Consider the following 72,089-nt stretch of genomic DNA (forward strand, 5'->3'; position numbering starts at 1 on the left):
TTCGTCTATGTATTATAAGTACTGAGTTTTACGTATTATAAATAGTCTCGTCTTTTTGTAAATATATTAGAGTATAGTTAGAATACACATGAGCATATGAACTGTGTACATTATTCCTCTACGTGAATTCTTCTCCTCATTTCTCTCGGTCATCCTGGATCTCTCCTATTATAAATAAGCTTGTGTCTCTCCCTCGTCAAGACGTAACATTGGCGACGAGGATGGGACAAAGTGTTACATTATTCCTCCACGTGAATTCTTCTCCTCGTGTCTCTCGGTCATCCTGGATCTCTCCACCTTATAAAGAAGTTTGACTCTCTCGTTCGTCAAGACGCAACATTGGCGAAGAAATTCACGTGACCTCTCCTGCTGTGGGATCGTCGGCGAAGCTAGCCCTGTTGGAGTTGGGTAGCCCTTTTTTGTCGAAGACTGAGGCGGAAGACTATGGACTGTGCCTCAGTCTGGGCCTCGTGGAGGAAGGAAGAGAACCTTGGTCACTTTCAAGAAGTGAAGTGTGTGTCCGGGTCAGGGACCACATAATTAAAAATGGATTTGTTCCTACGCAATTTTGGTTCTCTACTGTTCCTACTCTCCCGTTCACATCATTGGTTAATGGATGTGGAACGGACTCTCTTCTGGATCATCCCGAGTTGGATGAGGGTACATCGAGCAAGATGTCTCCCAGGGACGAGCAGGGTGCTCGGGTCCTTAAAACCTCAACAAGGGTGAATGTTATTTCTCCCAGGGACGAGCAGGGTGCTCGGGTCCTTAAAACTTCAACAAGGGTGAATGTTATTTCTCCCAGGGACGAGCAAGGTGCTCGGGTCCTTAAAACCTTTATGAGGAGTATTGTCCTCCTTTCTCCGGTGCGCGTGCTGAGAGCACGGCACGTCTATGGAGATAAACTTTTGCAGTACAAGGAAGAATGTTTTGTCCTCGCCTGGACATGGATGGAGCGGATCTATAGGCTGCTGTTCATGGAGAGGAACCTGTTTAAGCACCGCCATGGATTTGGTGCTTGGGGGGGTGATGTTATGTATTTAATATCTCCTTGCATGTTTTTATCTTCTTGTAAATTCGTCTATGTGTTATAAGTACTGTTTTTACGTGTTATAAATAGTATCGTCTTTCGTAAATATATTAGAGTATAGTTAAAATACACATGAGCATATGAACTGTGTACATTATTCCTCCACGTGAATTCTTCTCCTCATTTCTCTCGGTCATCCTGGATCTCTCCTATTATAAATAAGCTTGTGTCTCTCCCTCGTCAAGACGCAACAGAGTGACAATGTTTACCAACATCTCAGAATATCTACATACTATGGTAATTATTAGTCGGGAACCTTTAAATGATAGAATATGTCTTATTATAACTCCTTGGGAAAAATCTTTAGAATAAAATTTGAGCCCATAAATAGGTTGAATTGCGAATGATTAAAAATTCACGAGGGACAGCATCAGAAAATCTGAGATTTAGTGATAAAAATCAAGTTGACTCAATACAAACATGAAGTCAACATGGATTTTTTTTCGAATTTGAGAATCGACTCACCATTTGAGTGGATTGGGAAAAATAATGGACTCATGCTGAGTCGATAATTGTTCGAGCTTACACAAGACTACATTAATAAATGGTAATATAATAATTTGTGACATTATTTAGGTAACCACAAAGCTTAGAAAAGTGTGTATTTACAACATGTTCGTCGTCTAACTATTATTTGGTTCATATTTGAAAGGGCATTCACAAAATACTATTTTTTTTATTATTATTATTAAATGGTCACTCTTTAGAAAATACATAGAGGGGTCTGCGGATACTTGGAGTCCCATCCCTCATAAACAAAATATATTTAACAACATACATACTTACTATGTCAGTGCTGTAGCTAGAGATCTCATTCTGGCATATTTTATAATTATTTACTTCCTCCGTTTGAATACATAACATGTAACAATATACTATATACTTATATATTGACATGTTAAAATGCCAAAAACCATGATTGGAGTCATTTTCTCTAATATTCAAAACCTTTCCGATTCCACATTTTACATTATGTAAACACTACTATTCTACTTAGTCATGATCATACATGTAAATCCAGTGAGTTTTTCAGCTGCCTCGTTAATTTGTAATTAGTAGTATAAAGAATGAATTTTATTTTCTCTAGCAGTTGTCATTATTATTTAATTCCTGAGTAGTGAACCTCATTTCCTAAATAGATTCAATTATATTCAAAACCTGATTGAATATTTCTGTGTACTGATAAAAGACAAAACGTAACCCTGAAGATTGGTTGCGGAGTTATAATTGTAAGTCCTTGTTGGACTTAGAGTAGAATTGGGATCAACATCAGAGTAATACTAGCAAATGTCATTGTTTATATCCTTTTTTTCCTTCCTCTCTTGTCACAACTGATTAAAGCTGATCTAATGAAACATCATGAGCATTATCCTTTCTTTTCTCCTCCAAAACATTCTTTAAATTGTTAGGGTTACCATGTTGATTTTCGATTTTTGTTTTTGTATTTTCATATGCCCATTCCATACTGAATTTTCACCTTTGGTCATGATATAACGATGTAAGTAGAAATTGTTGTTTTATGTCCATTTTTTACATATTTAGAATTGTAAATCGTGAACATTTTCGGTAATGAAAAAACAAAAAATGAAAATTAATATGGTAACTCTGAAATTTAAGAATGCTTGAGAGGAGAGCAGCTAAGATTTCATAACGTTTCATTAAATTGGCTGTGAGATGAAGAAAATGAACACAAGTCATACTTCGTATCAAGTAAGAACATAGATAGAAATTATACTCTGAATCCAAATGGGACTAACACTTATTACTTCCCAAAACTCCTCGTCGTTCATTAGCACACACACAAGTGACTACTTTATACTTAAATGTTCTCTCTTCAAAAAATGAAATAATAATTATAACAGCTTAGAAAATAAAAACACCTCCCAAACTGCCAATAACGAACCATTTACATAATCAAATCACACTTTTAGTGTCCTTTGTTTTTGGCTCAATTACTAAATTAGATGGCTTGATTCAGGCACAGTTTAATTTATACATCACATAAACATCTATTTGGTATTTTTTGAATCTATTTAGAGATTAGAAGCGACTACCGGGGGTTACACACTACGCCTGATCTTGTTGTCAAAAGTTTGTGGAAAAGACAACGTTTGTTGTTAAATATGAAAGTATGTTTATAATTATATAGGTACATTGTTGTCATTGTTGTCATTTTTTTTTGTCTTTATATAAATCAAGTCTTAAAAGAATATAGCTTCAAGAAGAAAACATTCCGTAAAGATCATCAAAGACTTGTCCATTTTTTAAGTAACGGCCTTAGGTGTTATACAAAATCGGTAGAATTTTGGACATGTCAATAAAAAGAAACCGAAAGGATATGTTTAGTATTTGAATTAATGGTAGAAAATATTTCACAGAATATGCCACTTTACGTTATTTTAAATTTTGTTTTATGATTTCCTATCGTTACGAAAACAAAGACAACACAATTTAAAAATGTAAAATTTAGTATCAAAAATTTTTAGTGTCCCTAATTTTTATATATTTGAAAAAGGTTCCGTAATTTTAAGTGATGTTTGGGCATAGTATTAACCAGAGGCTTGTACCCCTTCACTCTTTTTCTGTTCAATCGTTCATTCGTTCCTTTTTCCGTTCATTTTTTGAATTTTTATTTAATATTTATCTAGTAAAAGATGTCTAACATAGAAAAATACTCATTAATATATACAGCCCTTTTTGCTTCGTAATACATAAAAATGAGCCTCAAGGGCGTAGCTTACTAAAAACAAAATAAGCAATCCCAGGGATCCTAAAATGATACTCTCAATTTTTATAAAATTGTGTCTAACTTCTTCTAATTGTTTTTTTAATATCCTCAAATAGAGGCAGTACTTTTATTCAAGGCAACCTCTTATTTATTTCCAAGAGCCTCCCTTCTTTAAAAAAATAGCTAAACCGACATATGCCTTCTGAGTTACCTTATTTAATGGAAAGGTTGATCCGTGGTGTAGACAATATAAGTAAATGCTAAGTGTGTCGTTCATTCAAGGGTGCCATAACGGGTGCGAAGAAAAAAAAAGGTGACCCCGAACCTAACTCGACTTTCGGGCAGAGCTTAATTTTTTCCAAGTTGCACCCATAAAACTAGGGTCTGATCGGCCTTTAATTCTCAGGCCCACTTGGATTTTATTTCATTTTTTTTTTTGACTGAATTTTTTTGGAGAGGCTTCTCATTGGTTTTGAATTGCTTTGCAGATTTTTTCAGAAGGCTCTAAATTCCTCCTGTGAGTTCATCTCTGATATACCTAAATTTATCCTATTTTGTCTATAGTGTTAACATCTCCAGACAGGTGGGTTATGTTTTTAATATTATTATTCATTATTAAAGACATTAATACAAGACTTTGGAGTAGAGGGGGGCTTGCCGTGTGACAGGATAAAATTAGTACAGAATAATTTGTCTATATTGTCGGCTTCAACTTGACCTGAATGCACTGCTCCGACCAGTTAATGACTCCATTTCTTATTATGAAAATAATAAGTGTATATCAACGGTATACACTATACATAATTCGTGCAGTTGTATTTTTTTTATTTTGTAACACTTGTGTCCGGTTTTCTTTTTGTACATAGTTCAATTTTATAATTTGCATTGGCATAAATCTCTAAGGAAATTAATATATTCAACTTTGTGTAATGGTATAATATTGAATATATATATTATTGGCTAAAAATTTCCATAATGCGCCAAATTGATTCGGATTTGCCCTGTTTGATTGCATGGTTGATCATAATACCATATAAATGAAATTTAAATATAAAAAACAAGAGTAGGGATAAGTGTCAAACGTCATCCATTCACTTTTATTTTTATTTTTCAACTGGCTTTGTTCAAGACCCACAAATCAGTATAAAATCAGCTACAAAATTGACTAGAATTACGTATGTACTCAAAGACTCGCAACTGCGAATTATAGTTTAAAAGAACTTATTTGAATTTAATATTGCAATAATAAATCTTCCACGGCTTACTAGGCCCATTCATCAAGCTGTGTATGCTACAGGCTCTTAAAAACATATGTCTCTCTCTAAATTTATTAAATAATTATTAGGTGGCAACTTCCTAAATATATGACGGTTTGATTTCATAGTGTTTTGGAGCTTCAGTAAATTAATTACATTGGATTGGAGTTCACGATGTAAATCTAAATGTAAGTGTCAATTATATATAATACCTGCCCAAAAAATAGAGCAAATAAGGTAGGTATGTTATAAAATGCCGATTTACGGAGAGAAAAAAACTTGCAGGAGGCGTGGACGGAAGTATAGAAGGGTTTTGGGGATTCCCATTTATTACTTAAATGGGAGATATCAAATTCATGTCATTTATATTTAATATAGATACATTCTTAATATTTCACCAAGTCTATTTTTTCTCCAATTGATTGCTTCGTTTAATTGCACCATTTTCTGGAAAATAAGTTATCTGAATATAGCCTTAAAAATTACAAATTTGATGTAATGGATCAATTATAACTTATAATTTATAAGTTACAATGAACTTAAAAAAAATGATTTATCTTGTATCTTGTGAAGTGTCCATTTAATCTGTACATTTCAACCTGACATTAGCACCTTTAATCTTTATTACTGCACAATATGAAAGTACTTTGTCTTAATTTTTAATCTCTTTTTTTTCCAATAATTCTCATTTATTGTCTGGAGAGCGTGGGAAGATATTCGTATACTCGAATTTCCTACCCCAAAATCTATGATCTAATAAAATATGATATTTCAATAAAATAACACAACTTTCTTAAATATCAGGAGAATTGAATTAAATTTTCAGGAATTACAGAGTATAGTATTGTGTAAAAGTTGATATATTTAATTGTCTGAACTTGAATTGTATAATATGAAATTCAAGTTCATGAATGTCTTTCCACGCTCTCCAGACAATGAATGACAGATATTAAGGAAAAGGAGATTTTAAAAATTAAAACAAAGTACTTTTATATTGTGCCATAATAAAGATTGAAGGTGCTAATATCGGGTTAAAATTTATATACTTAGAATAAACAAATTGAATAAAAACTTTACAAGTTAATAGATATAAATAAATGTTTTAATGTCCATTATACCTTTTATTGGATCCATTACAAAATATTTGTGCTTTTGAAGCCTATCTTAAGGTGACTTATTTTACAGTGAATGGTGCAATTAAATGAAGCAACGGATTTAAAAAAAAAGGTCTAAATAAACTATATTTTAGCCACAATCAACGATAAAAATTATAATTAGAACCATAATCAAGAAAAAAACCTAGTAGTAATCTTTGGAAAAATTAGTGATAAAGCAATAAGAAAATGAACTTTAAAATGGACGCAGTTAATATTTTTTTTCCATTCGTCGTTCAAAAAATGAACAGAAAGAGCCATTCATTTTTCTGTTCAATGTCCAAGCCTGATTAGTATGGATTATATAAGAAAAGGTATAAATTAATAATAAATTATCATTAAAGTACTCAAGGTAGTAGAATTACTTGACTCCTTTACTTTACATATTATCCATGGGTAAAGATAAAATATTTTATTTTCATGCTGTTCAATTAGTCGTCCTCTTCTTTTCTAAAACATAATAGTTCACATATTACCATGAATGGATTAGTTAATTTATTATTTGTAAAATATGTTTCACTCTTAAAATTTATTAAGTTTTTTGAGAATGTGAGATCGTTGTATTACCTGGGGTTTAAAAAAGGTAATCTGGGGTATAAAAAGACTGAGAATATATCATGTTTAGATAAGTTTCCATCCAATCTCAAGGAGAAATATTAATGGATTGAAAAATCTCTGAACTACTAAGATACCCTATGTAATATGCGGAATGCCTAAAAATTATTAATAAAAGTCCCCCTCTCAGGGGTGTCCACAGGATTATATGAATATATTGAGGGATGGGGATGGGGGGGGGTGGGACAACCCTGCCTATGCACCATCAGATATTTTATATATAGCAGTTTTATTTGTACGTACTTACTATCAAGTAATATGGAATAACCGATACATAGCGAAAATTAGTTATAGATTCGGAAAGCAATTAATCTATATTTGCAGCTGCCACAACTCAGCAAATGGAGGTGGAAGGCTCGATTAATAGTAGCAAAGATCATAGTTGCCGTAACAAAGCAAACATTATCGCTTGGAAAATGCTCTCTGTATTAATGATACAGAAAAGACGGATCATGTTCGGCAAATTCATAACTAATGAATGAAAAAACTTGAATAAGAAAGATTGTATTACTGACTAAAGAAAAATAACAATATCGCATGCATGGTGCATTGTGAATATTTCTCAGTAGTATATGAAAATAAGTATTCGTCTTGTATTAATTTTGTTTTCTTTTCTGTCATTTTTTTTCTGTTACAAGTCCTTTGTCAATCTCTTTAATTATCTAATTTTCACAAAAAGTTTTCCAAATGTCCTAATTTCGAAAAAAAATTAAATGATATATTTAGTGCGCGTAGCTGATTATTATGACGACTAATGTATTTTTTTTTTAAATAAATTTGTTCTTCCAACCCTCGTTAGTGTTTGGTATAAGCCATTCATAATAATAAATTATATAATTTTATAAATAGAGTCAATCTCTAAGTTAGTAGTCGCCACAATTTTGTCTTGACTCTAATACGCACAATTGTATTGGTAATAAGTAATTGTTATTCAATTATTTTAAAGAAGAAAAATAATTATTCAGGTGTTTATATTAAGTATAAATAATACACAACAAGTAGAAAGATCCAGAGATAGGAACAACGTATTCCTTATAAAAAAACGAAAAGAAAAAAAACAAAGAAAAATTGTTTTTAAGGGTGAGGGGTTGGTGGTTTGTTTAGACCAGAAGGGATGGAGTAGGTTTCCTTCCAGGCCAAGCCTCTTTGGCATATTTTTTCTTTTTGGGCTCATCTGGATCTTCTTCTTCAAATGAAACAGGTGCAGATGGTTGAACTTGAGGTACAATAGGTTCCTCAGTCACTGTAGGGGCAATTTCAATGTCTGGAGCAGGATTGGGCAATGGAAGGCCTAGTTTGTATGATAGAGTAGCAGAATATCCTGCTAGATGTGACGGCCCCTCAAGACCATCATAGAGTCCACTTGCTTTATTCACTGTCAAAGGAGTATGGAAAGTATGCTTTCGATTACCAACGGGAGATCCCATGAGACCCAGATCGAATTTTTGTTTCTGTAATGAGGATTATAATATTTTGTAAGAGAATATGAAAGTTTTTGGATATGAAGAAACACCTACCTTTTTTGGAATAATAGTAGTTTCAACTAAATTTCTAAATCTTCCGACCGAGGGATCAATGTCCTCCGGATTAATGACGTCCTCATCCTCTGCAAATACAATACGAAGTTTTTTCCTTTTTTTGTTCGGAGTATTTGAAGATTCATCTGGAATGCCAAGGACGGTAATGCGTCGATTATGTGCCGTGTTAAACTCGGTAAGATTATCCAGCTCCGTTTCAGTTTCCGGAAGACCCAGAAGACCACCACTTCCGTCGGCAGTAGACTTTTCAATCTCTTCCATGATGGGACGAGAACCCGTTTGGGGACGTTCCCGAATAATATACATCCTCGTTGAGGCCCCAAAATGGAAGCGCGTGTCCACAGGAAGCTGTGTAGGCTTCTTCCCCTCAATTCGAACACTCCCTACAAAGGTTCCATGAGCTGGAATGAAAGGAAAGACATGGAATGAGAGGAGAATCTTGGGAAAGAGCCTTGCATTTATCATTTACTGCTTCCCAGATCCACGAGAAAGGCTCTTTGGAGATGTTTATGATAGACCAGAGCTGCATGCACACGAGAACAGGACTGGTGATCGATGCAAAAGTCATTCAGTTGCGTATTTCGACCAAACAAATAACATTTCTTATCATCGATCATTAGCTTTTGAATTAATTTCGTTTCCTTCATCACATCCAGGTGAAGGCCGGTGGGAGGCTTTCCAGCCCAGGCAGGGATATCGTAGTGATTCGACATATCCACCTCAGTTCACAGTTCCTCTCAGAACCCTTTCTTCTCCTCCAAACTCATTCGCTCATTCCGAGTTAGTTTGGAGTTAGACGCTAGTTAGTTGTTGTCTATTATTCAATAGAATTAGTAATTAGAATCTAAATATTTCGTTCAGCTGAGATTCATAGAGACCGATTTTATACAATACCACGTACAGCTATAAAATAATCACACAACCTTTCTTCACACTTGCTTCAATTTCACAAACACAATATTCCTGGTATGGTACCCCCTCAACACCAAAGCAAGCTAGAATAATTTTTCTAATGATTGAGTGTGGATTATATTTGTATTCTTTCAATGATCCAATTATTGTTATTATACAATTAGGTGCGTCGCAAATTGTACTTAAAGTAGACAACATTGATTGTCACAATAAAAGAAGGATAAATTGATAGATTTTGTTCGACAGGCCATATTATGGCCAATACAAGTCATCTAAAACAAATAAAGGTTCTAAGTTATAGCTAAAATTATTGGGTATTTTAACTCATTCTATAAATTTGAATATGAAGCCTATAATTGACTAAAATATATCTATTAAATTTTGGGCTGTAAATAAAAAATAAATAAATTACATATATATATTTACCTCATCTTTATATGGCATATTTTTTTTACCGAAAACCAATTTTTTAGCTTATTATTTAATCTACTAATTTTTATTATTATTAAAAGGTTGGGTGTTCGTTTTGTACAAAATACAAAACCCCAGAGACCTTCATTTCTATAACAAATACAAAGAGGAAGGAAAGGGACAAAAAGTCACGTGTCATTTATAAATTTTCTAATTCATTGTCACTACCCAGTTAATTCAACTAATTAGTATTAGTAATTTATATAATGAGAGGTGGTATGATTTTTCACCTTGTGTAAAGATATGGCTGATCTGTTTGATTATTCTGTTCATCTTTACCTAGAAATGGTCTTAAAAGGCTTTACGTGAGCGTTGAAGCAGAGAATGAAAAATGAGTGAAATCAATGACAGCTAGCTAGAATGGCTAGAACTAGCTGTAATGACTTAAATGTCACTAAAAAAGGTTTAGTGATTGTCTATAGTTAATATAGACACGTGTAGGTGTCGCTCGCATCCCATTCCTTTAAATATTTTGTGATATTATATAAATTATAATCTTATATTCACTTTTCTGTATTATATAAGTTGATTTCTCTTGGTTATTTATTATTAAGGAGTAACTGCTTCTAGTAACTTGAAAGTCAAAGTAACTCACTCCGTTGGATTGAACTCAAAATGTGGAAATTGGGCCTGGCTTCCTTTCGTTCTCCCTCAAAGTCTCTGGTTCGTAGCCTCGCGAGTGAAAGTTTCCGTCCCCTTTACATGGACGGGCTATCCACAACGGCCTTGGACCCTCGTGTCTTGGACGCCATGCTGCCTTACTTGACGTCCTTCTACGGGAACCCTCACTCCCGGACTCACGCCTACGGGTGGGAGGCGGAGGCCGCGATGGAGAAGGCTCGGGCACAAGTGGCATCCCTCATCTCCGCGGATCCCAAGGAAATAATTTTCACATCTGGAGCCACAGAGTCCAACAACATTTCCGTGAAGGGAGTGTCCCGATTCTACAAATCCAAGAAGAACCACGTGATCACGACGCAGACGGAACACAAATGTGTGCTCGACTCTGGGAGGCAATTGGAGTCTGAGGGCTTCGATGTGACTTATCTACCCGTTCAGAGTAACGGTAGAATTGATCTCGAAGCCTTTGAAGCAGCCATCACTCCTAAAACCGTTTTAGCTTCTATTATGACCGTCAATAATGAAATCGGAATTACTCAACCCATTCAAGAGGTGCATACCCATTCGTTTCATATTTTGTCATTTCATTTCAATTCTTTTCATGTTCTGTTCTCATTTTTCAATTAGATTGGGGAAATTTGTCGAAAACACAAGGTATTTTTCCATACAGATGCTGCACAAGCCATTGGGAAAATCCCTATTGATGTAAATAAAATGAACATTGATCTTATGTCGATATCAGGCCACAAAATATATGGCCCTAAAGGAATCGGAGCGCTTTACGTCCGAAGACGTCCCCGGGTTCGAGTGGAACCTATTCAATCCGGTGGAGGTCAAGAAAGAGGACTACGCTCAGGTACTGGACCCACTCCACTCATTGTTGGACTTGGAGCTGCATGTGAAATAGCTGCAAAGGAAATGGAATATGATCATCAAAGGATCTGTCGGCTCAGTAAAAAACTAGTTGATGGTATAAGCAATGCTCTTCCCTATGTGGTTTTTAATGGAGATCCTGTATTAAATTATCCTGGCTGTGTAAATCTGTCCTTTGCGTATGTTGAGGGCGAATCTCTTCTAATGGCTCTCAAAGAAGTAGCGCTAAGTTCTGGCTCAGCTTGTACTTCTGCAAGTCTTGAGCCCTCCTATGTTCTCAGAGCAATTGGAGCCGATGAAGATTTGGCTCATTCATCCATTAGGTTCGTTCACTTCTTTCTGTATATATAATTTATGTTGATATTTAAACATATGTCTTTGGACAGGTTTGGCATTGGAAGGTTTACGACAGAAGAAGAAATTGATTATACAACAAAAATGTGCATAAAGGAGGTCGAAACACTCCGTGAGATGTCACCCCTATGGGAAATGTTTCAAGATGGCATTGATATAAAGAGCATCAAATGGAGTCAGCATTAGCTATGGATCCATAATTCTTATTTAATTTTTTAAGTACAAAAATAAGAAAAAAAAATAAAAAATAGACAATAATAAAGCGATCAGCGAAATTATGAATGTATACAAAGCATTAGTTGAGGCTCCTAATATAGGAGAAAATACGTTGTTTAATTTTCGTTGATAGTAACCATTTACACAGCATGAGTTACGTCCCAACCTAGCGTGTTATCAAATCCCGGTATTACACTTCCTTGGCCAGACATGCTAGCTTGTTCTCTCCCGGATTGAAGTGGCTCCTGTTCTCTTGAATCCGGGGTGTCCTCGTCCTTATTACCATTTCCACAGCAACATGCAATTATCATAATAATAACTACTCCGTAAAAAAAAGACGTAGTATATTAAATCTACTGTATCAACCATTGAGGAGAGCAGTTCGATTCTGTGGATTCGTACACTTTTTGCCCTGTCTTCAATTTTTGGTAATATTTTCTAAACGTGGATGGATGGAAAGTTGGTGGGAGCTCAGTTTCTGGATATTGCATCAATTCGATGTTAAATGTACTACTTACTCATTTCAATGTTTGCGCTCTTCTTCATTTTGATTTCCCGAATATGTAGAGTTTTAAGCTATCTAGCAATGTTCTGACTCTCTCCTCTAGTGATGGAAACTAAAAAGCATCACAATCATCATTTTAAGAAGAAGACATATCTTGAATTGATGACCTAGTAAACTGATTCATCTTTTGAGTTATAAAAAGTATTTTCTTTTTTTTCATGAATGAATATTAGGCCTTATTGCGTAATCATTTCTTGGAACTCTAAAAACCGAAGAAAGGAAAGCAGTAATGAAAAAAAGAGAAATTTTGGTGTTTGTGGCAAGTTTCCTTTTTTTCACTGCCTAAAGAGCAATTGATAGTACTCAGAGCTCAGAAACCAAGGATTTTCATCTGCTTTCTCATAACAGAAGAGGAACATCTCCATTAAAGGATGCAGTGAGATAAAGATAATTAAAAATTATATCGAATACATCATAATATATGGTTTATAATTAAAATGATACGTTTCAGCTAGAAATGCATACAACGACCCATAATTTAGCATATCCTTAAGTTGTTACAACTAATAAATAGTCTAATAAACTATTTATATCGCTTACAAGGATATGAACATATGTAAACGCCCTCTGACTATAAGTTAATCCCCCATGATGTTTGCTACCACCTGTGATGACCTAAAAAATAAGAAACAGTCATGCAGGCTTGAGACTATGGGTCTACAAAATGGATAAAAACCATCATTCATAAAGGTTAATGAATAACGAACCACGAGTTTAACACTAAGAAATGAAAGGACTCTTTAGTTGGATGCAGGATTGAAGAAATAAAACTACAGTCCGTGAAGAGAGGAAAATAAAAGAAATTTCATTGTAACGATGGGCCGGCCTTTCATATTATTAATCTTACGCAACTTCTTACTAGGATAGGAGGAAGGACTTGTTAAAGAAATTAGCTTATAAAAGTAAACTTTGAACATTAAATTATAAATATATCTTCATTAATATATTAATATTATGAATAGAGCTATAGAATTCTATGTGAGAGATATAATATTTATTTTTATATGTTGGGTAGAAGTTGTAACTTTTACATGCAGATTGTATGAGTAGAAAATTCTTCGTCTTTCAATCCCTTATTTTATCTGTATTCCCAATCATTAATCAAAAATTGTACAAATCTAGTCACTTTGATGTATTTTTAGTAGATATGATTTAATTTGACTATAATATCAGTGTTTATCATTTCTATCAGGTAAATTACACGCAGATCTAAGTCTTTTTTTATTATTAAAGCCAATGATGGAGTTTCAAGTTGATCTGGAAATTTGTCCATTTTTATTTGATGTAGTCAAAATATCAACTTTGAGGCCTCAAGATGGCATCTCTTTCAATTATGATGCAATTAATGACGTCTGTGAAAATACTACATTCAATTATTGAAATATCACACAAGTACAGTAAATTCTTCTTGACTTGTCCAAGGTATTAAAATAATATAAATAATTATTATTAGTAAATGGAGAGGGGAGTTGAGTGGACTTGGTCCCAAGAGTCCACTTAATAAAAGAGGTTGTTTGTAGGTAGTATGAATAGCTTATATGAATATGTACGTACTTCGAATGCGTCAAACAATTATTAGGGAGTGAGCCTGTATGTGAGCTCGAATCGAATAACTAGAAATAAGCTGCTCTAGAGAGAGGACGGAAAGAAAGAAGGAAAAGGGAGACGCTGTTGCTGCAAAGCTGAATTAAATAAAAGGAAAGAGAAGAAGAATGAAGCTAAGCAGCAGTAGTAGCAGCAGCAGCAGCGGGCAAGAGCTGCTTAGAAGAAGCTGATAAGAGGAGAAGCAAAGAAATAGAAGATATTTTTGTTGTATTGAATTGAATTGATTAAGCTCCCCTAGAAGTCTAAGGAAGACTGGAGAGTCCCTGGAGTGTGAGTCAGAATATAGAAAAGGCGAAAGAAGGAAGGAAGGAAGGAAAGAAAGAAAGAGAAGGTGGATCCATGCAGCCAAGTGCCCGGGAGCATGCACCGAGGATATAATAAATGACTTCTAAACGCAAAATCTCCGTGGATCACCATCATCATCACTCCTCCTCGTCGCACCACCATCACCACCACCACTCGAGCGCCTCGTCCTCCTCTACTCGTCCGGACTCACGGCACCGCCCCTCAGTGTTTTCCCGACTCGGCACAAAGACGCCCACCGGCCCTTGCAAGGGTTCCTCCCCCGCCAGCCTCCCTCCCCCCGTCTCCTCTTCATTGAACACAAATGTATGTCGTCCTTGGGTAGAGAGCGGCCACTGTCCGTTCGGGTCCAAATGCAAATTCGCCTCTTCCCACAGCCTCATCTCTCCTTCCAAACGAGAGGATCAGCACTCACAGCAACAAATCCTTCCTATAGCCGCCAGGAAGAAGCTCAATAGCAAGAAGAGACCCGGAGACGAGGCTTCTCCCATCATTGACCCAGATTGGGAGAACTGGGATGAAAAAAATCTCGACTACGACGACGAACTCATGCTTGAAAAAAAGAGACAGCTTCTTCAGAGGGAACTTGCGAAGCAAATCGATGAAGAGGACCCAGCCAATAAAAAAAAGGCCATTAATCCACCTCCACAGCAGCAGCAGCAGCAGCCGCCGCCCCCTCCTCCTCCCGCTAATATCAACAAACGATCCTCCTCCTCTTCATCGTCTTCTTCATCTTCCTCCTCCTCTGATTCAGATTCCTCAGGATCATCAAGCTCATCTTCTTCGTCGGACTCCTCTTCTGGTGTGTTACTGCTTTTTTATTTCATTCTTATTTTACTCTCAAACTACTAGCAAACGTCATTCTAATTTATTTACCTCTACAGAGCCACCTCCTCATACCATACCCAAGAAGTTGAATGCCCTCAAATCCTCAGGCAAGAAATCACTGGATAAGTCTCACCATACTAAGCGAGAATCAAGTTCTTCGAGTAGTGATCATGATCGAATCATGAAGAAAAAGGAATCCAAACTTGCTGGGTAGCTAGCTCTCCCTTTTTATTATAGATATTATTATATATACAAATACGCGTACACATATTACCTATTTACCACTCTCATTCTTGACACCTTTTGCTTTTCAGTAAAAAATCAGCTAAAATCATGAAAAAGTCCTCAAGACTTGCTAGAACGGACAATAAAAGCAAGTCTCTGATGGTAAAGAGCAGTAGTAATTCCACACTCCTTACCTCAAATAATCACTCCAACAATAAAAAAAGGAAGAGTAAAAAGATTGCCATGAGTCCGTCTAGAAGGCCTCCTCCACCAAAGAGGCCCCGTTCCGAGAGTAAACCTCGAGATAAAAGTGATGTTCCCCCCTAATAAAGTAGCTGCAGCAGCCACTGTATTGAAAACAGGGAGCGAAAGAGACAAATTTGGGTTCTACTGCATGCCTTCACTAGGAAAAGAAGAAGGTAAGAATCATATAGTTTCTCTAGGATATTTTTCAATTATTGCACAACATTCATTTCTAGAACCTAAAAATCGCTCAGGAGGTAGCCGGAGAAAATCCCTTTCTCCTCGAGGTTCGTCTTCATCAATGAATAGAGATGCCAAGGGTCCATTGAAATCTCGTAAGTATTCTCTTTTGACTAAAAACTAAATTATATATCATCTCCTTGTTGGTTGGTTGGTTGGTCGTAGGCTCTAAAAACAAACGACCAACGTCTCTGGATCGCCGACCTATCACTCCTTCATCCAGAAGAGTTGCATCTCCTCAACGAAATAATTCTCACAACCTACATAGCGATAGCCGTTCTCCAAATCGACGTAACAACAACAGCTCCCGCCGAGGTGGAGGAACAGCGGCGGGTGACTCTCCTTATGGAAATAGATTAACTCGAAATTCTCCGTCAATGAGGAATGCTGGAAATAAGTCTCGTGAAAGATCTCCTTCCTCAAAAAGGAAACGTGAAAGTGGCCCCCTTTCAGAGGGGCGTCGGACGTTTGGTGATAGAGATCTTCGCAACAATAATCAACAACAGGACTACGATGGACCACATCATCGCCATCATAGAGGAGGTAGTGCAGGAAGTGATTTTAATAGGGATCGTGATATGAGAGGCGGTAATAATAATGCTAATGTTAATGTGAATAATAACAACAACAATAACACAAATGATCATCATCACCATCATCATCATCACCGCTCCTCAACTGGAAGTCGAAACTCCCACGATCGCCGACGTGACCCACCACGTAACACGAACAATCAAAGACGAAATGATACGAACTATGACGAACCCTCTTCTTCAAGAGGAGGAGGGTTCGGTTCTAGAGGGCGTGGTGGAAATGAGGATCGTTTTGATCGGTCTCAAGGCAATTCCTCAAACAATGGTAGAGGAGGAGCAGCAGCAGCAGACGACTATGAAGATGAATGGACTTCTGAAAATACAACAACCAATAACCGTCGAAAAAACAATAGTTTTAACAATAGTTCACGTCGAATTTTATCGGGTGGGAATTCTGTTCGGATTGATAGTAATAGATATGGTGAGCACCATGAGGGTTGGAATAGAGATTCTAATAGAAGACGATCATCACCTGCTCGTTCCTCACGCTTAGGGAATAGTGATCGATCACCTCCTTTAAGAGAAAATAGACTCTTATCTTCATCTAGACGACTTAGTCGTGATAAGTCACCTAGAGGCCCGGCTTCAAGATCTTCTCGTCATGATCGTAGTGATCTAAGATGTACATCCAAGCATAGAGATGATGATTTAGGTTCATCCAACAACGCTTCTTCTTCCCATCATAAAGGAAAGAGAGGGGGAGAAGAAAACTCCAAATATGATAATAGTGGTATTCCTCATTCAGATGATGAGGATGAAGAGGATGTGGATGATGAAGAAGAAGATGACGAAGATGAAGATGAGGACGACGAGGATGACGAAGATGAAGATGAGGACGACGAGGACGATGAAGTTCATCACGAGGAAAATAACGTTCGCATGGGTGAGAAGAAGAAGAAAGAACTGCTGGAAGAAGGAGAAATGACGGAAGAACATTCTTCTAAGCACAAAGAAGACTATGGAGGCGAAGCGTTTTCTGACTTTGGTGACTCTGACGAAGATATTTTAAACAAGGACAACGGTGGAAATGAAGAGGGGGCTCCTCACTCCTCAAAACGTTCTCCATCAAGGACTAAAAAAAGCAATGACCTATTAGAGGGTATATCCGACGAGGACTTGGAAGTATCTGATGAAATGGATGAGGAATCTAAAGTCAAGGCTAAGATAGCTGACGTGCTTGGAGTGGATTGGAGTCAACTCCTAACGCCTAAAACAGATGCCGCCAAACCCTCTCTTCCAGGCTCAGCGCGTAAGGAGTGGACTGGAGTGGCTATATTGAATCGTATTGGACTCTCAATGAAATATTTAGGAAAAGACAAATATGATCAGTTAATTGCAGATGCCAACTCGGCCAATGAAGCCGAAAAAGTTCAGCTCTTAGATCCCGTTCCAGGATTCCACGTCATTCGCAAAAAGCGTAACGATCAAAGAAGTCATTTGTTTACAGATCTCGGTGGACATTGTAAAGCCTTATCCGCTCGAAAGGACATTTCGATAAGGTAATGTTCATAAATTGAATCATTATTAATATTAATGACAACAATTAGTTCTACATATTTATGTTATTTTATTAATTTTCAATTTTTTTTTATAGACGAAGACTTTGCAATTTAAGTGATTATGATTTGACCTCCACTTTTAAACCAAATGAGGATCTTAGTTTATTTGAAGAGTCTGTAAAACTATTTAATCAAACACGCGAAGCTCATTAATACGAATAATTATTTCTCTGAAGAGTAGTCGGCAAGCTCTTTTAAATGCTTATACAACAAATCCGTATTTGGCTTTACGGAAATTATGATCCAACCTAGAATGACGGATATACATCTACACAGATTCAGTGTTTTCCAAGTGTTTATCTCCTTCTCCATTACCTACATAAGGAAAAGAAAAAAAATAATATCATTTTAGTTACTACTAGCAAAACACTTAAAAATAAATGTTGTTATTTCCACCATGAAGAAAAAATAATTTTTTTAAAAATAAAAAGTGAAGCCGCGATTTTTTTTTTTTTTTTTGATCTCTCTCTCTCTCCTTATTGTGTTATCATATTTTGTGCAGGATCCCAAAAGTTACGTCATAAAGACATCGTACTATACTCTTTGATCAAAATTTATCAGTGAGAACAACGATAATAAAAAATAATAATTAAGTACAATTTTTAAACTTTACCAAAAAAAAATAATAAAAAAAGCAGAAGAAAAAAAAGCAGCGCCCGCCGCCGAAAGATCAAGCATTTAAAGAATGTGCTGTTACTATCTATTGTAAATTTTTAACCTGCTCAGTTCTAGTGGTATGTTCATGACCATTTGCTTTTGACCCTTCATGGCGACATCATGAACATAATCTTGTGTGTTTTATTATTCATGATAGTCGTGGATTCGACACTAATCAGCGCCTATAACATAAATGACTTAAAAGACCTCTGTGGAATCCCTTCGGATTCAAGTCTTATTCGAAGTGCTACTTGCCGTACTTCCATTTCCTCGTCAGACTATCCATGGCAAGTTTCTATAGTTGGACGTGATGGAATCCATTGGTGTACAGGAACTCTGAGTATGAACATTCAATTCATATTTATTTTATTAGTATTTAGCTCCTCTCTTTCTCTGCAAAATATCGTTTTGTTTCTTTTTGATTTGATTTGTTACATTCATTGTTAATCATAATTCATTTTTATCATTTTTTTCTTTATGTTTTTTTTTAAAGAATGCAACTTAGATTCATCCAGTTACAACTATTTATTTATTTTTCCTCACTTTTTCATGGCCTGACAACGTTCAAAGAGTAATAAATAAACAAGAGATAATTATCCTTGGAATCAATTAATTTATAATCCTTTTATATGTGCATGGGTTGACTTCCATCCTATTTGATATCCCTTTAAGTACATCCAATCTGGACCTTACTATTATTTTCTTATTAATAATAAATCAAATAAGGAATTGATACTAAAAATACGAATACTTTTTTGATTGACTTCCCTAATAATGTCATTTCCTCAACAACAACATCTTTGCTTACAAAAAAACATACTCTAAAACTTGAAATAGTGATACAACTTTGAACAGTCTTTTTCGTTCCTTTTATTTAATTTATATATTGGTAAATACTAGTTTTGAGTACCGTTCTGAAATTTATAGACCCGGGCCTTATTATTTTGATCAATTGTGTCAAGCTTCGGTACCGTAGTTAAATTCCGTCTACAAATAAAATAAAAAATAGGCCTTGATCCGTCATTTTTTTGACAAAATAAATATGAGGAAAAATGGATTTTATGTAGAAAAGAGATCCTATGATTTTTTTGGGACCCGAAATCAGAGACCGCTATTATTTTTAACTAATTGGTACAAACTTCGATCTGGACCAGTCATTTAGTTAAATTCGGTCTAGAAAAAACAAAAATCTATAGCCTCTTTTTTAGAAAATGAAGTTGAAGTCTACTTTTTTTATTTTGGTTCACGATTTTAAACCGTGATCTAGAAAAAATGCGGTCTCAACACTAGTAAGTACATATTCCAGCTATTTTTTAAGAGTCAATTTTCTGATTCCTCCGTAGTCTGATGTATTTATGTTGTATACATAAAGTTTGACAATTTTTTATTATTATTTTAAAGACCAAATACAGTAAATGCATTTAATTCTCACCTTCAAAGCAAATCTCTATAACAATGATAATGACTCAATGCATTGACAGAAAGGTTCAAATCAGGAAGTTATCTAATTTGCTATTCATTATTATGATTGTCGTAGTCACGGATCGTCATATCCTTTCCTCCGCCCATTGTTTTTTTCATGAATCATGTGGAAATAAATGTAAAATCCTAAGTGTGGCACTCTATGAGCTTCACTTTGGTCGCTCCAACAGAACAGATTTTATTAATCCTAAAACCAAACAAAGGAGTAATATCCCGGATGATGTCGATGTTGTGAGAGGGATTGGGGATATATTCATACCCTCAGATTTCGATATGAGAGACGCTGTAAGGGATGGCAACGACATTGCCGTCATTTTAATTGATGAGCCTATTCAATTTAGAGCAGAAATTCTTCCAGCCTGTTTGCCAGATTCCAAATCAAAAGATATATTTGATGTAGGAGGGGTTGGCTATGTGGGTGGTTTCAGTCATATCCGAAGTGGGAACGAGGCTCCCCTCTCTCTACAAGCTTTCAGAATGGACATAATTCCAGAGGGTTCTTGCATTAAGAATCTTCTCGTTTTCGGATATGACGAATTTGATGCTCCTGACACTATTTGTGCTAAATCCACATTCAGGTTCGTTATTCCAGTTTAATCAATAGAGACAATGAGTCCATTTTTATTATAGATGTTCAAGAAAGGAGGAGTCCTCTATTTGCCGAGGGGATGCTGGAGGCCCTCTCATGAGTCCATTCAAAAATGATTTAGGCTTGACACAATGGATTGTTGGAGGAGTACATGCCTTCGGTCCAAAACTTTGTGGAAAATCAAAGACCAATATCCCCATCTACTTTACCCGGGTTCAAGAATACATCAGCTTTATCCACAGAATAGTCAACATTGACCAGGCCTCCACAACTCCTCTTACAACTCCAAGAGTGTCAACGACAACATCCCGTGGATTTACTCCTAAATCAATTATCAAAAATACCCCTAAAATAAATAAAAGTCCTTTACCCTTTGGACAAGCCAATTTCAAGTGCACAGATTCAGAAGAAGGTTATATTTGCCGACATCTTACAGATGGTAAAAGAAACAAACAAACAGAGAACAACTTGGTGTGTGGAAATACACAAGAAGGCTACTCTTGCATATTTAAAATCCCAAAAAATAAGTCCCAAATCCAAAATGTTAACAAAAAGAAAGAGGCTAACACATCCATTGGAGGTTTCAAGAGGTTAAATGTCAGAAGCAAGTTAAGGCCAAACTCACTTAGGAGCTCAACAACCCCTACGACTATACTCCCACCATCACCTGTACAAGCACGAGTTCCTGCACCCATCACTACCAATAATAGAGCTCCTAAATTTATTCAGCCTGCTCAAAGGCAAAAAGTAAGAATTCAGGGGACTTATCGAATAAGAGGAGGACGTTAAGTAATTCATTATTATCAGTATATGTAATATGGCTCATAATGCAAATTATTACCTCAAGCTCCTCATTGTTGAACATGGTCGCATTGAGTTGATAAAGATTCAATTTATCATCCAATCTAGTCGTAGATAAAGTAACCATTAGAGAAAAAGTATAGATCAACACTGCTAAGCCTCCGGATTGCAAAGTAACCATGGATTGAATCCGCTTTAAATTAATTTTTGTAACGTCGTATCTATGTATTTAGAACAAAGGTTAATAAATTACTGTAAAATGTGCATGTTGTTCAAGTTTATTTTCCTAACATAACATACGTGATTCTTACCTGTCAAAAACAGATACTGTACAAATGGCAGTCAACAAATAGAATATCACTTGAAGGGGTTGAGACATTGGAGAATAATTTCTAGCAAATTTTAATCCAGACTCTCCAGGTACATGTACAGTTAATATCTGCCAAAAGGCGATACCACCCAAGAGGCCATGACAAAAAATACACAAAGAATGAAACATTTTCTGTGTTTCGAGGGCCAGCTCAATGGGTGTACTCCTCACTTTTGACTTGTGAGGCCCCGACTCAATGGGTCCATCCGATATGAATGCTAATTGAGAGGCAATGACTTTCTTTTGAGATACATTTGTGAATCCATGATTTTTCTCTACATATATTTTACTTGAGAGCTTACTCGGAGTGAGAACCCGAGGATGAAGGTGAGGATTCCATTCATCTGGATGAATCGAGAAATTGTCATCAGATTGTATGTCATCCTAAAGAAAATAAATAGAATAATTATTCTTGCTTTAAACCCTTAGGTAAGACGTAAGGGATGAGTTTTGGCTACCTGCAAATCACGAAGAACTTCTGGTTGAAAATCATTTTCCAGAGAAAAAGTAGAGTCTGAAATCTTTTTTTTCTTTCTTCGAGTATTCTTGGACTTTTTTTTCTTTTCATCATTTGTCGAAACCTTGATATTTTCAAACCGTTTGAGATCGTCATCCTCACTTTGTTTTGGGGATGAGGATTCTGGTTTGTCATCCACATCATTGACAGTGATCCCTTCCGTTTCTTTTTTATTTGAAAAAATTTGTGACCCTTTCACTGGAGGACTTAACTGCTCTTTTTCCTCTCGGCGTTTCTTGCTACGAAAGTTTATTTTATGAAAATGAGTAATAATAAATATACATATCATGAATGTATGTTGGTCAGGGGCTTCTCGGAGGCTTACATATATATATATTTTTTTTTTTTTTTTTTTTTTGGGGGGAGGGGTTGCTTGGTGATAAAGATAATATTCCTCTTAAACTTTTTTGAGTAATTTGAACCACTTTATGTAATGACATGTTCGTGGAAATGTTGACTGGAATCGATTCAGATATCCAAAAAAGAGCAAGTAAATATTATAGAATAAATGAGTTTAATTTGACAGCTAATAAAAATTAATCATTTAAAAACCATACCTTTTGCTATTTTTCTTCTTCTTTTTGATGTCCTCGATGGGTAAAGGAAGAAGTCCAGAGGATCTTTTGATTTCTGTAATTTCCACATCATCTGTCATATTGATTACTTCAATAACTTAATTATACATCTAAGTAGACAACAAAACAATGTATGTACTCTACTATTGCCAATATAAAAAAAAACCTTTATCGATCTTTTCTCTCGGAATAGAAAAACTCACCTGGATGAAAGAAAGCTGTAAGATATACCTGAATTCATTGTTATTATATACGTACATACGGTGGGGTCGCCATATAAATATAATACACCTATTTATATAAGTAATTATATTAGGGTGTCCATAATTTTTGGGCCTAAGCCTCCCTATAATATGAAAGCTAGCATACCCACATTTTTTATGAGTTATATGTGAGAAAAGAATTGAAGGTTGTGGCCTTATCGGTCTAGCTGTTCCGTTTCTTGAATCACTAGAACCGGAACCGACAAAGTCGAACCAAGATCTGAACCAAGACTTCAATATATTTCGCATCGGTCTCGGTTCTTGTGCTTTTGTTTCTATATAGAATGTATATAGAAAATACAATATATAATATAAAAAATAAATTAGCTTTAATCAATAAGTCAATTTTCTGAGTTCTTTTTTGTGCAATTGCAGTGTTTTCCAATGATTTTTTTACGTTCCAGAGTGATACAGTTTTATCTGAGTTCCAAATAGCTGAGGTCTTCTTATGGATCTAGAAAAGGGGTTTTAGGCACCAGACGTTATAAATAAAAGAGGGAAGTGGGTGGGGTGGATTAGGAATCCAGGTCCGCTACTAAGTATGTCGGGGCTCTATAACATCATAATTATCATATTTCTTAAGCCAGGGTTTCCCAAACTTTACTATGCCAAGGCCCCCTACACTAATTCATTTTTAGCTGAGACCTTCTTTACCATAATTGTCCTCGAACTTTTTCATAACTACCTTGGTGGTATGTGAAGAATAACTTTCCTGTTGGTACCTCCAGTTGTGGCACGGGGATCTTTTTTGACCTTCCGGAATGATTTTTTTTTACAAGTTTGGAGGGACATGGAATTAAGATATTCTGGGGTTAAGTACTTTCATTTGTTGGTCACATATAACTCAGAAAAAAAACTTAAAAAAAATCGCATTAGTTCCTTCACAAAAATATAAAACCCCAAAAACTAACAAGAGGATGAACAATTTTGAGGACAACTGTATATACATATAAAAGAATATGTATAACAAAGGTGAAAATCCAGTGTGAAATGGACATTAAAAAAACAAACAACCAAAAATCAACATAGTAACCCCAACAAATTGGAGAAAGTTTTGGAGGAGAGAAAGAATAATGCTCATGACGTTTCCTTAGATCAGCTACAATCAGCTGATACAAGGGAGGAAGGAGAAAACGACATACCGCAAGAAATTTGCTAGTATTACGCCTATGTCGATCCCCAATTCTACTCTGAGTCCAACAAGGACTTACAATTATATATCTGCAACAAATCCTTAGAGTTACGCTCCATCTTTTCATGAGCCCTCACGAACGTTCAAACAGGTTTTGAATATAATTGAATCTATTTAGGAAAGGATGTTCACTACTCAGGAATGGAATAATAATGACAACTGCTCTGCAAAAGAAAATTCATTCTTCAGACACCGAATTTCAAATTAACGAGCCAGCTAAAAAGCACATCCAATTTACGTGTATTATATGGTGGTGAAATAATACACTTGTTGTAGTTATAGTGATTATTTAGATGATAAACTATCATTATTAGAGTTTGTATAAAATATCATAAAGTACTTGTCCTAGTTCTAACCTGAACATGGTTATTTATTTTCCGAAGCTGTTATCATCCTTATTTCATTCTTGAAGAGAGAATATCCAAGTAATATGAAGTAATGACTAGTGTGTGTGCTCATGAATGACGGAGATTAAACAATGTAGGTTTTCCCGGGAATTATAAGCTTTGTGGAAAATAATATCAATGTTATTCTGCATCTTTTTTGCACATTTGATTACTTTATTCCTATTGTTCTCTCTTCAAGAATAAAATAATAATGATGATAGCTTTGGAAAATTAAAAAAATACCTTTTTAGGTTGCAACAACAAAAAGACGTTACTTTTCGATTATCAAATTATATTGTTTACGTCCTAGTTGGACTTTGAGTAGAATTATGTATGGACATCGCAGTAATTCTGGCATAAATGTCCTTGCTATACAAGGAGTGGAATTGTGTTGATTTCCAAAAAGTATAATTTGTTGAGATTAGGTGTGGATTTTTTAATTTTTTTCCCGAAAAATATAATATTAGAAAGTTAATTTTTGAAATTTTTTTTCAAAAAAAAAAAATATTTCCTATTTTTTTCATAAAAAAATAATTTTTTAAATACAATCAAATACCAGGCTCGACCCAAAATATTATCCCGTGGACGTCCCTTTTTTTTCAACAATAATCATTTTATTTAAGGTGACTAACGAGTGTTAATCTCGACTATGACTTAGAGAATTTCAATTAAAAATTTACAAAGTTATTTAAAAAAAATGGACATGAAGAACTTTTGAAAAAATATTCAACAAAAACGTCATTAAATTAGATATCGTCATTGTCACGGAAGAGAGACACAATACAATAAAATATGTTTATCTAAAAAAACCGTCATTTGATTTAAAATGAACCAAATAATTAATAAAGAAAGACCATACGTATTTTTGGGATTGTTGAAAAACTTATTTCCATAAAAAAAAAAAAAAAAAAAAAAAAAAAAAAGTCAGTTCATACTAGAGTCGAAAGAAATAAGATGTTTGTGAAATTTTTTATTTACAATATTAAATACCCTTATGAAAGAAAATCCTGCCATCTGCCCAGAGTCAAATGATTGTTTTTGCATGATGAATCGAAACATTTTTCTAGGTGTTAAGGTTGATTAAAAAAAAATAATAATTTAAAGTAAATAATATTTGCCCTTTCATAAAGTAAATAACACATTTTGAGTATTGTCACGTTAATTTTCGATTTCTTGTATTTTTATATGCCTGCAGATTACATTTTATAGAGATCTACTAATAGCTCTGGCCAATGCTGGAGACTCCCCCTAGTCTAAATCAGGGGTTACCAAACTTTTCAGCCTGCGACCCTCAAAATAGCGGTGCCAGAGACCAACAACCCCCAACCACACTCAAGGGGGTTTATACTGTTGCGCACAGCCACTCACATGCACTATGTGCGTGCGTGACTATTGTTCCAGACAGTGCACGTACACACAGGTGAAGGGCCCGGCTCATTCGACCGACGCACACAGTGAGATCAGAGCTCGTTCACGTGAAGCAAGCTGATCAAACGTTTCCTTAAAACTGTTAAATCATTTTCACCTGTTTCCAAAATAAAAATTTGGCGAGTTACCGCGTGACTGTTACTGTTGCAAATTGAACGGTCACTAACTAGTGTTATAACATAAAAAAAGGAAATGTTTCTTTTTATGGAGGAAAAAGGAGAAAAACCCAAACAAATGATAAATGTGTAAGCTATTTATTTAGTGACTCTTATTTTGAAGAGGGGTTTTACAGGAAGGATGTATTGTACTAAACTGCTGCTATGCTCCTCTGTCTTCTTTAGACTGAGACCTTATTCAGCACAATAAAAAAAAGCTCAGCTACCAATTACATGGTTTTATTGTAAGATTAACATATATTATTAAAAAAAATGCATAAAATTATATTTGTTTTTTGGAATACATTTCCCGACCCTACCTTGGGAACCCCTGGTCTAAATAATAGTAATCAAGTGTATGTGTGCTCATGCATCACGGAGCGGAGAGTAACATTGATGTTTTGTTGGGGGTTTCTAAATGGCAAGCTATGCTCCTAGGAATATACTAGGGCGTTGGAAATCCGATTAAATCGATCGATTTTAAACAGTTTTAGATTAATCAGTAACTGACCAAAGTTGCCGATTCTTACCAATATTTTATTGAAACCTATTAAACGAAAAAAAAAGGTATTAAATTACTTTAACATTTTTTGGTAGTTTTTCGCCCATAAATAATCTAGTTTAAAACATGTGACATCCATATTAACTCTCAATGTTCATGATTTTTTCAAAATAAATGATCATTTATTGTCAAAAAATTCGAAAATTGCAATGTAGCGACGTAACTTAGAGGAAAACTCGCTCAGGATAAATTATTATCATAAACACAATGTGCATATGTTCGATTCAAGGTCGCTCCTAGAGAAGGAAATATATTTCTTGTACATGGACTTTGAAGACAATTTCTAAGTTAGATGGAGTAATTGTAAGAGTATATTTTTTACTCATAGGTGTCCAAAGGATTTTTAAAAAAACCAAAAATTAAATTTTTTGAAAAAAAATTACAAATATTAATTTTTTCCGAAAACATTTCAAAAATCCACAGCTAAAAAAATTAAATTTTTTGGAAAACAATTTCATAAATCCATAGCTATTTTCAAAAAAATTCAAAAATTAAATTTCAAATATATAATCTATTGGAAAAAAAATCCAAATATCAAATTTTGTAGAGAAAAATATAAATATTCTACAGTTGTTTACAAAAATGAATTTTTTTCTAGAAAAATTTAAATATAAAATTTATTGAAAAAAAGAATTCAAGTATTAAATTTTTTGCAGAAAAATTTCAAAAACCCATGCTTAATTATTTGAAAATCATTTGAAAAAAAAATAAAATATATTTTCTAGCAAAAAGCAAAAATTCTTTTTTTTTTGGGGGGGGGGAGGTTTGGCCCCTCCCACATATTTCCTAGGGGCACCCCTCTTACAAGTCATACTTAATCTGTGCAACTTCATCTGACCATTTAAAAAGAGCTATTTTTCTTTGGGCGATGATGAAAATTATATTGTTGCCAATTCTATGACTTTTGTTTAATTGTATACAACTGGGATCTCAAAGGTTAATTTGGAAAATTAAATCGGATGATTTATTAGTTATTGGTTTTTTAACCTTCGAATATTTATTACTAATCATTGCGGGTTATCAGCTCCACAAAATCCATATCGATGTGATTCTATTATAAGTCATATCCTAATGCATTGCTTTTATAGTGGTAAATGCCTAACTCAGAAAAAGATATCATTTATTTTTCATAAAGCCACATTAGTGACCTTCAGTCAAGTGGAACACAATATATTTAGTATATTGTATGAATATACGCAAGTACTTAATGAATAAATAGTATGTACATTTTGAACAATGCAATTTCATATCTTTTATGCCTAGTCATTCTGTTTTGCTTGCTTGCCTTCTACTAACCCTTTACCAATTGTTAAAAGCCAACGAGTTTTGAATGTTTGTAGTACTTTGATACAATGAATAATAATATGTTTTTCTCTGTTTTTTGTTTTTTGTATTTTTGCAAGAATAACAAAATAATATCTACTTGAAATATACTTATTTAGACATTCATAACCAAAAATAAAATAAATAGATTTCTGCAGAATAAAAACATTTTGAATTCAAATTAGTTCCATAACTAACTATTTTTACATTTATGTACCTTTGATCTATGCGTATAATTATCTAAATGTCTCAATTAATTATAATATTAATAGCAGGGAGTGCTATTCAGAGCCACATTCTATTATTATTATTATTTTTGCAAATTAATTTTTTGCTGTACATAAGTAAGTGAATTCATCAAACATAGCCAAGGTACATTTAGGTATAAATATTTTCATTAATAATCAAATAAATTGTTCATACATCCTTATCATTCTGCTTAAAAGAAGGTACGTATACGTTTCTTGTGACGTCTGTATTGTTGATGTCGGCCATTTTGGGGACTATACAACCAACTACAACATCATTAGTAAAGGAATAAACTGTAGGTTACTACATACTGTACACTACAGTTTATCCCTGATAAGGGGCTCCAAATAATCTTAGAATAATTGGTTCAGTCAGTCTATGAAGGAAAATGGATCTTCCAATTATTAATATGGTGAATGCTTCAGTTTGTATCATATTGTCTTAGTTAGTATTCGGTAATATTGCTTAGTTGAGTAATAAGTTACTTATTACATATCACTTCGTATAAAAGTAATTCAGTTATATTGCTCATTACTTACAATCAAGAGTAAGTAATATTATTTTACTTTATATTACTTATTTTTGCAATATCTCCTTAGGAGATGAACAATACTAGAGTCAATTTATTTCCTTAATCGCATAACTACTTGTATGTAATTTAATGAAACGTCATGACAACTAAGCTACTCTCCTTTCAAATATTCTTCAAATGGTTATGGGTTTTTTTTTTATCAGCAAGCTGAACAGGAATTGTATTTCTTACATTGAATAATAGTCAGGGGAATATTAATTGTAAATTACTGTACAGTCCTAACATTCAAAACTAATTTCGGCAACATTATCTGTATTCGCATTATTTAAATCATTGATTACTTTTAAGATAATAATAAGACAAGAAAATAGGGTTTTTTTACGCAATAACAATATTGAAGTATGTAAATATCGTGGATCAGTTTCTAACTTTACATCGTTGAATTTACAATCATAACTTATTTTCCCTTATAATTCCAAAACTTTTCGTATGTCCTTCATATTCATCTAATGATACAGTGTTTTTTTACCATCTTCTTCAAGTCATATCAACATATTTTTTTTTAAATTATAGGTATCTGTTCACCCTAACTATATATAATTACTCAAATGCAATAAATCTACTTCAAATTATTCATACTACGATTTGTATCGAGGTGTGTTCAAGACAAGGGGATCGGTTCTCTCAGTCCCCGATTAGTTCCATTGTATGGACTCATTTTAAAATAGATTTCCTAATAACTACATATTTATATTAGTAAAAAAAGTTTGTCTGTCTGTTTATCTGTGGAAAATTCATTTTTGGAAGTAAAAATGAAGCAACGAGCGTGTAGCTAAAGCTGAGTATGTCATTTTAAAAAAGAAAAGAAAAGGAGAATACATATTTAGGGTTGGAAATCGTAAGCAATTTGAGCGTGTAAAAAAAAAAGAAACTCGAAATTTAACATGTTAACCCTCACAATTTCCGGAATATATTGGAAAAAAACAGCGTAGCTATCATAATATTTCATTAGATTAGCTTTGAACAGATACAATAGAAACAAGGAAATAAATATAAGTCACACAAGGACATATCATAAATTACTACGATTTTGATTCCCAATTCTACTCCGGATTCAATAGGGACCTAGGGAGTAATAAATCAGAATGGGAAAAGCAAATTAAACATTATTCCAATAAACTGTTCCATCACTAGTGAATACATCACGTTGATTTAAAAAATGAAAGTAAATTGTATCCAAGGATAGAAATTAGAATAAGTGATAAATTGAATTAGTGTCATGTTAGTTCGATAGTTCCTTGCCAGGTGTATTATTTTTGGTACATAATGACTTTTGTTAGTATATAATAATACTAACAAAAGATATTGATGCTATCCTCTTATCAACAAACATATTGAATATTTGAACTAATTATTAGATTTTTAAAGCTACAAGTTTACTAAGTAATAAAGTAAAGTTCTTAGACCCTGTGAAACGAAATCTTACACAGGCACATATAATGTCTATTTGACTTTATTATAAACAAAACTGTTTAGAAACTGACTTTGCAAATATTTTTACAAAGTCAAGAGAGAAGAGGAACGAAACAGAGTGATAGCATTCATGCAATGTATACCAATGCTGGAGGTTGGACTGAAAATCTTTCAACGTTCTTAGACTATAATAATTTCGTCGGGTTGAACTAATTCGGCCATCTAAAGAAGTTCTTTCTAGATCAATAGAAAAAAAAATCTGTTTCGGCCTTACAAAAAAACCCTGTCTGGATGACCATTTAAAATTCGGTCTAGACCGATTCTCTAGAAAAATCGTTGAAGCTGTCACGTTTGTTTTTAAAATTGTGAACATCGATACAACAACGTATGCATAAATTATATTTTACAACTCAAATCTGGATAGTGGAGATAATCGCTCAATATGGTGAGACCGAAGAATCAATTCAAGATTTAAAAACGATGAAATTTCAATAAACTAGCTTTGATTGTAGTCTGAACCGAAATATTGGTACAAATCGGTCTATAAAAAATCCTTTAGGGCCGAACCGATACGTAATCGGTCTTGGACCGAGTTTCAACAATAGTTTTGTCCAATAAAAAATTTAGTTTTTTTTGTTTTTGCAAATAAGATGTTTTATTTGAGTGTTTTCTAGGACTATAAAAAATAACCTATTATCGTATCTTCATTCAAATTGATAACAATTTGCAATATACCGGGGCGTGCAAAATTATTTACCGATGATGTAAATATACTTTTGAAGAGGTTTTGTGGCAACCAATCTGATTGTTTCGTATTTTTACGATTAAAATAAACAAAAATCCTTCCTGTGAGAGCGTAACAACTTCCATGTCCAATCAGGAAACAAAGAGGATCGAAATTGCAGCCCTCCTCCGAGCGGGAGTGCCTCATAACAACATTAAGGAACAGGTTGGGGCCTCGTTGAAGACAATTTACAACGTTTACAAGCACTTGGAGGCTGGGGGTGATCTCAAGCATTCCTATGGTGCTGGCAGGAAGCCCTCTGTCTCAACAAGGCAAGTAAAGGTAGTGTTCAATAGGACTCCCGACAGGTCCATTGCCGACATGGCCAGAAAGATGGGAACGTTGAGATCAACTGTTTCAAGGGCATTGAAAAGGGCTGGAGGAAAGTCCCTGAGGCGTACTGAACGCCCTCTGCTAACTGAACGTCAGCAAGAAGTCAGACTTGAGCGTGCCAAGAAAATCTTGAATGATATCAAGAGCTCATCTGGACGCATCATCATTTTTTCAGATAAGAAAACTTTTACGGTCGATCCTGTTTTCAACAGGCAAAATGACCGCGGTGTTAGCTTTGGAGATGTACAATATAAGGACCGCTATGTGGCAACAACAAAGTACCCTGCTTCGGTGATGATGTTGGGTCTCGTGGCCTCCAACGGGAAGGCCATGAAGCCGGTATGGTTCCCCACTGGCTACAGATTAACAGCGGAGGATTATGTGAAGATTCTGGCGTCCAAGGTCCTTCCGTGGATCAAATCCATAGTCGGCAACTCTCCTTGGGTTTTCCAACTACTGGCCCCCTCAGAGCCCAGATCTGAACCCACTATCTAGGCGCACGTGGAGACCAAGGCCTGCAAAAAACGACACAAGAACATAAATGCCTTAAAGGCTGCTGTCAACAAGGCCTGGGCCTCCATGGACGCCGATTACATCCAGCAAGTCTGTGGCAGCTTCAGACGTCACCTGACCAGTGTCATTGAGTCAAATGGTGGCTACATTGATTAAATTTGATCACAAACTATTTGATTATTCTAAAAATTTGAAATGTCACTATTGTACGCGATATGTTCTGAACAAAAATCGGTTAATAATTCTGCACGGCCCGGTATGTCAATTGTTTTTAATTAGAAGAATTAATTGAAAATTGTATCTATATATATTTTTACGTCATATCTATTATTCCTGGATGAATCCTTTTTGGACTGGAATCCTACTGAATATTACGAGAGTGTTTAACGTATCTATGCATATTTCAGTTTATAGATTTGTATAATATGACTTTGTAGTCAATTCATTCTTTAAGTTTTTTGTACATTTTGGGTACTATGATATTTTAATGGCGATGTTCATAAGAATTACATTAATTGGTAAAATAAAAAAGATTTTTATGGAGAGGTTATTTCTTGTTTTTAAGGTACCTAAGAAAAAAAGTAGGTATAAATTCAAAGTGAAGTATTATGAAAGGTCAAGAAATTAACTATTTAATCCTAAACATGGAATGAAACTGTTGGGTCATTCACCTTAATTTGTCTAAGACACCTAAATACTCAGTCAATCAAGTCTTTCCTTAAAATAATCTTAATAATGCAAATTCCATAAATTAAATTTAATAAATATTAACATAGCGTTACCCAATACTAATATGAACGATATTCGATTTCGATTTCAGGCTATGAAGTTTGATATGGGGATCTTGTAGTAAATCTTGTCAGGGGCGTCCGCAAAATTAAATTTGGGCGCCCCCCCCAAATTAAAAGTTTTTGTAAAAAAATTAAATTTTGCAAATATTAAATTTTTCAAATGTTACATTTTTAGGAATTTTTTTTCAAAAATCCATAGTTGCTCACAAAAAATGAATTTTTTGAAAAAAAATTTCTAAAATTAAACTTCAAATATAAAATTTTTCTACAGTTACATTTATTTGAAATTTTTTCCTAAATCCATAGATATTAACTAGATATAAAAATTTTTGGAAAAAAAAATCAAAAATCCAGAGCTGTTGACAAAAAATTTCAAAAATTTACAGCAGTTCACAAACAAAATCATTTATTACATTTTTTGGAAAATAAATTTCAAAAGTCTACAATCATTCACAAAAAATTAAATTTTAGGAAAAAAAATTCAATTCAAAAATTATATTTTTGGGAAATTTTTTTCAAAAGTAATTATTTTGGTTTTGTGAAAAGATGATCACAAATTCCCATGATTACACTTTATACTTTTTTTTTTTCAAAAATGAATAAATAATGATAACAGCTCTGAATATTAAAAACTCTCTCAGATTGCCGTCTAGAAACAAGTATCGTTCGCGTGAAGTTAATATTTTATACAATTCTAAACATATTCTTGTTACTAAACGAGTCTGTTTTAAATTTTACCCAATAAATTGACTTACTCCAACTTTTTGAATGATAAACAAAGAAAATGAGGGTAAAGCTAAATCGCTTGAAACAAATATTAATCCTTTGGGGCTTAGAGTAGGAAAATAACCTTATATTTTTGACTCTTCCAATTATTTGGATTCACCCTTGGAAGGATTGCATAAGAATTAAGGGGTATTTTATTCCCTTGGAAATTGTTGATCTTCATAAGAGTATAATTTCACTATGATAACAATATGTTACTTTGTTTAGGAGAGGATTCCCGAATGGAATAGAGAATTACGATACCATTCAGATGTTCCAGTAGAAGTATCTTTATGGAATTTCCTAGTTCGTATTATAGAAATCAGGGGTGTTAGCAGGATTATATTATGGAGGGGGGGAGGGTTGGTTTTTGGATTATTTTTTTTTTATCCAAAAAGATGCAAAAATTTTAATTTTCCTGGAAAAAAAATTGAGAAAGTATAATTTTTAGAAAAAAATTCAAAAATCCACTGTTATTCTAATTAAAATAAAGTTTTTGGAAAAAAAAAAAATGAAAATATAGAAAAAATTTATAAAATTAAATTAGGAATAGAAAATTTTCTGGAATATAATTTTTAATATTAAATTTTTCAGAGAAGAATTTCAAAAATCCAGAGCTGTTGAGAAAAAACTGAAATCTTTTTGGAAAAAAATTTCTAAAATTAAATTTCAAATAAAAAATTCACAAATAATTAATTTTTCTGCAAAAAAATTGGGAAATTCCCCTCCCCTGCGGATGCATCTGGATATATACGACGATTCCGTAGCAGGTTTAGAGGACTATATGTATTCTTGAGCATGGATACCTTGATGTGAAGGGGGATCTTTGCAATGAAGGAACTTCCCATTAAAGGAGATAAGATCCACGAATGAGGCACTCATAAGTGAGATCCCTTGCACAGGAAGTCGAAGACGGGATCAGAAGTTGCATGGATTGGATATCCTCCAAATGGCAGAAATAAGAACTCATAATAAGGGGGAAGGGTGAGTGAATGTGGGTCCATCTACCCAAATGCTTCTAGTTTAAGATCCATGCAAATAGCCATAAATTACTTAATACTTTACACGCAGTTCAACATTCATATTTGAATACTAAGTTGTTCTAATATTAATAGTATTTTAAAAGTCAGCAGAATTCAAATATTAACATGTTAACATACCACTTTAACAATATTTGAATATATATTCTAAATACTCAAAGGGATTTTGCACTCACCTTATTTTTTCCAGTATTTCTATCTTCAATTATATATACTGCGTAAATAGATATTCATTGTCTATATTAAACCTGGGACTACATATATAAAAGAGGACCATGAAATATTATATCCCTATTTTACGGGTAAACACAATAATGAAATAGCATTTGTATGTCCAAAATAAAGCTGAAGAATCAATATTATAGAAAAATTAAATAACGAAGAACTTGTAAATAGGGAATTTAAATATTGATGTTTTAATTTTGTTATATTTTTATACTAAAACACGTCTTACTATTTGGTTGCATTCTAACAGCTATCTTCAATAAAACAACTTATAATGAGCTCTTAGAAGAAACTTTTTTGTAATTATAACAACATTAATATATTTCAATATATTTTTAAACAAATATTCATTTTCCAAATAACTATTTATAAAGAATAAAATTTGCTTGCTTTGTAGGCTAAAATATCTAGAAAAGAGAAGTACAATGTCTTTTAGGGTCTAAAATTATCTTCCACTTGTCTTCCAATGACAAAAGAGACTCATAAGTAATACAGAAGTCAGGGATGAGGCTTGAAGTGTCAAAGTTATCTTATTATCCACTTAGAGGATTTAGACCTCTCTCAATAACCCAGGATAATGAAATTAATGGACTGTATTACTACTCTATAATAAAACACTGGGCAATACTAACACACGTGCATTGGTATAGAGTTTTATATTTCGATTGATTAATATAATTAGAAGAACAGAAAAAAACCTTCTTCCTTTTTTGAGATAAAAAACAGTTGAATATTATGAGGGTTGCCAATAGGGAATTATATAGACAGATATGCAAAATACCTAGATTTTAACAGACCCCTCAGAAAATGATGGGTTCGTCAGAATACAACATTTTCTGTTTATGTGTATGTCCTACTCAATTTCGACTGAAATTGATAGACCGCCAGATTGTAAAGCTGTAGATCTTTCCTGGAACTCTCATCAATTGGCCAAAGTGTAACTTCAGAGAAACAATACGGTAATGTGTGTAACATCAACCTTGTATTGCCAAACTATGCCCCAGAAAACTTTATAATTTGTGGGGTGTATAAGTTACTTTCTTTTCACAACATTATTCGGGTCTTTTGTAAAAAAGAATCAACCAGCAAAATCTCTCTGATGTCTCTTCTGAATTGTAAGGAACTTGTTCTACTGATTTGGTAGCTGTTTCCCCAGGACTTTATCCTCTTCGACTTCTTCTTTGTGTTAAGGACGATCTCGAACTTTTGGAAAAAAGTTTCAAAAATCCACAGCTATTCTCAAAAATTAATTTTTGGGAAACATATTTCAAAAATCTACAGCTGTTTTCATTTTTTTTTTGCTGTCATGATGTTTTATTAAATCAGCTGAAAGCAGCTGTGAGAGGAAGAAAATAAATACAAATCCCATTCCTTATATAGCAAGGATATATATGCCAGAATTACTACGATGACGATCCTCAATTCTACTCCGGCTTCAACAAGAATCTTCAATGATACTCTCCGTCATATATAAGTACACCCACTAGTGATAGCTTCATATTTAGATGTTATATTTTCAAGAGTTCAAGAATAATGATAACAGCTTTGGAAAATAGAAAACACTTTACAGATTGCCTACTAGAATAAGACACAACAATTATTTCACATTAATTACTCGAATGCCATAATTTCATGATTAATTACAAAGGACTTCAAGTTGAAGTAAAGGAAGACCTTAAATTATATGTGGAAGATACATTTATGCTGCCTATAATATATGTATGAGGGCGAAACTTCCCAGGGCGTAACTTGGGGTCACGTGCCATTATTATTTAATCTCTGAATAGTAAACTTCCTTTTCTAGTTCATTACTTTGTATTTAAAACCTGATTGACCATTTTTGTGTGTTGATAAAAGACGGAGAGTAACAATTGTAAGTCCTTGTTGGACTCCGAGTATAACTCATGATCGATATTGGAGTAATTATTGATATAAGCAATGATTACTCCTTTCCTCACTGCTGCGTGTCTTTTATCTAATGAAACGTCATGACAGCTATGGTGTTCTCTTCCAAAACATGCTTCAATGGAAGTGAAACGCCCCTTCCAGCCTGACTAGATTTCTTGTCGTACTGATATCCCATTTTCCACGTCAGACAATACTTCTTATGATACCATAAAATGAAGAATGTCGTCAAGGGGATCATTTTCTCCTACTTTTCTTTATGAAGTTGCAAATTTAACAGGTGAATTTTTCTTTCTGAAAATTTATAAAAATGATGCACTCTATACATAAATCATTATTTTTTTTCTTTTTTTGCTCAGTAAGACAATTTAAAAAAAATACTTTTTTCTACTTTTTATTGGTTAGAAAAATGCTGATCAAAACTATTTTAAATCTCATTAAAGTAATATTAAAAACAGCTCTTTTAATTTTATTTCCTTATATATAGTACATAGATGATAAAACTTCTGCAACAAATCGTTGGGATTCTGCTGACAGACATGCTCACACAGAAAACAATAATTAATTGAGAACAATTACAATAAAAATAATTAAATCAAAATTTATTATGATAGAATTTACCAAAATAATTACACATATAATTCATTTTTCCAACAAGTTCAACTTTTTCCATCATCCAGGGATGGGCTTTTGCATGTTTCTCTCGCATTGTACAAAATTAATTATATATTACATACTTCAGAAGGAATGTATAGAATGCGAAATACAATCCATGTTTTCATCTTGTGGAATGGTTTTTTTTTTTTTGTTGAACTTCTGTTGTAATGTTTTAGCAATTTGTTTAAAAAAATTAAAAAAATTTGTGAAAAAGTTGGAAAATTAAATTTTTGAAAAAAAATTCAAAACAATTACTCACAAAAAAAAAAGTTTTTTACTGAAAAATTTCAAAAATCCTCGGCTGTCCAAAAAAATAGCATTTTTTCAAAAAAAAAAATTAAAAATTAAATATGAAACGTATTCACTTTGTGTAGAAAAATTTCAAAATCCATAGCTATTCATAATTTTTTTTTTTTTTAATCAACAGCTGTTCACAAAAAAATTAAATATTTTGAAAAAATTAAATTTTAAATATAAAATTTTATGTAGAAAAATTCCAAAAAATCATAGATATTCAAATAAAATTAGAACAAATAATTTTCCTACAAATATTGAAAAATATTTGATTTTCTAGTAAAAAGAATCAATTCAGCTCCTAGCTAAAATAGCAAAGATATAGCAAAAATTCTTCAAATTGTCAGAATGACTGCGTTCATTTTCGTTTTTTTTTAATTTTTACGAAAAGATAGGAAATATTTTATACAACTATAAATATTATAGAAGCAATATCAATATTGTGAGTGAAGCAATGGGTTACATATATTTATATGTATAATTATTTAATTACCTATGTAGAAGTTTGTTATATGTTATACTCCAGGAAGTTCACATTCTATGATTTTAGAATTTAACATTAAGGTAACATTTAAAAGAACAGAAAACCTTGACAAACTCTTAAGACAAGAGTTTTTTAAATAAATTGAAGTATTGAATCTATACGAAAGTTTTTATTTCTAGGTTTTTACTTCAACACAATTGAGAGCAAAAAATAATCACATTATACACTTAATAAAAATGAGATATCAGTTTTTAATTATGTAGATAGCAACTAATTGAATTTTCTTTCAATAAAATACATTTTTCATAATTGATAAATTCATGGAATATCTAATTTATACAATGCAGTTATTTTTAGTTTGAATAAAGTAATATTTTAATTTGGTTAAAAAGCAATGATATATTTTTTTACCAGTTATTCTGGAGTTTGAAGTTTTGTATTTTTACTGGAAATTTTATTATTTGATTTTATTCAAAAAAAAAAATCATCTGTGAATAGCTATTGATTTTTGAAATTTTTCTCCAAAAAATTTAATATTTGAAATTTAATTTTAGAACTTTTTTTTCAAAATATTTAATATTTGAATTTTTTTTCAAAAAGTTTCATTTTTTGTGATCAGTTCTAGATTTTTGAAATTTTCTAGAACAGCTTTGGACTTTCGGAAATTTTTTCGATTTTTTTTTTTTTTTTTTTTTTTGTGAATACCTTTGGACTTTTGAATTTTTTTAACAAAAAAAATTAATAATTAAAATTAATTTTTAGAAATTTTTTAGCCAAAAATTTAATATTTAAATTTTTTTTTCGATATTTTCTATATTTTTGTTAAAAAAATTTTACATTTGAAATTAGGTTTTAGAAATTCTTTGGGAATAGCTATGTATTTTTGAATTGATTTTCTAAAAATTTAATTTTTGAGAATAACCATGTATTTTTGAAATTTTTTTCCAAAAACAAAGCCCAAAGGCCTCGAAGGTCAGACAAAATGGTTACTGCCATGACAAAGTCTTTTGAAGACAAGAGAAGCAAGGTCACCGTCAGCGGCCTCTCCAGGGAGTTCAACGTCAGCAGAAGGACCATGGACCGGCTAGTTAAGAAACATCTTGGCCTTAAGGTCTACAAGAGAACCCCTCGACAGAATTTTTCACGGCAGCAACCATTTGGTCCGACCTTCGGGGCCTTGACTTAGATCTTCAACTAAATAAAATCACGAATATGTGCATGGTGTAAATTTTAAAGGAGTGTTAGTACAATAGAAGTTAGCAAGTATGGACTAAGTCAATTATTCCCTTCTTATTCTAAACAATAATTCCGAGGGTATCTTTATAACTGTCCTCAATGTCACTTTCATTTTTTATTTGTAGCCGAAAAAGTAGGGGAATACCCATACCAATTTTACTATGATCGGGCAGTTTTACGTTTGAATTTAATTGTCTGCAACCATTACGAAAATATTGATATTGGGACAAACCTACTATGGCCTGTTTTGAATATTAAGATATATTTATGTGTTGAAACTAGATATTAATTTACGTCAATTGAGCTCTGTATTATATAAATGCCAATGATTCTCCTTTTTAATGTAATATAACAAAACCTTTGAGTATTTTAATATTTAGTACTTGTTCGATAATTTACCTCAAGATTCTCAGATGTAGAATCTTTCTCACGTTCATTTAACAAACATTATACATTTGTTTCTTATGTCAAACTTTGTCTTTTTGCACTTATTTTATTAATTGTAGCCTTGGACTCGTAGGTCTAATATAAATGTACTATTAATCTAAAATTACTTTTTAAAATTTTATTTTAAGTCTAAATATAGTCCTACAACAAACTGACATTAATTTAGAGAATTTTATTACGATACATTATATACTTTTGGTGCGTGAACCAAAACAAGTTTTTCACAACCAGGTTGTGATGTCTATGAATGTATAGAAAAAGGGTTCTCAAGGGCAATCACTTGATGCTTCGAATGAAATAATGTATTATAATTTATGAAAACATTACGATGCAGTCAAATTGATAGCAATCATTTAATTATATAAAAAATAATATACAACGTTCTCTTTATAAAGAAGAAAATTTAATAGCTCCTTTGCTCTTAAAATATTATTTAGAACAGAAAAAGATGGTTACTTATTCCGAACATTGTGTAAGGTCCCTATGTTACATGGAGTTACAACCAGGTGAGTGGAGTCGTAGATGTATAAATTACCATGATTTGGAGTCAAATGGCATCAAAGTCGTAGAATTTTACGATGTTGGATTCGAAGAACGAGTCGTAGAATTTAAGATAGTCAGATTTTGAGATTCAAAAAAGAAAACAGATTCCATCTACTATTTTATGACGTCATGTAAGTACACTTTTTCAGGCTTGTTGATTGGAGTTTTTTCTGATGGGTGATCAATTGTGATATGGCCATATTATACCGCTATCGGTCTTGATCTTTATATTGATATATGGCAACAACAGAAATAGCTAAAAAATAGAGATCCGATCAAAGAGATCCTGAGGAGGACTAGACAGAGGCTGAGGGACGACAACTTTGAGAAGCAGCTCCTGTTAATGTCAAATAAAGAGCTAGAAGATAAATGATTTATGTAGATATATTATTACTTGCCGGCAGACTGTGTTTTAGTTTTTTTCTACATATATTTTATTATTCGCTGGCAGACAATATTTTAGTTTTTTTCTACATATATTTAACTTTTTTATTATGGAAATATACTGTGCATAAACACATTTTAAAAAGGTTTATTTTAATTAAAAAGGTATATATATATACATATATAAGTCTAGCTTAAATATTTTGTATATTTGAATATAATTGCAATTAAATTGATGGGATCGCTGATCGCAAATGACTCCGATTGTTATATTGTTATATCGCAGTGAATTTCTAATCGGATCGCAATTTTATCCCTAATTACTTACAAACCTGCACTTTTTACACATATTGGGAAGATTTATTTATTCTGAAAATCTGTTTATTCTAAATCATTTATAGTTCTTTATTTGAATATTATTTATATCGAAGTAGAATAATTTCAAATAGTTGAAGTTAGTGTTGGAGTAGGACTCGAATAATTCAATTAAGTGGAGTTGGATTTGCAAAAAAATCATCTTCCTCCACAGCCCTGCTCACAATAACAACAACCTATGAGGGATCTTTTTCCATTACTAGAATAATAAATCATGGGTGCATTAACAAATATTAACTGTTTGTTTCAATTCAGTTGCTTCTTATACACACTCACAAAAAATTTATTATCCTTTTTCTATTACTGACAAAACAAAATATTTATATCCTAATTTACTGCAGATACCCCTGGATTCCCAGTCTCCAGTCCTGTCAGATATAAGCCCTTAATATCAATGAGCCTATTTGACTGTATATCTATCGAATTTCTCATCAAAACGATGTTTTCGTATGATTCAACCTTTTCTTCAAAATATAATTATTTGTTTAGGGAATTTATCGATTTGTTATTGTAGTTTGCAACCCTTTTTACAAAAAGAAAATGAAAAAAAGGAATTAAATCACTTTGTAATAGTTATTTCATTCTTCCAAACTATGAAACTATTATTTAATTATTGTTGGGAATTGTTCATTGTCTAAAACGGTACTAATTTGAGTTAATTAATCAACATTCAAACACAAATGGGAGGGGGAGAGGGCCTGGTTTTTGGATTTTTTTTTTTAAATCTGAAAATTAAAATTTGAAAAAGGAAATTTTTATCTAAAAAATTTCAAAAATCCAAAACTATTAACAAAAAATTTTAAAAATATTTTAATTTTTTGAAAAAAAATATCAAAAAATCAACAACTGTAGACAAAAATATTATTTTTTTTTGGTAGCAAATTTTCGTATATGAAATTTTTAGGAGAAAAGGTTAAAAATCCCATACTGTTCTCGAAAAATTTTCCATATAAAATTTTTTGGACAAAAAAATTATAATTTTAAATTTTTTGGAAAGAAATTTCAAAAATCCATTGGTATTGACAGAAAATTAAATTTTTTGGAAACTAAATTAAATTTCACATATTAACTTTTCTAGAAAAAATCAAAAATTCCTTAATCTAGAAGGGGCTACAGCCTCTCCAGCCCACCACCTGCGGACGTCCCTGGTAGAAAATAAAAATCTACAATTACTCACAATGTAAAATCTTTTGTCGTGAGATTACCCAAAAAACATGCTGATGCTTTGTCCAAATGCAAACCACTTCTAACCAAGCCTTCATAATTCATTCATATTCTCAGTAATAACAATTTGGGCTGGACGTTTACTTTTTCACATGCAATCATGTAGTCAAAGACCTTTAAATGATCTTTCTGCATATAAAAAGTACCACAATCACATGAAAACAATTACTCTTGAAAAAAAAAGTGTTTATTTTCCTATGATCTACTACCCTGAAGGATTTATTTATAGAGCGATCTTTTATAAACCTAAACCTAAAATATGTATATATTTCTCTAAATTAGTGGGCAAGATTGGAATCAGTATTGGGCTACTGTCTGGAAATACAGTTTGGTCCGGACCGGTCTCGAAGAAAATTCGATCTAAACTACAGATTCTACGATGGTCGTTTGAAAAGTCCATGCAAATCCCGAGAGATGGCACTACTGGTCCGTATGGGGGTTATGTTTAGTTAGTTTGGAAAAATACACACAAAGTTTCCGCCAGATCGGTCAATTTCTTTATGTCTGGCATTCGTTTGAATCGAGGAAGTGGAGTGATTTTCAAAAAATGGACGAAAAAGAATTTCGTGTGTTGATTAAGTGTTACTTTATCAAAGGCAAAACGCCTCAGGATACTAAAAAGAAGGTTGATAAACATTTTGGGGACTCTTCACTCCGATTAGAACAGTTTATACGTGGTTTCATAACTTTCGGAGCGGCCATATGGGCAAAAGTGACACTGAACGTTCTGGACGCCTGTTGAGTTGCCTACTCCAGAAATCATTAATAAAATCCATGATATGGTGATGGATGTCAGAAGAATGAAGATTCATAAGATTGCTATTGCTGTGGGCATCTCGAGTTGGGATCCTATATCCGTTAATATTGCGAGCACAAATATTGATGTGTGAGCTGGTTCATTTTCGTGATGGAAAACAACTTTTTTATGGGCCAATCATAGTCGTTTTGAGAGTAGCCATTATCCTCCCGGCCGATTTCTCGATTCAAACGAAAGCCAACCAGAAAGAAATAGACCGTTCAGGCTTAAAGTTGGTGTGTGTTCTTCCAAAATATTCCACTAACTAATCATAACCTTGATACGCGACAATAGTGTTATCTTTCGACTTTGCATGGACTTTTTAGAATACATTTGTATAGATGAGTTGTTGATGATATCATGTGTGTTTTAAAATTGTGAAAATAGGCACAATGATGTCATATGAAGTTAAATATGGTGTATTAATCATATTTATACACCATATAAATCCGGATAGGTGAGAAAACAAAACAAAAATAAAAAGAGTGTACATATTGAGACTGAAAAAATCTCTCAACGATTAGTAAACGATGAAATTTCAATCTAACATTGCTGTTTGGACGAAAATATGTGTCCAAATCGGTCTATTTAAATCATTTAAGAAGGTACCCTGAAAAGCTATAATTTTGCTCCAACAATTTTATAGTATTAGTATAGTCGTTGTAAATAATGTAAGGCCTAAGAAAAATAATTGGGCCTTTCAATCTCTTAAGGATCATGTCTTTGATTAACCTCCTCAATCAAACGTATTAAATCCATTTCAAAATGGTCAAAATTATATATCATTTGGGAAAATGGGAAAGTGAGAGGATTCAAGGGACCAAAGTTCGGAGCATAATTATTTATCCTTGAATCGAAATATAGTCAAAATAATTTCTTATATCATTAATTAATATTTTGAAAGCCTAAATAGAATTGTATATTGTTCAAAAAAACTTTATCCTCTCTAAATTCATATAATTGAGTTTCAACACTAAGTAGTTAGAACCTCATGTTGGTAAATGAGCACTTAATTTAATGACAACATAACTTGGTAAGTTTCTTTACGCACAAACTATGTTTTTTTGCATTGGAGTACGTACTTACAGTACATATAAATCAGTGTCTAATTCAAAAATTGAATTATTATGGTATATGTATTTTAAATGAATTACGTAAGTATTTTGTTTGACCCGTGATGCTACTCTTTGGAATATAGATTTTGTATTTTTCAGATATTATAAACAACAACTATAAATAGGGGGAAAAAATGTGTTTCAAAATATTTTTTTGAGGTTAGGCCATATTATATAGGTATATATTATTTTGGATAACAGTTGCTTAAATAATCAAATAAATTATGAAGTTACCATATGTACGTAGATTGGTATTTATATATATGTATTATTCAAATAAATTTCAATTGTATTGGCTGATATATTTGGCTATGTTTTTATTCTTGTTGTACATGAGTGTCCATCAGCGGCGTCTGCAGGATTATATATATATATATATTTTTTTTTTTTTTTTTGGGGGCTTGGTTTTTGGAATTTTATTTTTTTGAAAAATCAAATATAAAATAAAACCAATTTTGAAAAAAAATTCAAATATTGAATTTTTGGGAATTTTTCTTTTCAAAAATCCAGAGCTGTGCACGAAAAATTAATTTTTTTTGTAAAAATTCAACTTCAATCAGGAAATTTTTTGGGGAAAAAATTAAAAAATCCGCAGGGTAAAAAAATTTCGAAATATTAAATTTTTGGAATTTTTTTTCCAAAATATTAAATATTAAGAAAAAAAAAAATCAAATATTAAATTATTTTGTAATAAAAATTAAAAAATCCATAGCTGTTATCAAAAAATTAAAATTATTTGAAATTTGTTTCAAAAATCCACGGCTGTTAAGAAAAAATTCAATTTTTGGGAAAAAAATTTAAATATAAAATTTTATGAAAAAAACTCTCAAACATTAAATATTTTGGAGGAAAATTTCAAAAAGCCATATTTATTCATGGAAAATTATATTTTTTGGAAAAAAGTTCAAAAATGACATTAAATTCAAAAAGTTAAATCAAATTTAAAATATTTTTTTTTTTTGAAAACAAAAAATCCTTATTTTTATTTATTGGGGGAGGGGGGATACAGCTACTCCATCCCACCCCCTGGGGACACCCCTGTTCATGTGCAATCTCTTCATTCACACCTAAAAGTAGAGCGATTCAATAGTTAAGGTTGTAAATTGTAAGTATGTAAAAATGATAAGAAACCAATAATTAACATGGTAACCCTGACAATTTGTTGAATGTTTGAGAGCAAGTTAGCTGTCATGATGTTTTATTGGGTTAGCTGCGAGCAGCAGTGAGATGAAGCTAATAAACACTTGTTCAATTACGTATCTCGCAAGGATACATGCAGAAATTACTTTGGATTCGGTGACTATTATGAATGAATCATATAAAGGGATGGATGGTTCTTAAACTTTTGACAGTGTCTACCACACGAGAAAATATCAAGATCTCCGCGTATCACCATTATTTTAAACTTTTAAAATTTGGCAAAATGATATGGAAAATTTTGTCTCACCATTTTTTATAGAGATGAAATACAAAGAGTACTTAAGCATAGCAAAAGTGAGGAAAATTTTTTTGAAGATGAAAGTTAGTTGACAAACAATTAGATATATAGTTATAGATATATACATCAATCCCTCCGTATCTTCTATGGAATCATCCTATACTTTTATAAAAAACTGAAGAGTTCCATAATGCAAAATATAATCAAATGTAAAATACAGTGAGGAAAATAAGGATATTGTTCTATGTTATGTAACGTACCTATATATATCTACTGCAATTTGAATGTTCTGGTGAACTAAACTTTTTTTTTTTTACGCTGTCAGGTTCACCTCTACATCGGTAGTCCATGTTTTAAATCTCTATGCTTTTTTTTTTATCTTGTTAATTGACCTTTAAAGAAATATTTATTTCAGTTTGAGCACCACCGATGAAAAGAATAATTGGCACTTAAATAATAGGTAATAAAAATTTGAAATAAATGATGTTTGCATGTGTGTCTCAAGCCTGGAGTCTTATTCAAGTATAAGTCTATGGAGTTTAGAGTTTAGTGTACGAGTTTTTCCAATTCGAGTCAAATTCAAGTCTGAATTCAGAGTTTAATGAGCTTCAGTGTGACTCGTGTCGCAAGTACGAGTTCTTAAATTTGGTAGAAAGAACCAATTCGTAGAGTAGTAAATTCTAAACACTTATGGTATGTAAAAAAAGGGCTTACATCCCCTTCAGCCCATCCCCTGTGGACCCCCCCCTGCGAAACGTGCCTTTTAGGTTGAAGAGACACATGATTAAGGTGACATATTTATTCTCAATAAATAATATCACTTTTTGGGATACCAAAAATAACGTCACTTTATCATTTTCCCTAATACCGTATTCAACTTTTTCCTCCTTCGCAGAATTTAACTTGCTAATTAGGTTAAAAGTGTAAATTCATGGAGGTTGCGTAATTATTTATGGAACAATATTCAACGCTCCTAGCGGGGAAAAAGGTTTTGCTACGACCACAAACTTGTACAAATATTGATCATTTGGTATTCCTTTCGTCACATGGTTGATAGCTTGGCTCAAAACAGCTTTTTAGAGAAAAAAAATGAACACAAATCTAACTCCGTAAGGACATAAACAGGAATGACTTCGATGTCGATCCTCAATTCCACTCTAAGTCCAACATTGACTAACACTTATAATTCCTTAAAAAATCATCAGTGTTACTCACGTCATTCATAAGGACACTTATACAGAGGCGTTGCTAGGATTTTTCTTTGGAAAAGGGGAGTCTGAACCCTTTTATCAAATTATTTGACTGACAGGATAATCCCTCTAATGGTCTTTTCAATAAGTTGTGCCCATTTTTCATTTAATAATAATAATATTTCTATCCATTATTAATAATGCCTTATATTTTGTCAATTTTCTTTTTTTCCGAAACATAAATGATTTTTTTTTTTTAAATTTATAATGTTCCTTTTAATTGGTTAAATGAAGTTGCACTGATTAAGTATAAGTAAAAACTATAGCATACCAATTACTCTAACTAACCTAGTAATCTCGTGCAAAGTCTATATATATATTTCTCTAGGAATCCCCGGGGCGCGACACATCAAGTTCAAGTGAATAACTTCTCCCAAGTGTGTTCTCCATTAGCTACGGCTATTCCATAATATGAAATTACATTTATACAGTAATGTAAATACTTTTATTTGTCATTACATAACAGTTCCCATTTTTAAAAATTCTAATACGTACTTACTTTATACATAGATGTTCTCTTCCTTAAGAATGAAAAAGTAGTTATAACGGCTTTGGAAGAAAAAAAAAAAAATAATGTTTACTGTTTAGTTAGCCAACTCCAACAACATTTCGTGCGAGTAAATAACTAGAATAGACAACTTTGGTCATTGGTTAGCCTTTTTATTGCATCAGTCAAGAATGTTTTTTAGGAAGTGGAGATTGATACATTTTATTTAACCTTTAAAGCCTTTCCACTACAAACTAAATACATTATTTGAATGATTTACGATCGTATATTTGTACCGTACATGAATATACTTCCGTAAACTATATCTAGATACGCTTAATGTTGCTTTTTTTTCGCCGTTTTCTAATTTTGCACAATATTTCCAAGAAGTCCATGGAAAATCCTGTGTTCATAATATACTTAACCTTATGTCTTTAATTTCAAGGCTCCATAAATTTAAAAAAAATAAAACATGTGTAATTATTAAATATAAATGCATGGAAGAGAGCTGCTTCCTCTATTAAAATTTAACATAAAAGTCAAATTCAAGGAGCATATATGCTACTCAAACCGTTGCATCTATCTAGAGAAGAAAGGGGACAGTTGCAACAGTCTCGGTTTCACGAACATCAAAAAGCTACGGTCACAAAGTTTACAACATAATTGTATAATCAGATGCGTCCGTAGTATAAAATTGGGGGGCGGTCTTGGCTTTTGGTATTTTTTAGTAGAATTTTTAAAAATATCCATGAATTAAATTTTTTGGGATAAAAATCAAATTTCAAATAAACGGAAAAAAACTAGAAAAATTATATTTTTTGGAAAAAATGAGAAAAATTGAATCTTTTGGAAATATTTTACAAAAATCTTCTGCCATTCACCAAAAAATTAAAAAAATTGTTTAATTATTATCAAAATTTTGTTTTTTTAAAACAACAGTTATATACAAAAAGTTTTAAATAATAAATTTTAAAAATCCATAGTTATTCACAGAATATTAGATTTTTTTGTAAAAAAAAAAATTGAAAAATTTAATTTTTTCAAAAACAAATTTGAAATATTTAACTTTTTCAAAAAAAAAATCAAATATTTAATTTTATAGTACAAGAAAAAATTCCTTAATTACCCCCTCCAATCTAAGCCTTACGGACGCCCCGGATGATATAATGCATTCTTGTATTTTGTTCGTCCTTAATTTTTTGGCCCAGTACAGTCTAAGACCAGTCTGAATAATTGAAGAAAATATCAAAAATCCAGAGCTGCATGGAAAAAACTAAAAATTTTGGAAAAAAAAATTATAGTTAAATTTCAAATATCAAATTTTTTAGAGATTTTTTTTTTAAATCCAGAGCTATTCTCAGACAAACAAATTATTTTGAAAAAAAAAATAAATCCATAGCTATTTTCAAAAAATTTCAAAAATAGAGAGCTGTTTGATAAAAACAATTCAAAAAAATTATACACTTTTTATCCAATATGTCCACCTCTATTCTGAATGCTGGCTACAATAACGAGAGCACCAGAAGAACAACTGGCCTTTATAAAGTCCAAGGACAAGTTTTTCCGCTCCTCCATTATCACGGCCTTCAGGGGATTGATATTCGGGTGATAAGTCTTGTTCTACTTGCCCTTCAAGACTCACCAAACAGAAAAGTCCAGGGGGATTCACGTCGGGTGAGGATTAAAGCCAAAAGTCTGCAGGCTCTTTCGAATGGTGCCAAGTACAAATTTGTCAGACTTTTAGGACTGAGGCTAGACTTCATCAAATGTATTTTAATTTTTGAGTATCACTCTGCAAATCACAGAACCTCTTTATTTTGCCTACCCAGTTTTATTCGAGCTAATTCCAGGTAATTGAATAAAATACAAAAAGTATTACAACTGCACTAGTCTACCCTAGGTATGTTGTATGCACCTTGAACTTTTAGTGACACAAAGACACGTTAATTGGGTTTAAAGAAGAGCGCTGAAGATTGAAACAGTAAAATACCTTGACAGTGTGTTCATTCCAACTCAAATGTATGAAATGCTTGAGGCTCATGTAAATTACATATTTCAAGTCATTTTGGTACCTCTCCAAAGGAACGAAGAACTCGGTTTATCGTGTGTGTCATTAGTCTTTAAACTCTTTTTAATTCTTAAGCTATGGCTTCAAAGGAGCTTGAGAGGTTATGTATCATTAAAACAAAATTTAATGGAATATTTTGACTATATTTTTTGTGAATAAAGAGTAAAACCACTATTTCAAAATGTCGGAACTAAGGGAAGAGTGTTTAAGGGTATTTTAGCTAGAAATCGACCTGTTGAAATTGCCAGCCGATTTTGCATCTCTAAAGGGATCGTTTATTATATCAAGGATATCTGTAATGAGTGTAGGAAATAAGTGAGAGGTTAGCCAACACTTGGGAAACTTCTATGTCTGAGCCTTGTTAGTCTCAAATATTTTAAAATCCATGAATGACAATAATACAACAATTAAGAGAGCTAAAAGTATCGGAGGTGACAATAGGACTATTATCAAACTAACACATATATATTTATCTGCAAGTTGATGTGACAGTCTGTAGTTTATTATTCAAAAAAGTGTCATATGTAGAAAAGAATTTTCACAGGATTATTATATTTTCAATAACATTATCCTTCAGGGAGTTGTATTAATCTACCACAAGATGGCGCCACTATCTCTTGCTTTGTTTACAACTAATATAAGTAAATGGTTACATATAGTTAGAGTCTAACAGATTTTGGAAGAAGAATATGTATTGACCTTCATCCTTAACTTGGTCCCACTTGGCTACTACGTATGGACGCGAGTTGAACAGACAAAGTAGTATTTTTAGCATGAACAGATCTGTCGTGAAGGCATGGGGTAGAGTAAAGGAGTTCAAGATTAAGAAATCATCGAAGGCCTTTTGCCATTGAGTGAAGGCTGTTTCAAGAACAAGGGATGAGTGGATTTTCTGTAACAATGAGTATTTCTTGCATATTATTGATTTTCTTAACAAAAGTCAAAGGGTTATATCAAGTCAAAATATATTGAACTTTTAGTAGTCTATTTTATGCGTTTTTTTGCTTTGACATTTAGTAAAGATTTGATCCCTCATTCATCCATTGATGTATGCATTATATTCTTGTCAGCCATTTGTAAGTTTATATTTCTTTTTGCAAACGATTAGACTTAATTCTTTGTGGAAAAATACTTTTTTTTTTCAATGGTGTGATGAAAAAAAATTAATAATGAGAAAATGGAAAATATCTTTGAAATCTTGGCAATGTATCTTCGCTTATAATACGCAACATATGTTGACTTGAAACAATTATTCCTGTAAATCTTAGAACTTGCCCAACCTAGTTATGTATTTGTTTATTTTGGAGATAAAATATAGAAGTACAAACCAGTCAACACCACTCCTTGGTCTGTATAACTGATGTCCATTTATTTGATAGGTGGAAAAATGATAGTTAGAGAGATATTTAAAAATCTGTAGGAAATTTTTATGATCCATAATTATTATTCAATCAATAAACATTTATACATATTACGTCATATATGACGTAATTTTTATCAAATATAACTTTTTTCTATTGCACTCAAGTAACTACTTATGTAAGTAATTGTACCATACATATAAATAGGTACTCTTCACGTTATAACTATTATGGACGAGAATATTTGAGGTCCTATCATCATTAATCATTTTAATCTCGTTCACCAATCTGTATGTTTTGTTTGGCTCGATTGCAAATATTTTTTGCGATGGGTCCAAACGTTGCTATCAGATACGTCACATCTATCTGTTGTAATATATTTACGAGGAAAAAGGATGCAAGAACCAATTATTAAGCTGTTAAAGGGTTAGTTTTATCAAAATGGCGTTATTTGTTGAATTTACCCATAGAAAAATAAATGCATTTTTTTCTAAATAATGTTAGCATAATAAAACTTTTTTTTAATAAAACATATAAAAACTAGATTTGGCTCTTGGTAGAGAGGGAACCTTCGCTTATGGACATTTTGAATGAGTTTGGATTTTAGCTTTGTGAAGCATCTTTATTAAACATACATCAAGACCTCAATTTGAGCTCTGTACCTCTGTTACTTTAATTTTTAAGTAACAAATGTTCCAATGTTATACGTCAATACCATATTTATAACATTTGTGCTAACTGGCACCTCAAAATCTTAGTATCAAGTCAGATCAATACCTAACTGTAACTTTTGCTGTTATCCTGGTGATTGGCATATAAGCAAACTAACACACAGACGCAAAAACATAACCTACATTCAACTTTGTTGGCAGAGATAACAACATTTAATAGAGTATGAGCCACCTAGAAAATATATACCTTTACGTAAGATGGTGTGACACTCTGTAGGTTCAAGGCTCAACATAAATTTTTCACAGCGCACTCTATGTGAGTAACATACATATATTTTGTAGTATGTAAATAATGTTATCATTTAAAGAGTTGTAATATTTTCCCGCGAGACGGCGCCACTCTTTGCCGTTTTGTTTACCAACTAATGTAATTAAATAAGACTATTGTTATTGTTTTTCCATTATTTATTTATTTTTGAAAAGGACATGGCATTCTTAAGTTCATTATGAAATACCTTTCAAATCTCGAGTTCAAGTTCCCGAGACTCTGAAAGGGGACTCACTTTCATCAACCATGCCCCTAATTTATTTACTATTTAATGAGCTCATATATTGCTTCATTAAATGCCGATACTAAGGAAATCAAATATAATGAACAATGAATCTACATATTATGTCATGTTTAAGGACTATTATAATATCCTTAGTCCATTAGGATATTTATATTCAAATGGTATAAATACAATTAATTAATTGACTTGTCGTGATTCCTTCAATTTGTCTACAAAATTTAATATTTAAACATAACTTTCAAAGTTGCGTTTATGATTTGATTCGTTAAGTGAGGGTTTCATAACGACTATTAATTCCCTTCTATATTTCTTATCAATGAAAACTTTGATCCGTTGAACCCAATGATTAATTAATCACAGGAACAAACAAGGAATACAGGCTTATTTTAAAATAGGTTGAGATATCTTCCGTCTCAAAAGCAAAGTTTTTGCCATTTTGAAAATCCGTGTCATATCTTAAGTTTTTAGAGTTCAAATTAAGTAAAGTCTCAGGATATGTATTTCCAAGTCGTATCTGCAAGTCAAGTCAGTTATAGATAGGTATTAAATCAAGTCAAAAATAACACATTCGATATATCTCATGCAATATGATGAAGGTCCTCTATGACAAAATTGTCATACTTTTATTATTTTATTTTTCAATTATTTCTTCTGTTCAGAACAACGTCCACTGTGAAGATCTTCTTGTCGGATATCGCACACCCTCTGCCAGTTTACTTGTTACTAAAACTTTCCTTGTATGAAGTACTTTATGCGCATAAAATACTTCATACAAGGAGAGGACTCAAAAATTAGAATCCTATTCGAGGCCGTATAGCCTCATCTCTAAAAGTATGACAATTTTGTACTCTGCGCAATTCGAAAAAACGGACAAATAGCTACAATTCAATGTTTGTTTCGTATTTGTGTGATCAAAAATGTTTTAGTAACAAGTAAACCGGCAGAGGATGTGCGATATCCGACAAGAAGATCTTCACAGTGGACGTTGTTCTGAACAGAAGAAATAATTACTTCTTGGCTTTACCAAGATCCCAGGTCAAGGGAACCTTCAGGACCAAATATTCAGCTCAGGTAATGGTCCTCGGTGTTGTGGCGTACGATAGCAGCAAGATACCTCCCTACTTCTTCAAAGCCAACGAGCAAGTCAAGACAGATGTATACTGGAAGGTGTCTTGCCATGGTTGAAGAGCACGTTCCTCAGGCGCACCGGCAAACACGTCCAAGAATGTGCAGCGTTTCGGCAGGGAGAACATACTACCTTCTGGCCGGCAGACTTCTGGCCATCCTCCTCCCCATATATGAACCTCTTGGACTTTGCTGATTGAGCGTCTCGGAGGGCAAGACAGAAAAGTCTTCTCGCCGAATATCGATGCCCTTTAGGCCGTGATCAAATAAGAATAGAACAACTTGTACTCAAGGCCAGCTATACTCCTGTCTGTCTCCATTTTAAAGCCATCTTTAAAAAGCATAATGAATAAAAAATGTAGAAATTTGTTGAATTACCAACTTTTGGTTCAAAACTTTGCCATAAAAATGGCACAAAATAAAAATATGTTGGAATGTAAATAGCTTTTAATATTTTATAATTTTTGAGTCCTCAACCTATATAGTCAATTTAATGATATTTTAGAATAATATATGTACAACTCAATTATTAAATACGCCATTACGTTTATCGTATCTCATAACCTTTTCTATCAAATAAAACCAAAACTTGAAAAAGGATAACATGAGTTGGTAGTTAGGCAGTTATTCCAAACTAATTATAATTTTAGTAAATATCATAATCCAGGCATGACAAGAACCTATTTGAATTCAAGTAATCAACAATCAGAACACAGATAAGGAAAAAATAAGTAGAAACATCGACAGTTAACAGTAAAACATTATGCAAATTCCTATAGTAGTGACCAGAAATGAATTAATTCGGAATCTTTGAAATTTTTAGAGAATAGCAATTGATTATTGAAATTTTTATTCAAAAAAAATTACATTTTATAATTTTTTTTTTTTCAAGAATAATTAATTTTTTGAAAATAACTATGAATTTTTGAAATTTTTATTCGAAAAAATTAATTTTTCAATTTTGTTACTTAAAAAATTTAATTTTTCAATTTATTTTTCAAGAAATTATAATCTGGGATTTTTTTTTCAAAAAATTTCCAAAAAACAAGCCCCCCAAAAAAAAAAAAATAAATACATTTAATCCTGCGGAAGTTGTTGAATTTTTTTATTCTTAATATAATAACTAATAAATAAGAGATCCTTAAATTCAAATGAATTTACTTTGAAGGATCCCATTATGAACAATTAATCCGATTGCCAAGCATTGACAAATAAATACAAAATACAAATTTTTACTGGGAAGATAAATAATGGGAAATCAAAATGTCTTTTGAATACCTTCTCTCACTCCTCAACGGCAAAAATAATACACATCGTAACTCCATTCATATGTAAGTTTTCTTACTACTTACATAATACAAAGGCCTAAAAGAATCAGAGAATACTTTAATAGTTATTTTAAATTGCAAACCCTAACACTGAGACTAATGAGTTATCTATGTATGAATATATTTAGAAACATTCCTTGGATGAAGATGAAAAAAGACCTTTGAAAAAAAGCAAGAAACAATAATAAGTGGTTGTTGCTGACTTCATAAGTTAATAAAAGATTTATGATGTTCATAATTCACATCTGAGTGAACTCATTGTTCGATATGTATTTGGACTCAAAACATGAGCACAATAAACGCCTCTTCGACAATTAAAATATTAGTGTTGAGACTCAGTCCAGCACCGAATTTTTTATCTACAACGCTTTGGATCCATGTTTTATGATCTCACTTTGAAGACCAATTTTGATTTCGTTTCACTTAATAGTCCGATTTTTTTTGGGCTCAATTTATGAACCGATTTTTTTGGGTCTCCTATATTATGAGAGCCCATTTTTTTTTTCAAGATCAATTGTCATTTTGAGACGACGGAATCAAAATTAATCCAAGTTTTCTCTGTTTAAACATCCCATGACGTCATTGTACTTGAAAAAACATATTATGTCATGTTATAAACAATTTATCTGTAAAATCGGCCCAGACCGATTTTTTTTGGAGACCAAACTTGACCAAATTTTTCCTTTGGGCCCATTTAGACCGGACTTTTTTGTTGAATCGAACCAATTCGGTCGAACAAAAATATAACGGTCTCAACCCGGTCTTGGATTTCCCGACCGAAACCCAACACTTTGAAATATGTAGGTCTTGGAAAGCGGGATCAGCTAATTTGAACACGTTTTTTTTTCCATAAGCTGTTATCATTATTATTTAATTCATGACGACAGAATATATAATTGCAAATTAATAACTAACTTGTGTGTGCTCATAAAAGACGAAAGTAAGAACAAGGGTTTGCTCAGAAGGTATTTGTGTAAGTCCTAGTGGAACTCGGAGTAGAATTAAGGATTGACATCCGAGTAATTCCTGCCTATTTCCTCATTATGGACGAGATACGAAATGGAATTTGTGTATATTACCTTCCTCTCACATCTGCTTGCAGCTGATTTAAGTAAAGGCCATGACATCTATTCTGCTCTCTTCCCAAACATTCTTCAAATGGTCAGAATTACCACGTTTATTGTTGGGTTGTTCTTACATACTACTAGGACATAATGGTAATATATTAATAATAGTGCCAAAAAGTTAATGACCATGAAAATTACTCGAGGTTTTACAGAAGGAATTCAATTGATAAACTGCCTTTGATTTAATATTACTCTAATAATGATTTCTTAAAGTATCAAATTAAGGGCCAAATTAATAACCCTAGTATTTTTATACAAAAAATCTGATTTGTCCCTCCTCATTTATAGTATTGTGTGAGTCCTTACTTATTCGGCCCCGTCCAGTTTTGGGTCAGTCTTTCAGACTATCATCACTAGAACTTATTTAAACAAAATAAATAAAGTTGAGCAACGTCATCATGAACCAAACCTTATAAGTTTCAGAACTGAAATACAGGACTCAACTGGATTGGACAAAGACTGAACTGGACGGTGCTGGAGACTACTGTCCTATGTTAGGACTAACGCAACACTACTCCAATGAATTTTTTGACCAATCGTTCAGATAAGGGGTTTGAGTATAGTAAGGGCCTCAAAAATGATACTTCAATGCAACAAAATTGCAAAAGTTCCACTCCACTCTTGGAAAACTGTGATCATGGTTAGAACTTTTAATTAACCAAGCCTAATAAACAAGGTTTTTCTTAAATCACTAAATTGGATTTTTTAGTGGCCCTGAGATACTCTCTTCTATTTTACCCAGGCCGTCTGCAGGATTATATTTGGGGGACCTTTTCCGTCTCATCTTTTTGTTTCTCCTTATTAATATAAATATTTATGTTTTCATTCTTTTCTGCCAATTCTGGCTCATATAATTTTCGTTGATTTCTGGTACAGCCCAACGCTAGCCATTTTCTCTCTGTTATTTCATCTAATTTTCTGCTCGAGGAATTTTTTTTTAAGGGTACAACAGTTGCAAGTAATATACATTTACAGGCTGCAATATCAAAAAGTATTTTCAGTTCTTCTGTCTTGAAAGCCTTAATTTTTTCACTGTAAGCGTCACTTTTTTTTCTTTTTTTAAGTGGTTTGAGAATATTGCAGTATTTTCCATTGTATGCCTTCAACATATTTTCAATTTGTTGACCAACACCATTGGGATAGCGACACTCTTCCAAATACTTTTGAGTTTTTCAACAACTTTATTTACAATTTCTGACACTAATGGATCTTTATTTGTTTCCTGTTTCAATAACCGCCAGATGTACCAAATATATTTCATCACATTGTCAAATATTGGAAGCTGATGATGATTTCTCAGATCTTCACCACATTCAAAAATGGGGCAATTCACAGAAATTGAGTTCGCTTTTTCAAAGACATTTTTTTGAATTAAATTCTGAAAAAATAAGGACTTCGTTCAGAATGTCAATCTTATGAACACAGACACAAAATGGAATTATAGACACAGTCTTAGAAGTTAACCATCCACTACAGGGTAAAACTTACCAATGACTGACATTAAAAAGTTTTCGTCTCAATACAGAGTATTTTTTCATAACATGGCGGAATAATATTTCTTTGATTAAAGGGTGCAATTGAAATAGGTTACCATTTCCTTATATAATAGCATTTTATGAAATACCTTATGCATCTTTTCAGCTTAAGTAAGTCTTTCAAACCAATCACAGAAATCCTTCTCAGATTTGCTCTTGTTTTCTAGTAATATCATATATTTTTAACTGGTGTATTTGGATGTATTTTTTCATGATTAAATTTATCTTTATCACAATATTAAAATTTAGTGGAACAAAAGTTATTTTTATCCACCCTGATGAACATTCTCCTTATAGTCATTTGCTGTGGAGAAGCCTTAATTAAATAATCTTGATAATTGACATGATTTGGAGATAAGCCAAAGAAAAATATATTGCAATTAGATTTGCATGAAATTATGACTTAGAATAAGTAAATAAAACAACAACTATAATTTAGAAAATAATTTACAGAAAGAAATATATACAAATGAAAATCAAAAAAATCCTTTACGAAGACTCCAGTTTTTTTTTTAAATATGCAAATAATTTTTTTAGCAAGTTTAAAAAAAAGTATCTTAGTCTATTATAAATAATATTTCAGCCTCAAGACAGAAGTAAAATGTATATTGACTTGCTAAAATATTATAGTCAGATATAATTATAGTAATAAATACCATACTTTTTAGACTTAGATAGATACAAAAAATTCAAGATATACTTTTTTTTTGCTCCAGTATCAGCCACAGCCTTACAATACTGAACTGCCAATCGAAATCTATCTGTCCTCTATAGTTTTTTTTTTTTTCTCTTTCGTGCGTCTTAGTAAAAAAGTAAACAAATTTTTGGAAAATTCAGCTATAATTACAGGTATAGAAATAATATTATATACATGGTTGGTCATGACTGTATATAATTAAAAGTACATTCAATTTAATGATTAATTATCACTATGCAACAAAATGAAGGTGAAGTGCCTGCAAGCTGAAACTAACAATTATTATTGTTATTTACTCCGCAAAACACGAAAATGACCATTAAAACTTTCAAACTCGACAGGTTTGGCCTTTAAAGCATATAAAAAAATCAAATTTTTATGGTATAACCATGACTTAGTGCCATATTTTGACATGAAAGAACTATATAGATAAAAATAAAAGTAAATATAAATTGATACAAACATTTCAGCATTTGAAAAAGGAAATATTCATTACTTTATCTTGATTATAATTAATAAAAAATGCATATAACCACCAAAAAATCGAGTAATATGATTAACCTTAGTTAGAAGGTAATATATTTTTTCTTCTTCATGTGCTTTATATCCGAGCTGAAGTTATAGAATAAACTTAAAATTTCAGTTTTTAAAAAGTACATTTAAAAAAGGTCAATTTTGAGTTATTTATGTTCAATTTAGTTTTCAATAATTATTAAGATATTTAAATTTAATAAGCTGGTCAGGTTGCATGAATATAGATTACAATAATATTCTGGAGAAAAAATTTGAATCCTTTATTATAATTTTTACTAAAATAATTAAGATATACGTCTAATAAAAACTAGTTTATGTATGCTTTATATTGAAAATAATTGATTAATTATACTCATATGCAATTTATTTTTTTCCTGGAATATTATTGTGATCTATATTCAAGCAACCTAACCAGCTTATTATATTCAAATTTCTTAATAAATGTATAAACTAAATTGACCAAAATCAATCAAAACTGATTTTTTTAAATTAAAATTTAAGATTTTTCTGGACAGGAGCGAGTTGAGGGATATCTGGGTGTACCCCAAGGACAAGCGGCCATCGACTACTCTTCCAAAACAGACTACGAGAAAGACAACTATCCTAATGGGCTTTAACTGTAAACCAAAGTGAGTTTCTGTCCAAGCCCTGTCTGCCAAGATACGATGAAAGAGTCAATAAAAAAATAAAATTTGAAATATTTTTGGAAAAAAATTAATACTTGAAATTTTAATTTTGAGAGTTTTTTTCCAAAATCCAAAACCAAAGCCCCCCTTAAAAAACAAATATATATAATCTCGGAGACGACCCTTAACATGTACTTGTTACCTTCGCCAATTAAGTTGAACGAAGTTTACCCTCGGTTTGTTTTTAAGCAGCATTACAGAAATAGTTATGGACCGATTTTGAAAAAAACTTAGTAAGAAGAATATATACGTTCATAATAAGAGCTTATTAAATTTTGAGAGGTAAAAGGTCACACAAAAGTTCAAAAAATGTTCGACATACATCAAAAATGAATGTTATTTTTTATTGGAAATTATTTTATTAATATTTATTTGCTCTCTACCCAGTGACCATTATAATATTTTATATGCGATCATCCAATCCTGAAAAAATGCAATTGAAAGGTTAAAGAATCAAGGGTTTTGTTTGAAAGGGAATAATAACTTTTTTTTTTTTTTTTTTTTTTGCCAAAAAATTTGTTATTTGAACCACCACGTCATGTGTTTATTTTGATCCAACTGTTTTGATAATTAATAAAAACGCATTTGACAATTTAACAATAATGAAACAGGGTTTTGTTTTTGCAATTAGAGGGGGAAATACATTATTTTATAACCAACTTTTAATACTTGATTAATTATGATTATATATTTTGATGTCAGTTATCCTCCAGTTCAATTATAATTCAATGCTAACAAGTACTAGCTATGAGTAGTAATATATGTACATATTTCTTCAATCTTGATCTCGATTCTTAAAAAAAAAAAAACCTAAATAATTTTTATGTTAGTGCCGGTTTAAATTGTTCCTTATTTTGCATTAATTCCAAAATTAATTTATGTACATCTTGCTATTAATTATAAAGTCGAATAAATGAGACAAAACATCGAAAAGAAAAAAATATCTCATAATCGTGATACAAAAAACATTCTTGGACGAATAGAGTTTTTTCAGTCATGGAGGACGAAGTTAACATTGTTCTATAGATACTTTGGATGGTGTGGCATTGTAAGCAAATGAGGACTTATAATTATCAAATAAATCATTAATATATACTTGTTTTTTATTTTAGTCATGCACACACAGCACAATGCAAACCATTTTTTTATTGACTAATAAACAAATTTATAAAAATGGTCAATCAATACAGTCATCACACAGTTCTTAACCCTTCCTTTGATTTATTTATTTTAGATTTAGCTCCAAGGAATTTTGGCAAACCTCAATTTACATACATGGCCATGGAGCTTGTATCTAACGGATTTTTTTTTTTTTTTTTTTGAATATTTATATGCAAAAAATCATTTAAAAAAATAACAATACCTTCAAATGAATCACAATAAATAAAAACAAGAATGAATTAAATATTAATTCCTAAATATAAATGCACAACGCACCTTGGATCAATCATGGGAATCTATGTCAGTTAGTGCATACATATATAATACAACCTTTAACATGTATTTCTGTATCAAGCAGAATATTTGATTACTCTGAGGTCATCAGTATTCCACTTGTTTGTATAAGCCACTCCATATATGTACATAGGAATTCTACCCGGTATCAAACTACTAGAAAATCAGGGAATTTAACACATTTCTTTTCATTTTTTTTAATTAACAATATGAATAGAATATTGCGTAATTCGAAATTAAAGTTTTTGTTTATTCTATCAACACATAATAAAAATTAATTATGTTTTTTACTATAATGAAAAGTATCATATATCAGTGGGCTAAAGTCATTGTCATTCTTGTCCATTCAAAATAAAGAAAAGCCGTCCTTCATAGAAATTGTAATTAATTTTAATAATTTACAAAGTCATTCGGAAGAGTAGATCAATAAATTTTTAAGAGGAACAAAACAAAAATCCTCGGAACTTTTAGCAAATGATGAATACTCTGCAACCTTTCATTTGAAAAAATTATGGTTTCATTTGTCATTATTAATCATTAAAATGCAGGGGTGTTCATAGGGGTGGGCTGGAGGGGATGTAGTCTCCTGTCAAAGAAAATATAGGATTTTTTTGTCATGCGGGCAAATTATACAGCAAGCAAAGAATTTGTAATTTTTTGTGAATAGCTATAAATTTTTGAAATTTTTTCCAAAAAGTTTATTTTTTGGTGAATTGCAATAGACTTTTGATTATTTTTTTTCAAAAAGTTTTAATTTTTGGATTTCTTTTTAAAAAAAATCAAAAACCATGCACCCCTCTCCCCCAAAAAGAATCCTGCGGACGTCTTTGCATTAAAACAATCTTATTTTATGCTCCTTCGTACAATTATTTGATCTAAGTGTGCTAAATTATTTACAGGCTACATGGCTATAATTAGATATCTTGGGTGTCATTTAGGTAATGTGAATGGAAAGGTACGTTCAAGGTTTTCATTAAATGTCATGAATTAAATGTGTTGTGTATATTGTTAATATAAAAATTGCACCATAAAAGAAGGAAGAAAAGGTCAAATTGTTTACATTCTACCTATTAACCTCAGAATCAAAGTTCTGTAATTTTTTCACTTTTAAATTCCCTCATTTAGTTAGTTAAAAGGCCACAAAAACTACTATGGCATGAGCAAACAAAGGAATATATATATTATCGGCAAGGTGATGAGACATTCACTAATATAAGTATCAACTGATTGAGGGCAATATTGTCTCCTCTATGTGATAATGATAATTATTATTCAGGGAGTTGTATAATTATTTTGTCGCAATACGACTCTTTCCCCTTATTTAGAAGCTTATATAAGCAAGGTTGTGCCCGTTTTAGGTTCAGAGATTCTATCAATCCTCATCTCGGTTCCTTCATTTCAAATATTTCGGTGTCGGTTCACCTTTATCGATCCCGGTTCTTTTTTTACTCGCTCTGTTTGGTAATAGGCACTTAAAATGAGGGGTGCCACGATGAAATTCGGGCCAATGAAATAATATTAGATACAAGCAGGGCCGAAGCTACCTTGCAGACAGTGTGCGAGTGCTCCAAGTTCCAGACGGGCCGTAAAAAACTAAGGTTGTTGGTATTCAAGTGGACATAGTACACATGTCTCGTATAAATGGTGCCTCAGCAAACAATGTATTAGAGTAGGGGCCTTGGCATAGTAAAGTTTGAAAAACCCTGGCTTAAGAAATATTATAGTTATTGTGAGGATAGACGTTAAGAGCTCGGCTCGTGAGCTATCGCCTCATCCCTAATTATACGACGCTCTGACGTCAGAGAACATCTCTGACGATGACTAGAACATTCTATCAGTATTCGTTAGTATATTTATTGTGTTATAAGTAAAGAGATGTACACGTGAGAAATTAGAGAATAAATACCTATTAATTACATAAGATTACGTTATATTATTGAATCGATCTTATGGTAATCCCATATGGCGCAGTCTTAAAGGCTTGGTCGAGGACATGATCGTAACGCTCACCAAGAAGAACCCTCCTCCCGTCCTGCAAGAATGGTGAGGAAAAGTGGAAAGAAGACCGGGAACCCCAAGGCAACAGCGCACAGAGAACCTAGCACTCCACATGACGATCCCTTGTCCACTCCTCACGCTAACACTCTAAGCGACCAGGACCCTGCTGGAGTAACACGACAATTGTTCTCACTCACTCCTCAGGTCACGGCGGAAGAACTCCTCAACATGAGAGAAGAAGCATGACGCTCTGGTCAACGACCTCTTAGTAAAGCAGGAAAAGGCTTCCACAGATCTTCGTAATGAATTCCAAACAGCGCTGGTGAAGAACGCTTCCCACCTCGAGCACGCAAACAGCCTCTTGGAACAGATGAGAACTCTCCTATCTCAGAGCAGTACTGCAGATCCACAGACTTGATCCATGGCCTCTCAGCCAACCGCAACGACTTTATCACCCGCTGCTGTAGTATTCTCACCCACCTGTTCAGCGGCACCTAGCGCATCGTCTACACCTCCCACCACACAACCTCCAAACACCAGCAGCCATGCGCAGACTCGAGGTAGCGCTACCATCACCTCTAACAAAACCTTCCAGGTCTCTGAAATCGAAAAGCTCCCCGATACAGCAAACTTTCGACAGTTCCGTCACTGGCGTGACAACTGGAATGCTTCATCGAGAGCTCAAAACTTCGCGTCTTTCCCTCGCGAACAACAAATAAGGACCTTCCTCAGCGCTCTGGGAACACACGGCAAGCAAATCCTGGAGTACTCTTACAAGATAGACTTCGAATCCTCTGATCTCACAGTCAACATCTTAATCGAGCATCTTCATCATTACTATAGAGGAAAAAGCAGCAAAGTTGTTGCTGAAGATAACTTCATCAAAAGGAAGCAAATACCTGGGGAGTCATTTGACAAATATTGGTTCACGTTGAAGGACATGGCGGACGAAGCTGAACTATGCAATCATTGCCGCGACGCACAGATCGTCAGGCAAATCGTTGTTGGGATCCGTGACAACGACACAAGGGTTGCTCTTGAAGAAGAATCCACGTTTCCAACACTAGATAGAGCAATTGCCATCTGTAGGGCCAAAGAGTCAGCTAACAGATCCTCCTCCAAGATATCCAACATGTTCAGACTAGACCCAGATCCAGATCATTTGGTCGATCTAAAATCTCAACCAACCGCTCCTCATCATCGAACACGGATGGATCCAAGCAATCATGCAGAAACTGCGGCAAAATCCATTCGCCCAGTAAACAAGTATGCCCCGCAAATGGACAGAATTGCAACAGCTGCAACAAGAAAGGACATTTTGCTTCCATGTGCCGTAGCTCCAAAGTCTCTTCTGTATATGTTACGAACATAGACAAACAATCCTCAGAATCGAGATCAAACAAGTTTTGTGAGCTCAGATCCATCACCGCCCACTTCTTCTCCATGAATGGAATCTCGCTGGGATCCCTCAAGAACGTGCTCCCAGACAGTGGTGCTTCAGCAAACCTTATAAGTACACAGAACGCGGAACGTCTGGGGTTCAACGTAAACACTGGCAGAAAGCCTGAAGGCCAACTCACAGCTGCAAACAATCTCAGCATCAACATCATCGGCGAGATGAAGGTCAAAATAAAATATCATGATATCATGACACCGATAACTTTTCAAGTATCCAATGAGTACCAAGGCACACTCCTCAGTCTGGACACAAGCATTGCATTAAAAATCATACACCCTGAATTCCCAGTTCCAATTGTATCCGTCAGGAACGTCCAAATGTCCCGTCCCGTGTTCGAAGTCCTTCACGTCAACGGTGACTCGTTCGAGTCTACCCCTGCTACAACCACTTCGCATCACTCGGAAGCACCGGTTCACAAGAATCAAAACATTCCTGAAGCTGGAGAAGAAAGTATCTTCGCCACCAAGGAATACCTTCTAAGAGAACACTTTAACGTCTTTGATGGAGAAAAACATCTCAAGGTCATGGATGGACCTCCCATGGTCATCCACCTCAAGCCCAACGCAACTCCTTTCAAAGTTAGAGGTCCCAGACCTATCCCTCTACCTCTTCGTGAGCGGGTCAAAAGATGCTCGATGATCTAGAGTCCCGAGGAGTAATTCAAAAGATTTCTAAACCTACTGAATGGGTCCACCCTATGTCAGTTGTTGCCAAGGGAGAAAAACTGAGGCTCACTGTTGATTTAAGAAAGTTAAATGAGCATGTTCGCAAGTGGGAGCACCCTATCACCTCTCCCAAAAATGCAGTGTCCAACATTCCTCCTAATGCAAAAAATTTTACAACTCTCGACGCCACCTCTGGATATCACCAGATCCCACTTCATCCATCAAGTCAAGATATCACTACCTTCATCACACCCTGGGGACGCTATAAACACCTTCATGCCACCATGGGCATCTCGTCTGTAGGAGACGAATACAACCGCCGGGGAGATGAAGCACTCGCAGGGATAGATAACATGGAAAAGGTTGTTGATGATATCATTTTATACGATAGTTCTATGCATCTTCACGAACAGAACGTAAGGAAACTCCTCGATCGCTGTAGAGACACTGGAATCACTCTCAATCCCAAAAAGTTCCACTATGGTCAAACAGAAGTCAAATTTGCTGGCTTCAGAGTGACAAGCCAAGGCATCCAAGCTGACCCTGAAAAAATAAAAGCCATCGCTCAATTTCCAACACCTAAGAACATCTCAGATCTCCGTTCCTTCTTAGGATTGGTCGAGCAATTAGCAGGATTTTCAGACACGGTTTCAGCAAAATTCATGCCTCTCCAGTCACTCCTCAGCCCCAAAAATCCATACATCTGGACAGAGGATCACCTCTGGCCTTCAAAGAAGTTAAAAAGTGCTTAGTTTCTCCACCCATACTAACGACTTTTGATCCCAAAAGGGACACAATGATTCAAACGGACGCAAGCAGGCTTAATGGCCTAGGGTATATATTACTTCAGAAGGACGAACAAGATGTCTGGAAGCTTATTGAGTGCGGTAGTCGCTTCGTCACAGAGACAGAGGCACGCTATGCCATGGTTGAGCTAGAGTTGCTCGCTGCTGTCTGGGCACTTCGTAAATGCCATAGTTATCTTTTTGGTCTACCGGAATTTACGCTAATCACAGACCATCAGCCTCTCGTTACAATCATTAACAAAAAAAACTTTGACGCCGTAGATAATACAACAATTCAGAGCCTCAAGAGTTATTTGACCCCTTACGATTTCAAAACAGTTTGGAAGAGAGGCAAGGACAATCGTATGGCTGACGCACTCTCCCGATCACCTGTGGATAAGCCCGCCCAAGGGGACGATGACTTCACCCAGGATATGTATGGATCAATCCACACAATAACAGCAAATCTCCTAGACACTCTCAACAACTCAGATATATCTCAAATTGAGTGTGATCCCATCACCCTTGAGAGTATTGCACGTGATCCTATCTTGGAAGAAATCGCTGAAGCATCTCGGAACGATCCCATCTACCGCCTCTTAAAAGATAACATTTTGGGAAAAATGGATAAACATAATATCAATCCTGTGCTAAAACCATACTCAAAGATTCTTCCCCATCTCACCATTGACGACGATCTCATCCTTTTCGGCGACAGAATCATCATCCCACAATTGAAACGGGATCAAATCCTCCAACGACTACACTCCAGTCATCAGGGGACAGAAAAGACATTAAAACGGGCTCGCCAAACCATATTTCTTGGCCTGGAATTACAGCTGATATACGTAACATTATTGAAGCTTGTGAAGAATGCCAAACTCGTCGATCAAGTCTACCCAAGGAACCTTTGAAATCGGACCCTGCCCCTAGAGATGTTTTCCAGGAGATTGCAACCGATTTTTTTGAAGTCAGAGGAAAGCACTATTTAGCAATAGTCGACCGATACTCCAACTTTCTGCTCGTTCACAAATTTTCGTCAGCACCAACATCTAAGTCTCTTATCAGCAGCCTCCTCCACCACATCGCCACCTTCGGTAGACCGTTGAGAATTTTTTCAGACGGAGGACTTCAATTTACAGCAGCAGAAACACAAAACTTCTTCGCTCGCTGGGGTATTGCACATAGATTATCATCACCACACTTCCCTCAATCCAACGGACTAGCAGAATCCGCCGTTAAATCAATTAAGGCTCTGCTCCTTAAAACTGGGAATACTGAATCTGAAGCCTTTCAGGAGGGGCTGCTCGAATTAAGAAACACACCTCTACGACATGGATCACTGTCCCCATCCCAAATCGTCTTTCGAAGACCAATGAGATCAAGACTCCCTGCTCACAATCTATCACTTGCCGAGGATTGGCAGGAACGCCTCAACGAACACGACCGCCACATCGCCAAGCAATATGAATATGCAAAGAACCACTACAACAAGACATAAAATGAGCTTTAACCCATCCCTATTGGCTCCAAAGTCTGGATCCAGGATCCAACTTCCAAAATATGGGATCGGACAGCCACTGTTCAAGGCAAGAAACAAGATAGAGAATATCTTCTCCTGCTTCCATCGGGCAGAACACTATGTAGAAACCGACGCTTCATCCGGATTCTCCGAACTCGCGAGGTCATAATTACAACGCCTCAATATGAAAGTACGCTCAAGGATAACAGCCAAACTGACGAGCCTTCGAACCTACAACGACCTAAAAGATTAAGATTCGCTCCAATCAAATTTACCCCTTCGGATTGACTCATGGCTCGAAAGGGAGTAAGGGTGATAATTTTGGTAAGAATACAAAAGCGTGCGAGGAGAAAAGAAGAATTACTTATGGCATCATTGATTAAATAATATACATCTTCTTCTATCAATCATGAACGTTATCATTCCCGCCTTTATTATTCAATATTAATATAATAATATTAGATGGGGATAGTCGATAGAGAACTGAATAAAATGCCTAAAATAACGTCGCCTTCTGTCTGGATTTCTGAAAATGGAGGCCTAGGAATTTGGAAAATACTTACCGGATGAGAAACAGATGGTTTGTCGGATTTGTCGATATAAATGTGCCTTTAGTCCCCTGTCTAGAATTACACGCCACTCATTATCCTCATCTCATAACTAGAGTATGGATATTCATCTATAAAATCAATTTAACGATGAATACATCAAGTCAGACTTTAACTCTGATTTCACAAGGATGCTTATTGTATGTAATATAACCTTATCCATTGCTAATCATCTACGTTCAAAAAATTTATGGAGAAATACAAGGGTAAACATATCCCTTCCCGAGGAACCATCATTAAATTAATGGAGGATGTTGTTACTGATGTCATTTATAGAAATACATATAAAATGTTTTGAGTCATCCACACCAAATGACGATCAAGTTATCAGTAAAAAGTATTTACGAATATCGAAATGGAACTCTGAATTTTGTACTATCTCACAGTAAGTATTCAATTTTTTTTTAAATCTAACCATAAAATATGATTCTATTTTAGCTAAACATATCAAGAATTATGATACACAACTCAGTAAAGGGCAAAAACAACTGCTTAAATGGTCACAACAACGGGGGTAGTAGCTTTGGATGGTTTGCAACAAGTTTGTCTGAGACTACTTACTTCGTTTTAAGACTTGGGTATGATAATTAGGTTTTCCAATATTACATAGTCATTAAATATTACTTTTTTATCCCTTAAGGCTTAGCTATGGTTGATGGGCTCCAAGAAATGGTGTTCAGAAAACTCATAAAAGGCAAAAATAACTGTTTAAATGGTCACAACAACGAGGGTAGTTACATTGGGTGTTGCATTATAATTAACAATTGTGTATATCCTTCATGATAATAGTATGTTGTTATATAAGCATACCTAAATAACGGGGAAAATCTTTTTTGATGCTCTTAATAAGGAGTAATATCGCCGGACATTACTACATAATTAGCTTTTGCTCTAAATCTTTAAGATGAATTTATTTCTAACATTTTTTTATTAATATATTTATTGTCTAATTTTATGATTTTGACATTTACTTTATTATTAATAATTAGTTAGATCTCATCGGTAGAGATATATCTATCCTGTGCACAATTGTATATAGCAACTTCCACATGAAGAAGAGGGGTGATTATCTTTTGATTAAACTCCACGTCTCGCTTGTGTATTGCAACCTAAAGTTATGACATATTTAACTGAATTCCGATGTTAGAACAAGAAAAAATTATCTGGATCAATCTATTATTTCAATATTCTTTATTTATAATTTATTATTATTAATAGTTATATGATTTTAATTGTTTAATTTTGTATATTTAACTTAAATGTTTAATGGTTTATTTTTTAGTATGTAGATTATATTTCATTAAAGCCTTCTTTTTAAACTTTGAGCTTCAAATATATTTCAAATACTCTACTTTGTCGTTTCATTAGCTATTATTCTGAGAATAAGGTTCATAATGAATTACAATTTCATGGAGTGTGACGTTTTCAAATCTACTGTAACGGATAAAAACGTCGAGTATTTTAAACAATGATACCATATGTCTTTTTTCCCCTCCTCCTCGCACGGTCTACTTCCTTTTGTCAAACAATTTTAAATAACCAATTAAAGGATTCAACTCCGTTTCTGCTAATTAGGGATTTAAATGTTGATCTCCATAAATTTAATTCACAATATTAAACACTAGTGCTCTACAAAATATAATACTTAAGTTCAATCTTGTTGACGTAACAAAAAAATTCAGTCCGGAAGAGGGCATTTCTTGCAGGAGAGGGAATCAGTCTTCCAGAATTGACTTGGCTTTGATTTCTCCTACATTGACTCATATGATAAAAAAGCATTTTATAAACCTGAACCTTCCTCTGATCATAAATTGATCTGCTTAGAATTACACCAACCTTATAATTTTTTTAAATTAAGTATACCAAAATGGTTGATTGAAGACGATAAATACAAAACAAAATTTAAGAAAAGAATGAATAGGAGGTTTTAATGACAGTTTTTCATCCAACCAAGTAACTCAAAAGCTCATAAAAATAATTCATTGAACTACTTCACGGTTTCGTTTGGAAAATAGGAAACAAACAAGGTTATACGCCAGTCAAGTGGATAGTGTCTCAATAATGGATCAATTTTTGGACGCACGTATTTTGCTGATTCTCTGAATTTCTTAAGAAATGCAGAAATTGCTGGGGCCGAAATGAAAGAAAAACTTAAAAAACTTAAGAAAGACAGATTTTCTGTCCCCGGCGTTAAAAAAATTTAGTCATGAAGGAAAGTTATAACTAAACCTGTAGATGTGTTAGACTACTTTAATTCCCATTTCTAAAACATTGTTGACACAAAAAGAGGCCACTTTCCGAAAAGAGATGTATTTTCCACTGTTCAAGGGAATTATATCTTCTCCAAAAATATTATATCTAACTTCATAGGAAAGTATTATAAGGATAATAAAGCCTGTGGTGCAGATGGAGTCTCGGGTAAAATCTATTCGAATTTTAGTGATGAAGTCGTTCCGTATCTTTTAAAAATTGGATGGTCTATGGAAAAGTTTGGACGACTACCCAAATCACAAACAAAAGGAAGAATTGCATTTATTCCAAAGAAAGGAGATGGGACGAACTATAGCCATTGGATACCAATTACGGTTCTTAATGAATCATATAAGTAAAGTTGATAATATTGTAGAAAAAAACGCGTGCAAGGAGAAGGGGGGAAAAATACATATGGTATCATTGTTTAAAATACTGATGTGATTATCATCTGCCTGCTTTATTATGATTTTTGAGGGCATAACGAAAGTATTTATTAGCAAAATGTTTAATGAAGATATACTACGTATAATTGACTTCGACGTTTTTTATCCGTTACAGTAGATTTTATAATGTCACACTCCATGAAATTGTAAAAAAACAAAGTAGAGTATTTCAAAATATATTTGAAGTTCCAAGTTTAAAAAAGAAGGCTTTAATTAAATATAATCTACATAATAAAAAAAAAATATACCATCATACATTTATGTTAAATATACAAAATTAAACAGTTGGAATCATATAACTAATAACAATAAATTATATACACAGAATATTGAAATAATAGATTGATCCGAATAATATTTTCTTGTTCTGACACTGGAATCCAGTTAAATATGTCATAACTTTAGGTTGCAAAACACAAGCAAGACGTGGAATTTAATCAAAAAGATAATCATCCCTCTTCTTCATGTGGAAATTGCTATATACAATTGTGCACAGGATAGATATATCTCTACCGCTGAGATCTAACTAATTATTAATAATAAAGTAAATGTCAAAATCATAAAATTAGACAGTAAATATACTAATAAAAAAATGTTAGAAATAAATCCATCTTAAAGATTTAGAGCAAAAGCTAATTATGTAGTAATGTCTGGCGATATTACTCCTTATTAAGAGCATCAAAAAAGATATTTTCCCCATTATTTATGCTTATATAACAACATACTATTATCATGAAGGATATACACAATTGCTAATTAAAATGCTACACCCAATGTAACTACCCCCCGTTGTTGTGACCATTTAAGCAGTTGCTTTTGCCTTTTATGAGTTTTCTGAACACCATTTCTTGGGGCTTATCAACCATAGGTAATCCTTAAGTGATAAAAAAGTAATATTAATTGACTATGTAAAATTGGAAAACCTAATGATCATACCCAAGTCTTTAAGTGAAGAAAATAATGCCAGACAAACTAGCTGCGAACCATTCAAAGCTACCACTCCCGTTATTGTGAACATTTAACACTTGTTTTTGCCATTTAATGAGTTGTGTACCATTATTCTTGATAATTTTAGCTCAAATAGAATCATATTTTATGATTAGATTAAAAAAAAATATGAATACTTACTCTTAGATGGTACAAAATTCAGAGTTGCATTTCGTAATTTGGTGTGGAGGACTCTAAACAGGCGGAAAATTATCGTAACTTCACAATTTACAATGGAGGTATTTCTATAAATGAGATCATTACCAACATCCTCCATTAATTAACGATGGTTCCTCGGGAAGGGAAGAATTTACCTGTGCATTTCTCCATAAATTTTTCGAACGTAGGAGGATTAACAATGGATAAGGTTATATTACATGCAATAAACATTTTTGTGAGATCAAAGTTAAAGTCTGACTTGATGTATTCATGTTTGGTTTTTTAGATGAACATCCATGCTCTTGATATGAAATGAGGGTAATGAGTGGTATGTAATTCTAGACAGGGGACTAAAGGCACATTTAAATCGACAAATCTGACAAGCCATCTGTTTCTCATCCGGTAAGTATTTTCCAAATTCC

General features: G+C 33.1%; 5 protein-coding genes and 1 long non-coding RNA gene across 7 annotated transcripts; 3 read left to right on the forward strand and 3 right to left on the reverse strand.

The window, feature by feature from the left end:
- Positions 1-7,797: 7,797 nt before the first annotated feature.
- Positions 7,798-12,510, reverse strand: NiPp1 (nuclear inhibitor of protein phosphatase 1). The gene is made up of 4 exons (XM_040712752.2): positions 12,347-12,510; positions 8,851-9,565; positions 8,361-8,782; positions 7,798-8,294 (listed from the first exon to the last, which is right to left on the reverse strand). Exons 2-4 carry the CDS (start codon positions 9,092-9,094, stop codon positions 7,944-7,946), a joined length of 1,017 nt encoding a protein of 338 aa, XP_040568686.1. The 5' UTR covers positions 9,095-9,565; positions 12,347-12,510; the 3' UTR covers positions 7,798-7,943.
- Positions 10,172-11,898, forward strand: Nfs1 (Nfs1 cysteine desulfurase). Its single transcript, XM_040712189.2, has 3 exons — positions 10,172-10,937; positions 11,013-11,581; positions 11,645-11,898. The coding sequence occupies exons 1-3, from the start codon at positions 10,380-10,382 to the stop codon at positions 11,796-11,798; spliced, it is 1,281 nt and encodes a 426-aa protein (XP_040568123.1). The 5' UTR covers positions 10,172-10,379; the 3' UTR covers positions 11,799-11,898.
- Positions 12,511-14,132: 1,622 nt separating the features above from the next.
- Positions 14,133-18,142, forward strand: LOC121117161 (uncharacterized). The gene is given in 7 exon segments (XM_071888103.1): positions 14,133-15,103; positions 15,186-15,339; positions 15,444-15,670; positions 15,672-15,773; positions 15,834-15,932; positions 16,003-17,929; positions 18,025-18,142. Coding segments are annotated over 7 exon segments (3,351 nt in total). The 5' UTR covers positions 14,133-14,379.
- A 54-nt stretch (positions 18,143-18,196) lies between these two features.
- LOC121118235 (uncharacterized) lies at positions 18,197-21,782 on the forward strand. 2 transcript variants are annotated; one of them, XM_040712795.2, is made up of 4 exons: positions 18,432-18,986; positions 20,184-20,706; positions 20,759-21,506; positions 21,565-21,782. In XM_040712795.2, the coding sequence occupies exons 1-3, from the start codon at positions 18,767-18,769 to the stop codon at positions 21,504-21,506; spliced, it is 1,491 nt and encodes a 496-aa protein (XP_040568729.1). In that variant the 5' UTR covers positions 18,432-18,766; the 3' UTR covers positions 21,565-21,782. The 2 variants fall into 2 exon arrangements, with proteins under 2 accessions (XP_040568728.1, XP_040568729.1); XM_040712794.2 differs by having other exon boundaries at positions 18,197-18,986; positions 20,759-21,782.
- Positions 21,783-21,784: 2 nt separating this feature from the next.
- Positions 21,785-23,133, reverse strand: LOC121118236 (transmembrane protein 237). Its single transcript, XM_040712796.2, has 3 exons — positions 22,963-23,133; positions 22,347-22,644; positions 21,785-22,272 (listed from the first exon to the last, which is right to left on the reverse strand). The coding sequence occupies exons 1-3, from the start codon at positions 23,058-23,060 to the stop codon at positions 21,826-21,828; spliced, it is 843 nt and encodes a 280-aa protein (XP_040568730.1). The 5' UTR covers positions 23,061-23,133; the 3' UTR covers positions 21,785-21,825.
- A 12,503-nt stretch (positions 23,134-35,636) lies between these two features.
- LOC139905473 (uncharacterized) lies at positions 35,637-40,869 on the reverse strand. Its single transcript, XR_011780250.1, has 2 exons — positions 40,474-40,869; positions 35,637-37,193 (listed from the first exon to the last, which is right to left on the reverse strand). It is a non-coding gene; the product is annotated as an uncharacterized lncRNA (long non-coding RNA).
- Positions 40,870-72,089: the final 31,220 nt, after the last annotated feature.

The sequence above is a fragment of the Lepeophtheirus salmonis genome, chromosome 5 (genome assembly GCF_016086655.4).
Source record: "Lepeophtheirus salmonis chromosome 5, UVic_Lsal_1.4, whole genome shotgun sequence".
Classification (NCBI taxonomy): domain Eukaryota; kingdom Metazoa; phylum Arthropoda; class Copepoda; order Siphonostomatoida; family Caligidae; genus Lepeophtheirus; species Lepeophtheirus salmonis.

Coding starts and splice junctions, on each gene's coding strand:
- NiPp1 (XM_040712752.2), bottom strand. CDS start 9,094: ATGTCGAATCACTACGATATCCCTGCCTGGGCTGGAAAGCCTCCCACC. Junction 8,783..8,850: donor TCTCGTGGATCTGGGAAGCA/GTAAATGATAAA, acceptor CTTTCATTCCAG/CTCATGGAACCTTTGTAGGG. Junction 8,295..8,360: donor CTACTATTATTCCAAAAAAG/GTAGGTGTTTCT, acceptor TCCTCATTACAG/AAACAAAAATTCGATCTGGG.
- Nfs1 (XM_040712189.2), top strand. CDS start 10,380: ATGTGGAAATTGGGCCTGGCTTCCTTTCGTTCTCCCTCAAAGTCTCTG. Junction 10,938..11,012: donor TTACTCAACCCATTCAAGAG/GTGCATACCCAT, acceptor TTTTTCAATTAG/ATTGGGGAAATTTGTCGAAA. Junction 11,582..11,644: donor TTGGCTCATTCATCCATTAG/GTTCGTTCACTT, acceptor GTCTTTGGACAG/GTTTGGCATTGGAAGGTTTA.
- LOC121118235 (XM_040712794.2), top strand. CDS start 18,767: ATGAACATAATCTTGTGTGTTTTATTATTCATGATAGTCGTGGATTCG. Junction 18,987..20,183: donor TTGGTGTACAGGAACTCTGA/GTATGAACATTC, acceptor TGATTGTCGTAG/TCACGGATCGTCATATCCTT. Junction 20,707..20,758: donor TGTGCTAAATCCACATTCAG/GTTCGTTATTCC, acceptor TTTTTATTATAG/ATGTTCAAGAAAGGAGGAGT.
- LOC121118236 (XM_040712796.2), bottom strand. CDS start 23,060: ATGACAGATGATGTGGAAATTACAGAAATCAAAAGATCCTCTGGACTT. Junction 22,645..22,962: donor AAGAAGAAAAATAGCAAAAG/GTATGGTTTTTA, acceptor AAACTTTCGTAG/CAAGAAACGCCGAGAGGAAA. Junction 22,273..22,346: donor AAGTTCTTCGTGATTTGCAG/GTAGCCAAAACT, acceptor TATTTTCTTTAG/GATGACATACAATCTGATGA.